The sequence below is a fragment of the Primulina huaijiensis genome, chromosome 2 (genome assembly GCF_012295235.1).
Source record: "Primulina huaijiensis isolate GDHJ02 chromosome 2, ASM1229523v2, whole genome shotgun sequence".
Taxonomy (NCBI): Eukaryota; Viridiplantae; Streptophyta; class Magnoliopsida; order Lamiales; family Gesneriaceae; genus Primulina; species Primulina huaijiensis.
Window position 1 is genome coordinate 3383799 of NC_133307.1, and position 70400 is coordinate 3454198.

The 70400-nt window shown below is 34.0% G+C and overlaps 8 protein-coding genes and 1 long non-coding RNA gene across 17 annotated transcripts in view; 6 read left to right on the forward strand and 3 right to left on the reverse strand.

Moving 5' to 3' along the window:
• Window positions 1–1399: 1399 nt before the first annotated feature.
• LOC140964418 (clathrin interactor EPSIN 3-like) lies at window positions 1400–10747 on the forward strand. 3 transcript variants are annotated; one of them, XM_073424202.1, is made up of 14 exons: window positions 1400–1565; window positions 2396–2486; window positions 2722–2773; window positions 2874–2953; window positions 3442–3520; window positions 3817–3900; window positions 3990–4135; window positions 5509–5835; window positions 6715–6756; window positions 6853–6960; window positions 7053–7243; window positions 7806–8020; window positions 8815–9862; window positions 9942–10747. In XM_073424202.1, the coding sequence occupies exons 2-14, from the start codon at window positions 2452–2454 to the stop codon at window positions 10358–10360; spliced, it is 2826 nt and encodes a 941-aa protein (XP_073280303.1). In that variant the 5' UTR covers window positions 1400–1565; window positions 2396–2451; the 3' UTR covers window positions 10361–10747. The 3 variants fall into 3 exon arrangements, with proteins under 3 accessions (XP_073280303.1, XP_073280312.1, XP_073280294.1); XM_073424211.1 differs by having other exon boundaries at window positions 2401–2486; XM_073424193.1 differs by having other exon boundaries at window positions 1406–1565; window positions 2392–2486.
• Window positions 10748–13458: 2711 nt separating this feature from the next.
• On the forward strand, window positions 13459–22429 carry LOC140964434 (clathrin interactor EPSIN 3-like). Of its 3 annotated transcripts, none has more exons than XM_073424223.1 (14): window positions 13460–13759; window positions 14701–14791; window positions 15106–15157; window positions 15817–15896; window positions 15979–16057; window positions 16285–16368; window positions 16457–16602; window positions 17547–17921; window positions 18901–18942; window positions 19038–19145; window positions 19229–19431; window positions 20461–20648; window positions 20932–21751; window positions 21835–22429. In XM_073424223.1, exons 2-14 carry the CDS (start codon window positions 14757–14759, stop codon window positions 22260–22262), a joined length of 2640 nt encoding a protein of 879 aa, XP_073280324.1. In that variant the 5' UTR covers window positions 13460–13759; window positions 14701–14756; the 3' UTR covers window positions 22263–22429. The 3 variants fall into 3 exon arrangements, with proteins under 3 accessions (XP_073280343.1, XP_073280324.1, XP_073280334.1); XM_073424233.1 differs by having other exon boundaries at window positions 19235–19431; XM_073424242.1 differs by lacking the exon at window positions 19038–19145 and having other exon boundaries at window positions 13459–13759; window positions 19235–19431.
• Window positions 22430–25620: 3191 nt separating this feature from the next.
• On the forward strand, window positions 25621–28960 carry LOC140964445 (15-cis-zeta-carotene isomerase, chloroplastic). Of its 2 annotated transcripts, XR_012172887.1 has the most exons (5): window positions 25621–26125; window positions 26643–26789; window positions 26918–27127; window positions 28356–28885; window positions 28919–28960. XR_012172887.1 is itself a non-coding variant. In XM_073424253.1 (4 exons), the coding sequence occupies exons 1-4, from the start codon at window positions 25727–25729 to the stop codon at window positions 28689–28691; spliced, it is 1092 nt and encodes a 363-aa protein (XP_073280354.1). In that variant the 5' UTR covers window positions 25621–25726; the 3' UTR covers window positions 28692–28960. The 2 variants fall into 2 exon arrangements, 1 of the variants encoding a protein (XP_073280354.1); XM_073424253.1 differs by having other exon boundaries at window positions 28356–28960.
• Window positions 28961–29580: 620 nt separating this feature from the next.
• LOC140964455 (uncharacterized) lies at window positions 29581–31623 on the forward strand. Its single transcript, XM_073424269.1, has 4 exons — window positions 29581–29774; window positions 29867–29990; window positions 30083–30144; window positions 31323–31623. The coding sequence occupies exons 1-4, from the start codon at window positions 29655–29657 to the stop codon at window positions 31428–31430; spliced, it is 414 nt and encodes a 137-aa protein (XP_073280370.1). The 5' UTR covers window positions 29581–29654; the 3' UTR covers window positions 31431–31623.
• A 1539-nt stretch (window positions 31624–33162) lies between these two features.
• LOC140964464 (UDP-glycosyltransferase 92A1) lies at window positions 33163–34932 on the reverse strand. Its single transcript, XM_073424283.1, has one exon. It carries the CDS (start codon window positions 34811–34813, stop codon window positions 33281–33283), a length of 1533 nt encoding a protein of 510 aa, XP_073280384.1. The 5' UTR covers window positions 34814–34932; the 3' UTR covers window positions 33163–33280.
• Window positions 34933–44563: 9631 nt separating this feature from the next.
• Window positions 44564–55719, forward strand: LOC140964468 (uncharacterized protein At3g49140). The gene is made up of 12 exons (XM_073424296.1): window positions 44564–44765; window positions 45864–45984; window positions 46524–46755; window positions 46919–47021; window positions 47137–47201; window positions 48222–48338; window positions 48427–48528; window positions 50272–50389; window positions 51017–51130; window positions 51725–51870; window positions 55103–55198; window positions 55409–55719. The coding sequence occupies exons 1-12, from the start codon at window positions 44711–44713 to the stop codon at window positions 55511–55513; spliced, it is 1374 nt and encodes a 457-aa protein (XP_073280397.1). The 5' UTR covers window positions 44564–44710; the 3' UTR covers window positions 55514–55719.
• A 997-nt stretch (window positions 55720–56716) lies between these two features.
• On the forward strand, window positions 56717–57045 carry LOC140964489 (uncharacterized). Its single transcript, XR_012172890.1, has 2 exons — window positions 56717–56903; window positions 56965–57045. It is a non-coding gene; the product is annotated as an uncharacterized lncRNA (long non-coding RNA).
• Window positions 57046–57251: 206 nt separating this feature from the next.
• Window positions 57252–58984, reverse strand: LOC140964477 (uncharacterized). Of its 2 annotated transcripts, none has more exons than XM_073424308.1 (2): window positions 58864–58984; window positions 57252–58083 (listed from the first exon to the last, which is right to left on the reverse strand). In XM_073424308.1, the coding sequence occupies exon 2, from the start codon at window positions 58079–58081 to the stop codon at window positions 57521–57523; it is 561 nt and encodes a 186-aa protein (XP_073280409.1). In that variant the 5' UTR covers window positions 58082–58083; window positions 58864–58984; the 3' UTR covers window positions 57252–57520. The 2 variants fall into 2 exon arrangements, with proteins under 2 accessions (XP_073280409.1, XP_073280419.1); XM_073424318.1 differs by lacking the exon at window positions 58864–58984 and adding an exon at window positions 58619–58806.
• Window positions 58985–65163: 6179 nt separating this feature from the next.
• Window positions 65164–70400, reverse strand: part of LOC140964495 (eIF-2-alpha kinase GCN2) — a 28463-nt gene continuing 23226 nt past the window's right edge. The window contains exons 24-31 of one of the 3 annotated variants that reach the window (XR_012172892.1): window positions 70327–70400; window positions 68930–69037; window positions 67526–67611; window positions 67323–67425; window positions 67134–67256; window positions 66169–66304; window positions 65278–65418; window positions 65170–65192 (exon numbers count right to left, since the gene is read on the reverse strand). The exon at window positions 70327–70400 is cut by the window's right edge and continues 63 nt beyond it. Coding sequence is in view for 1 of the 3 variants with exons in the window: in XM_073424338.1 (XP_073280439.1) it covers window positions 66194–66304; window positions 67134–67256; window positions 67323–67425; window positions 67526–67611; window positions 68930–69037; window positions 70327–70400 (605 nt within the window). In the remaining 2 variants the exon portion in view is untranslated. Of the gene's footprint in view, window positions 65419–66168; window positions 66305–67133; window positions 67257–67322; window positions 67426–67525; window positions 67612–68929; window positions 69038–70326 lie in introns of those variants that run through there. The other 2 variants (XM_073424338.1, XR_012172896.1) reach the window with 2 other exon arrangements.

Sequence of the window (70400 nt, forward strand, 5' to 3'; positions counted from 1 at the left end):
TATTNATAAGTATTTTAATATGTTTTAAGTGTTTTATAGAAAAAATTATAAGTGGAAAAAAAACTTAAAATATGTGCTTGTATAAGAGTTTTGTAAAATATTTATGAAAATGTTTTAAAAATATTTTATACAAATATAATGTTTAAAAAATAGTTGAGATGTGTTTTTTTTTTGTGTTTTAGAACTTTTAAAAACTTTTTAAATGTAAAAAATTTTTTATAGAATATTTGTTCAATAGTAGGTGTAGGACCGAACGCTTGCCACTTTATCAAAAGTTATAGCTGGCGGTAACGGTGCAACTCAAAATCTTTTAAATCATCAACAGTTCAAGTACTACGTTTCGATTGTTATATCCAGTAAGGACAATTATTACGCCCATCAACCTCTCTATCAATAATTGAACTTTTTGATTTAATAAGAATTGAACCTAAGACATCGGCTCTGATATTAATTGTAGGACTGAACACCCTTCGTCTTACCAAAATTTATAGATTGTGATAACGATGCAATTCAAATATTTTAAACCTTAAAACTACTCAAACTCCATGTTTCGATAGTTCTATCTAACATGAACAACTATTGCACCCAACAATAGGTTTTTTAAGACGGTCTCACGGGTCTATATCCGTGAGACCGATCGACTCGACTTGTACAAGTAATACTTTTGACATAAAAATAATAATTTTTCACGAGTTGGATAGGACTGTAGAACCATATTACAAAATTGATCTGTGAGATCGTCTGGTCATACAGTTTTTGTGTATGTTCAAACACATATTTATTATTGAAACAACTTTCCTTTCTAAAATTTTTGTAGAGATCAATAAAACATTTTATGATAAACATTTTATAAGTAGTTATTCAAACAAAACTTAAATTTTCAATGGATTGCTAAGAATGTGAAATTTCTACCCAGTCAATGTTTATTTATTCCTCATATTTGCCACCTTTTTTATGAGCTTGATAACTCATTATTATTATTAATAATATTATTATTTTTCTCTAATCTAAATATTTAAACATCCGAACAATTTATAAATAAAACCTTACGGCATATAAATTATTTCAAAAGCTTATAAATTGTATAAAATAAAAGTTCAGCAGAATAAAATGTTAATGGATTAAAGAAAATATAATCAAATCAAAATTTCATTTTCAATTAATTTTTTAGTCGAAGAAGATTTTTACGACCGACGTATCATCTCAAACTCGAAATCATAATATGAGCATAGTTGACCCGTCTCACAGATAAAAATTCGTGAGATGATATACTAAAAAAAATGTATTTTTTTTACGAATTTTCAAGCTAAAAGTAATTTACTATAATTTAGTTTTGACCATGGTTACTAATAATAAATAAATAAATCCAGCAAAAAGACAGCTCATGGTACAGAATCGGTTCTCGTCGAATTTTCTGCATTTTCAAACTTTTTTCGCATTCTATTCTCTACGCTTTTTACGCACATATCTCTGTCTCTCTCGCGACAGGGCACCCATTTCAGCCTCCTTCAACTCTCTCTGTCTTAGATCTGGTGTTCTGTGGAGGAAGCTTTGGATTTGATTATGTACGATCTTGTTCATTCTCATCGAGGAGTTTATTCGTTCAATTTATGATCATGTTTGTTGGGTTCTGTTTCTTGATTGCATTTTAGATCTAATTTATGATTTCCATTAATGGGAATTCAGCTACCAATTTCTCTCATTTTTTTTCGTTCGTTCATATTACGAAACGCTTTTATCTATTGGGTTTTAATTGTTTAAATAATTTGTTGGTATTAAATGGCATTTAAGGTTGCAAAATGGTAGTTCTGGATTTCATTGAATATGGTATGCTTCTTTCTTACCGTGGATTTCCATTTATCATGAAGTTGGGATCTTCAGTTTCTTGATTGTTTTTAGATCTAATTTCTGCCACCTATCTATATGAATTCGGCTCCCACCTTCCAATTCATATGTATATGCATGAAATGCTCTTTTTTATCGGTTTAGTTATGTTATTATATCAAGTGGCATTGAAGTTTTCGAAAGGATTAGTCTAAATTTCATTACTTATGATCTTGATTTTGCTATCAAGGAATTTCTGTTCAACGTGTGTTAATTTTTTGGATCTTTACTTTGTCGATTGAACGTTAGATCTGATTTCCGCTACCAGTTTATCTTAATTTGGCTACCATCACTATGATGATCTTGTTTGGTTGTATTTTTATTATCGAATTCATCCTGGTGAAACAAAGAGAAGCAGTGCGAATTGGGAAGGGTTCAAATTCTTAGTATTGACATTTCACAACTCACATTCCTTGTTTTTGAAGTACTTATTGTAAATGCTGTGATAACTGATAAGAAAGAAATGACTGTTGCACTCTTGGTAAATGATTGGTTTTTTACCTTTTGACAGCTCAGACATTAAATTGGGAAGGGTTTTCAAATTTGGCTTCCTAATTCAAGGCTCAAATGAAGAAGGCTTTCGGTCAAACCGTTCGTGACATGTAAGATTTGTTGTATTAGCTTTGAACTTGTGGCATGATTTAAATTATACATTAGACATTAAACATCGTTGCTTCGTTTGTTTCTGGAATAGATTGTCTGCTTTCACTTCTTAACTTATTTTCTAATTTACCGATATATTTATTTTTGCATCGATTGGTTCCAACTGTTTGATATAATATTCTGGCTTGGTTTTGATATCAACTTCTTAGCGATGTTTATTATACGATCTTGCAGTAAGAGAGAGGTTAATAAGAAAGTTCTTAAAGTTCCTTCCATCGAACAAAAGGTATTTGTATCCTTTTTCAATTCTGATTTGTCATTGAAGAGTGAAAACTTACCAGTTTTTTTTGTACGAGTTTTATGGGGTGTTGGGCTTTGGTTTTCAGGTTCTTGATGCAACTAGCAATGAGCCCTGGGGACCTCATGGACTGCTTCTTGCTGATATTGCACAGTCAACAAGAAACTAGTGAGTACTAGAAGTGCGAATTGCTTTGAGATGGCTTGCAAGCTTTACTAACGGGTTCAATCTGAGCTCAAATGAGCTCATTTACAATTGCTCAAAAGCTCAGGAGCTTTTTATTTTTTATTTTATTTTTATAATGAATAAATTAATTATTGTTATTATACATTTAAACGTTGCTGAAAGCAACTAATATCTAATTAAATAATGATCTATAATTTTTTTAGCTTGTCTTGTGATGTATTTATTATAACAGTTTGAATTATATGATATACGTTAAATTGTAATTTATAATAAATTAGTAAAAACCCGAGCTCGAGCTAGAGCTTGAACTCGCTCCTCTATTTCGAGCGATTTCATACCCTTGGAAATTGAGCTTGTTGGCTAAACTTGATTAGCATTCTTATGGATATGGAGTCCTGTTAAATTAAACAACTGATACTTTGTAATGCTCTTTTTCTGTTTAGAAAATACTTATTTTGTAATTCACGCAGTCATGAATATCAGATGATCATGGGGGTACTCTGGAAGCGTATCAATGATACTGGAAAAAACTGGCGACATGTATATAAGGTATCCTTTTCTTACTGTACTTCCTACTTGGCTGTCGTACTCTGTGACTGACTTGAATTTTATTGTTTACATTCCCAATCCCCACAATTTATGGAAAATCTTTGATCCTTTTTGCCTATTATTTAATATCAAAAGTCCGTTTTAAGAATTTAAATTTCAAGCTACATAGGCGTTATTTTTTGTGTTGATGTGTGACCTCCTTTTTTGCATGATGTTGTTACATTTTTTGAGGTGCTGTTCTCCGGTCTTCTTTTCTTTCTGACAATGCAAATGAAAATTTTCTATTTTTTGTCCAGGCTTTAACGGTTTTGGAGTACTTGGTTGCTCATGGGTCTGAAAAGGTCATAGATGAGATTAGAGAACATGCATATCAAATATCGGTTAGTTGTTTATCATCTGGATCCATTGTCTTTAGATGTTCTTACATAGCAGGTTTGCTGGTGGAGTTCAAAATTTTTCTTTCTTGCAGACATTGTCAGATTTTCAATACATTGATTCCAGTGGGAGGGACCAGGGAAACAATGTGAGAAAGAAATCTCAAAGTCTAGTGGTTCTTGTAAATGACAAGGAAAGAATTCAAGAAGTCCGCCAAAAGGCTGCTGCTAACAGAGACAAGTAAGTTGTCACTGAATGTTGTCTGATTGCACATATCGTTTTTGGAGGATTATTTTGTGGCTTCCTCTAGATTCATCATTTGAAGTTGGGTATTTTTTCTTACTGCATCATGGTTTGCCTATCTACTGTAATTATATTCGAAGGCTGCCTATTCCATACTTTTGTTGGGAGCTTTATATTTACTGATTGCACACTTGTGTTGCGTATTTTTTGATTGGCTAGGAATATACTTGATTTCTTGTGAAATTCTTGTGTTTGGAAATTTCAACTCTTCTATTAAATAATATTTGAGATTATTTTGATTTCTGCTATTTCTTTGTATAAAATTTGATTATCTGGCGTTGCTTTTAGGTGTTGGATTGAGTCATGGGTTCAAGTTTGAGTTGTTTCAAGCCAGCAATTTAGGGGGACCCTTTCTTATTTTTCATGTGTTTTGTTCCTTTGACGTTATGATCTCAAAATTTTAAAAATTCACTCTTGAGGATGGGATTATTATCGGGTTTTATCTGTCGTTCATTTAAGGATAATGAACTACTTTATGTTCAAGTATTGGATGACAAATATGAGTACTTTCTGATTTTAATGCTTTGATTAATTTCGAAAGTTTTACTTTTCTTCTATTCCTCTACATGAAAAACGGACAAACTGTAACAAGAAGAAAGTTATGAAAATGCTAGCACATATGATGCTAAAATGTTAATCACCTACATTTAATTGAAAGGTCTATCTTTTTTTCACCATTAATTCACATATAATGGAAAAGCTTACAACATCATAGTTTAGGCATTAGACAAAGAATCTTCATGATGATCATAGTGTTTCTGTTGCTGCGTATTTATACATTTTTTTTCTTGTTGTGCTCTCTGAGGGTTGGTAAAAAGCGTTGCTGATTATTTTTCTTCTACTGTTGTACGGCATTAAATTTCTTTAAAGATGAGTACATTGGGTATGCAGTCGCTGTCTTGTCTAGCACCGCAAGATGCTCGATGCCTAAATTACTATCAGTCGAGCTTGTAATAGGCATTGCCTAAGCATTACTATCTGCCTTTTCTTACTATATTTATTGGTCTGTGCTGAAGTTTGACATCTCCATGATCTTAGTCATTTATAAAATTGCTGTTATGTTGATTTTTAAATCTAACAGTTTGTTCTTTTTATACCATCAATCCATTTTAAATGTCTAACATAGGGTTAGATCTGTCTGTTGACCGTATGATTGAAAATGTCATGCAAAAGATTTTTATGTTATTTATTATTTTTTAATAAATTTTTGCTAGCATAACATGCCTTCAGCCTTCCTATCAGCTAATCCTTACAAGCCCCTAGTTTTCAACATAGTTAAATGTTTTTATTTTTTACGAATACATCAATAGGTATCGCAACACATCAATGGGTAATATGAATCAATATGGCTCTAACTCAAGTTCAGGAGGATATGGAGATAGATACGATGATGATCGTTATGATGGCCGATATGGTAACAGAGATGATGACCGCAATGGCTATGGGGACTCATATGGTCGTGTGGGAGATAAGTATAGCAGGGATTATGAGGACCGCTACAGCCGAGATGGATCCAGGGATGATGACTATCGAGGAAGAGGTCAAAGCACCAATGATTATCATTATGGATCAAGAGGTGGAAGTGCTGATTTTGATAAGGATCGTGTTTATGAGGATGATTGTCAGGATTCTTCAAGGTTTGTCTAGTTCCTATTTCCGTCAGCCAAATCAAATAATGATGTAAATTTGTAGATTCTTCCTTGAAGTATGTATCTTAAATATGAGCATTTGAATGACAGAGCAGAGAGTTTGGATACCTTAACAGGTTTCAGGAAAATGTTTTTGAAGTGACTATTAACCGAAATTAACGTGTGGTTATGAGTTACGATGTAATTCATCAATTAAGAATATTTGTGTATATTTAGAATTGTCATAAGGTAATTCTAAGCGTGTTCTTGGCAATCAGATTCTAGCATTGTCTAGTTTTGATAGTTGTGATTCTGGGGCTAAATGTCAAGTAAATACCATTAAACTATGAACTTGAGCAGTTAATGCAAACCGGATGCTTAAAAGGGTTTCATTACAGAAATAGGAATACAATATCTCCTGTAAAACAATTTAGATGCAAGTGTATAAATTGTTCAAGGTGGATCGATACTTGTTGAACATATTCCTTGTGATTAATCCAGCAGAAAGGAAGAAAATTGAAAAATAATGGAGCTCGTGAATATGCTCCTGTCATACTTCGAGAATTCCAAAATAGTCATGTGGGTCTCTGTGCCTTATACATACACAAAAGTTTCCATTTGACAGGCACGATATGAAATGGTTAAAAAATTTGATCTTCTTGAAGCAAAGTTGCTTGCATTTTCTTGCTTGAATTTTTCTCTAAATGAGCCCAAGTCTGCCAACTTATCTAGTATTAGTTTGTTGCACATATTCTGAGAGCTGTGTCATTATTTTTTTGTTGCATTCATCCTAAAGTATTTTTAGCTTGCTTTTAATTGTTGTATCTTGGTTAAATAATTATAATTTGATCCTTCAAGATTATGCTAACGTTATTTTCCCTAATGAAGGGGTAGTGGTGCGAAAGCTGATGATCATTCTCAAGATGGAAGGTATTTATAATATGCCTGTCGACCTATTACTCTCGTGCTTAGCCTTTTTAACAAATATTAATCTAAACTGCATAATTTGTTTAATTATTAAATTAGTACTGTGGGGAAGAGGCTTGACCGGAAATATTCCGAGCAAAACCTTGCTGCACCTCCTAGTTACGAGGAGGCTATTAGTGCTACGCACAGCCCCGTTTATAGTGAAAGGTAAATTTGGACAAGCTTGCATCCGTTTTCTACTTTCTATCTGATGTTTCTGAAATTGTCTGGTCTTCGCTCTCGATTCTCATTGTTGACAGGAATGGGGAAAGTTCACCGGCATCTGCAGCAACAGCATCTGTTCCTCCTGCTGAGGCTAGTCCAATCCATGAAATATCTGCAACTTCTCCACCCCCAGTTCTTGCTTCCCCACCAACCCAAGTTTCAGCTCCAGATACAAATCAAGAGGTTAATGGGTTTGATGAGTTTGATCCACGCGGTTCGTTTTCAGGTAAAGCTGCAAGATGAATTGTCAGGAAATTAGTGTATTTCATGTTTCCTGAAATTACTATACAATTTATTTATACAAAGAGATAGACGCATTACATGTTACTTTCCTGTGCTTCTGCATTCCTCCACATTTTCTGTTATGGTAATTTCATTTTTGATTCATTAAAAAAACCCTACATTAATGTATGGATTTTAGTTGCCTGTGATGTTGAGATAATTCCAAGTCCGTGTTAATGATCTTTAAGCTTGAGATGGATACAGGGAAGTGTTTCTGTTCTTAGAGACTTTTAACCATGGAAATGTCACATTGTGTATTCTGTGCTTTATGTGTGAGTTATTAGTCAAAATGAATATGCCAAATGTTAAGTGATTTGTGAATTGTGATAAATATTGAGTTGGTTTTCTATTGAAGAACTTGATAAATATATTTTCTTGTGATATAATGCTAATATCGTGCATCTACTTTTTTAAGCTGTGTTAAAATATAAATGTCAATAAAGTAGGAAAAGAGGGCTCACATTGATGATGACGTGATTTTATTTTGATAAAAATCTTTTTTGTAGCTACTCCAGCAACATCAAATGGTTTTGGTCCTGCTACTTCTGCCGATAAGGAGATAGATTTACTAGGTTCTTTGTCTGAGTCATTTTCATCGAATTCTTTGGCGCTTGTGCCTGCTACTGAACCAACTATGACCCCCGAAACTCTGGCCTCTGCAAACTTTAGTTCTGGATCCCAATTTGCAGCCGCATCATCAGCATCTACTATTCCTAATCAGGTGACCTTGATTTATAATATGGCATAGAATAGACTGATGTTGCTTATCATTCCGTACTGATTTTCTACATTGACTCTATTGAGAAGGATAATTTTTTTGATTAATTGTTCATATGATTTTTGGCACTTGAGAATATAATAGGCCTTAATTCTTTGACCAATTTGCTTGTCTTTCCTTTTGTTTTCGATCACTTGATTCTTTGTTTCTTTCCGATGTTGGTTTAATTAGCGACTTCCCTCCAAAAGTCATTACAATCTTTTTTTCTTTGTTTTACAAAGTTTCAAGATAAAAAATCCAATGAGAAGGGTAAAGTAACTATTGTAGCTCCCTCATGCCACTACTTTTGTTAGATGTAGACGACCAGGGAGGAACCGAGGACATGACTTTGATGGTCCCCATATAACCAAACTAAAATCCATTATGCAACCCATATATCAGTAGTCATGAACTCACTTCTTCAACTTTATTTATACCTAGAAAATGAAACCTCATTAATATTTATTATTTCAAAACTCCAATGGAGTCTGACGCAACCATCCCAATTCATACCCATCCTTACTCCTCTGGCTGCCACCCCACCCCACCCCACCCTCCACACAAACATGTATTGAAATTAGGCATTGAATGTCGGCAATTTTCCTAGACTATTCAACCCAGGGAAAAAATGATTGCCCAACTTATGGATGAATGGTTGCTCATCATAAATATTTTTTGGTTCTTCATTCTCTGTCCTTTATATGCCATCAATTACCAGGCTTTCGCATTTGTGGAAGTAAATATTATCTTTTCTGCAGTCTTTTGATGATCCATTTGGTGACGGTCCTTTTAAAGCTATTTCTTCTACATATGGCGTACCAGCTCAAGAACAGCTTTCTGCACCATCAATCAATCCCCACTCTAGTAAAAGCTTCGATGGACATCAGCCAGCTCAAATGGCTGGAACTGAATTTGGGAGTTCTGATGATGAATCAAGTTACATTCCATCTGTTCCGTCGGGGGTGCAACCTCCTTCTACGAATCCACAGTTCGCTCAACAGAATTCCTCAACCTTCAGCCAGGATATTGATATACTAGCCGATATTCTTCCACCATCTGTACCTTCAGGTTATCCAGTTCCAGCCAACCAAAATGCGACTCAGACTTGGTTTCCACCTCAAGTCAATCAGCTGTCACAATTAGGTTTACCATCTCTAACCAACCAAAACAGTTTTCAAGCACAAACAGGTCAGCATCAAGGTTTTCCTACTCAGCTTGGCCAACCTCCACCACAAACAAGTTACCCTCTTCAATCAGCAGAATCTGCTTCACAAACCAGTATTCTAGCTCATTCCATGGCTTTGACTTTTCCAGCTCAATCTGGTCAACCATCCCAATCACAAATGGGATTTTATTCTCAGAGTGGTCAACCTGCATATCTTACAGGGTTTCAATCTCAAAATGCCAGTATTCAGGGTCCTCCAAAGGCCAGTTTTCAGGCTCCTCTTGGAGGTCAGTCTGCACTGCCAAATCCACCAAATCCTAACTTCTATGGGATTCACCTGCAGCAAGATGTATCTACAGGTCCAGACTCTACCAATATGATTCCTCCTAGTTCTGGTGGACAAATTGTGCAGCACAACTTCCAACCACAGATAGGTTCTGCAGTTCCCACAGCTTCACCATTTGGCCCCCAAGCGCCACAATCGCGACCAATCAGCTTCACATCTCCTGTGTCATCTATGCCAGCTTCAATAGGGTCTTCTGCCGTGGTTCCTCAACCATCAAAAGACAAGTTTGAGACAAAATCCACTGTTTGGGCCGACACCCTCAGCCGTGGGCTAGTCAACCTGAATATTTCTGGACGTGAGCACATTTTTAATTTTAGACTTATTACATGTTTCTTCTACCACCACTCAACTGATCTAAAGATTTTCCTTTGCAGCTAAAACAAATCCACTCGCTGACATTGGAGTTGATTTTGATTCCATAAATCGCAAGGAGAAGAGGATGGAAAAACCCACGACAGCCCCAGTGACATCTACTATAACCATGGGTAAGGCTATGGGATCTGGTTCTGGGATGGGCCGCACTGGTACCAGTGCTCTAAGGCCTCCACCAAACCCAATGATGGGTCCTGGTATGAATATGACCGGTGTTCCAGGGGCTAGCATGGGCATGGCGGGAGATTATGGAGTAAACCAGCCAATGGTACGGGGGATGGGGATGAACATGGGCATGGGCCAAGGAATGAACTTGCAACAACAAGCAGGATTTCCTCCTGGAAACGCCATGCCTGGAGGTTATAATCCCATGATGGGAATGGGTAACTACAGTCAAAGACCGTATAGCGGTGGCTACTGAGGATCTCTAGCCACCATATATCATTGAGAATCTAGAGGTTACTATTCTTGTTTTTCGCAAGCAAAATGAGTCAACCACAAATCCAAGACCGAACACGAAAATGGTGCAAGATATAACCTTTTTTACCTGTATAATCAATCATATTGATTTAATGTTTGTAGCATGTATACATTTGTATTCATTATTTCAGGTATCTTTTACAGTCTCTTGTATGGCATTTTTGGGGTGACAATTGAGTTCCTTTTGTGCCCCATTATCATTATAGCTCTTGTGATGTGATTTGTATACCATTGAAGAGAACCTTCTCGGGTATCTCTATTTGTATTTTTTGACACAGACCACTTTTGATGAGTGTTGTCCACACTGAATAAAGTTTATTTTTATTTATTTTTTTACATACAATTCCATTTTGGATTTAATCTTCTCGATCATTTAGTTTATCTCCTTCCGTCGAAGGGTAGTCGGAACCTTGCAAAAGAATGGGCACAGGTGTTCTCAGTTGATATCACCGGAAAATTCCGGTCCCATTTTGCGTCACGGTGCGATTTTGGAGCTTTAGTCATCGTGCACTGGAATTTTATGATTAAACATGTCTAGAAGATATGTTCCATGATAGTATTACTGCGTAATAATGGATGAAATATAAATTTATATAGGTGGATTCATGTGTGTTTTTACTATCTAAACTAAATTGCTAAAAATATATAATATTATATAAAAAGATAAATTATAAATGATGGATTAATAAAATTTCAAAAGTTTGTCTCTGCTAAAATTAGTAAAACAAAAGGGGTTTCACTAGAATATCAAAATTAGTTATTCTAAAAGTATCATCTACTTTAGTAACTAGCAACCGATAATAGATAATGTATGTTATTGATACACGGAAAATAATAATTAACACATCAAAATTAACTAAGTCCATCGACTATTTCACGCATTAATTTTGTGAAACAAATCTCCTATATGACACAACTAGGGGTGAGCAACCGAACCGAATTAGCCATAACCGAACCGAAATATTTAGCCATAACCGAACCGACCGAATTAATTTTCATAACCGATGAAAACCGAACCGAATTAAAATCGGTTGATTCGGTCACGATTAGTTTTAAGAAAAATTTGTGATTTAACTTTAATTATATATATAATTTTTCTTAAACACTACAATCTACACAAATGGAGAATAGAAAAGTAAGAACGAGAAATTCGGTTAGAGAAGTGAGAACAAAATCATAAATTAGAATTAGGGTTGATTTTAAAATTTAAAATTAATATATATATATATATACATATATATATAAATTGATAAATAATAAAAATTTATTAAATAATAGTATTTATTATATTAGTTAATTCGGTTAACCGATTTCAAAATTTTGAAAACCGTAACCGAACTGAATTAACGATATAACCGAATTTTTTTAAATTTGAAAACCGAATTTCCAAAATTACCGAACCGAATTTTCGAATTAGCTCGGTTCGGTCGGTTAATTCGGTTTAACTGAAATCTTGCCCTAGACACAACTCATGAAAAATTATTATTTTTATGTCAAAATATTAATTTTCATTCCAAATATGGACCAAGTCGACCCATCTCACGGATATTTATACGTGAGACCGTCTCACAAATGACCGACTATTGTTTGTGAGTGACCCTCGATCTATGTCTTTATTCGATTTTTATCCATATAGTTAATAATAAAATAGTCAAAGATTTCACTACTCTTGTCACAATATTGTAATCAAAATTGAAATTGAAGAAAAACACAAATAAATTCCCTAAAATTATAAAAGAGAAAATGGACTATTATAAAAATCCTATTGTAAATTCCATTCTCACTTTGTTTTGAACCTACTAGAACATACTAAATAATTAATAGACCGTAATTCAAAATTCATAGTTGCCATTATAGAGCAACATTTAATATGGTGCCAAACACAATAGATTTAGTCTACGTCTTTTGGAATATAAATTTTGTTTATGATTTATTATTTTATTTATAACTTTTTTGGAATATAAATTTTGTTTTTGATTTATTTATTTATTTATAACTTTTAATAATCTATTTAATAGTGATTTATAGCTTGTGTGTATTAACTATGTTTTGAAATTAGGACGATATTTATTTCATGGAGTAGGTATTATATGAGGGCAAAAATTTGTGTGAGACATTCTCACTGGTCGTATTTTTTGTTATATATATTTCTTATTTGGGTCATTCATGAAAAAATATTATTTTTTATGCTAAAATGATTATTTTTTATTGCGAATATCGGTAGGGTTGACCCGTCTCACAGATAAAGATTCATGAGACCGTCTCACAAGAGACCTACTCCTTATATGAAAAAGTCTCAGAAATATATATCAGTGAGACAGGTAGATTCACGTGTTATATATAATTAAATTGCATGCTTTTTTTTTTTAAGTAAATTAAAATTGCATGGTTCTAATATAGAATACACGTAGAATCCATTATGTAACAATAATGTATTATGCCATAACATAATTTATATGTACGGTGAAATGAATGATATTGTATAAAAAGAAAAAATAAAAAGAAAAAATGATAATCTTCCATACCTTCCTGTAATTTTTAATCACCTCAATTTCATATTTTGTTATTTTAATTATTATTATTATTAAATTAGCTAAAGATGTTAAAATAAATTATTATCTCAAGAAAACAGTCTCATTAGAAAACGATGTGAATGTTCAAATAAATTTATAATTTTGGAGTCGGACTAACAGAGACCGTAGGTCTCACAAAAAAAAGATTTTTATTCACGACACGACAATTATATTTATGATAAAAACTTGTGTGAAACGATCTCACGAGTCGTATTTTATGAGATGGATCTCTTATCTGGGTCATTCCTGAAAAAATATTATTTTTTATGCTAAAAGTATTACTTTGAATATCGGTAGGGTTGACCCGTCTCACAGATAAAGATTCGTGAGACCGTCTCACAAGAGACCTACTCTATATTTATATGTATAATAAAAAAATAACCGTAATTAATTAATATTATTAATATTATTGGTTTTTGTGATGGAGATGACTATTTGACAATCCTCCTAACTTTGACATTAAATTAATGCGAAGCGAACTCATCGCTAGACATGTTTAAGTTTGATGCCTTGATCCATTCACCCGTATTCAACGAATCCAAATTATTGTTCAATATTTATGGGTTCCTACGTATAATTTCCACCAGCTTTTACCATTTCTTGTTGAATTTTCTGCTTCTTCCGAAGACCCTTTATTCAATTGTTCTTCTCTTTTCGCTTTTATCCGCGATTTTATTTCTGTAGCGACAGGCATCAACCTCGTTTCTGCCCCTTTTCTTCTGTCCTAGATCTGGTCTGTTGGTGGACGAAGCTCTAAGTTTCATTGGGTATTAACTAGTTCTTGAAATTTTGTTGGGATCATAAGTTTCTTGATTTTGTTTAGATCTAATTCTACTGCCTATGTATGAGAATTCAGCTACTCTTTTGCCTAAATTGTTTCCCGTACATTTCTGACGGTTGTGTTTTGAAGAACTCTTTCTGTTGGGTTTTAGTTGTTATTGATATTTAGATGGTGGTAGTATCGGGGTTGCAAAAAGATTGCTTCGGAATTTTTTTAGTGGGTCTTGGGTGGTTGTGCCTTTATTTTTTTAAAAAACAGTTGATGTGTTTGTTCTATCAATGATTTTTGTTTCTATCAATGATTTTTGTTTCAATCATATGGTAATTGGTGTGATATGTTGTTTCTTGGTTTGTCTAGATCTGCTTTCTGCTGCCAATTTATGAAATTCAACCACCCTTTTCCCTACCTTTCTGACATTAAGCTTTTAAAATTTGTTTGGAAGGCCCAGCTTTTTGTTGGGTTTTAATTTTATCAATATATAAATGGGAATTTGAGGTTGCAGGAAGTTTACTCTTTGGGATACTTTTTGGGTCTTGTATGATGCTTCTTTTTGGTGGGACAATTGATGTATTCTAGTGTTCTGGTTTCATAAAATTAGGCATGTAGAATTCGAATTGACGAAGTCTCTTCTTATATTTAAAGCCTGTCTTGAAGTATATATAGTTTCAATTACAAAGTTCAAGCCATTCATGCCTAAGCCACCTCTTAGTTTTTCGAGACTTTATCATTTGCTGGACTTGTTGTACTTTTTATGATTGATAATTTCTTGTTTACTTACACATTTTATGATTGAACATATCCCAATGAATTGAAGAGTATAATTGCAAAGGTAAAAGCTGTTGCCGTGATTTGATGATGACATGAATCTGATAAGCGGGAATGACCTGCACTCCTTGTAGATGATCATTCTTCTCTATTATTTGACAGATTGTGCTACATTTTGAGAAGTTTTTTCTGATTTAGCCTCCCGAGTCTAGGCTGAAATGAAGAAGGCTTTTGATCAAACTGTTCGTGATATGTAAGGATTTACTTTTTAGCTATAATTTCTTTCCAAAAGTGAATTTTTCATTGTGCATTTAATATTTTTGCTGCACGTGTTATGGAGGCCTCCATTCTTCACAGGTGTTTTTTGATAATTAAAAGTTATTTAGATAATTAAAAATTATTTATTTGAATGAAAATTGCAATCCATGGATGAGTCTTGTTTTTCTTTTTTGTGTTTCTCTGCTTAGTTTTATGTTTGTATTTTGCATGGATTGTTTCCAATGGTTTGATCTTATATCCTATTTTGGTTTACATATCTATTTCTTATGAATGTTTGATGGCTTGCAGTAAGAGAGAGGTTAATAAGAAAGTTCTTAAAGTCCCTTCAATCGAACAAAAGGTGATTACATCTTTTCCTTTCAATTAATATATTTTTCTTACATGTTGATTTTATTGTTAGGTACAATGATGTGTTATGCCCATGGGCAGGAAATAACAAGATATTAGTAGAATGTTCCACATGTTGTTGTTTATTTCTTTCTTATCATTTTTATAGCTTGCTTTGTTATGCATGAGTTATGCATCTTATAATATTTTTTTAGAATTAATAACATGTTTTAGTAATTTATAACCTCTTATCTCTTGTTTTAAACTAACATCTTAAAGCCTTTGAGTTTGGATAAAATAAGTTAGCGTTTAAAAAATCGGAAAAGAAGAGAATAAAATCAAATGAGTGTGGGAGAGGACAAAATAGGGAGAGAAAATGGATTTGAAAACAATTTGGGATATAAGTGCAAGTACTGCAGATTCGTGATTTTAATTACTTAGAATTAGAATAAAGTTTATATGATCTTAAGTCGGTATTGTCTTACTTTCTTAAAAGAAGATCTTATTGGCCTTTCACAGCTTATTTTAAAATATTTAAGATCTTTTTTTTCAAAAAAAAGTTTTACCCAACACCTGCAGGATTCACAAAAGGTTCCAAGCATCTAATAAGATGTTTTATGCGACTTATGAGTTGAGCCAAAAAGGTTTTAAGCTTTAGGTTTTTGTTTTCAGGTTCTAGATGCAACTAGCAATGAACCCTGGGGTCCTCATGGATCGCTTCTAGCTGATATTGCACAGGCGACAAGAAACTAGTGAGTCTAAAAATGACTGACTTGTAGTACTTTGCAATGTTATTTTTATTAGAAAGTTCTTATTTTTTTATACTTCTTCCAGTCATGAGTATCAGATGATCATGGGAATCATATGGAAACGAATTAATGATACTGGAAAAAATTGGCGGCATGTATACAAGGTTTGTTTTCCTTGCGCGAGAATTCCAAATTATGTAATATCTTGTTCTCTTAGATACTAGAACACACACACACACACACACACACACACACACATATCAGAAAAGATTANTCAAGTTAATTAGTTATTCTCTCTTGCGTTCGGGTTTACTCCATATTATGCTTTATGCCATTGCATCTTATTAAGGTGCTTTCTGTTATGTTTTGACCATGCAAATATTTTGTCCAGGGTTTAACTGTTTTGGAGTACTTGGTAGCGCACGGGTCGGAGCGTGTCATTGATGAGATTAGAGAGCATGCTTATCAGATATCAGTTAGTTTCTTCGTCTTCCGTTTTTCTTTAGATGTTCTTACAAAACAGGCTTTCTGCTGGAGTTTGACATATTTTCTTTTTCTGGTAGACATTGTCCGATTTTCAATATATTGATTCCAGTGGGAGAGACCAGGGAAACAATGTAAGAAAGAAATCTCAGAGTATTGTGGCTCTTGTAAATGACAAGGAACGAATACAAGAGGTTCGTCAAAAGGCTGCTGCGAACAGAGACAAGTAGGTGTTTCAAGGCTTTGTGATTGCTTGCCATTTGTTTGCTAGTACTTTGACTCATGACTATTGTTGTGGTTGATTTGCTTCATTTCTGATCTTTTTTATATTTAGTTTTTTGAAATCAGATCTTGATTTGCTGAATTGTGTTTGAGCTCTGCCTTTATCATAATTTTTTCCGTGTTTAAAACTTTCATGAGTTCACGTTATTGTGGATCTTCAGATCCTCTTAATTGTCTATGCATAGAAATTGACTGATTTTCTTGTGAAATTACATGCTTATGCTTGGACATCACCATACCTATGCTTTGACATCACCATACCTTTATTAAATAAGTTTCTAGATGATTTCCACTTATGGTATTACTTTTTTCTATAAAAAATGAAAATCATTAATAAGTTTAAAGTGTATAAATTAAATATTAGACATCCTTCTAATACACATCTTATAGCAAATACAAATGTATACGAGCAGTCTCTGGTCGGGCATAACTATTTGCTGTATGGTTACCAAATATTCTATCAGTGGAGCTTGTAGTAAGTATAGATTATTATGACGAAGTTGGTGCCACTGCAACTTACTGTATCTATTACTATCTAGTTTCAAGTTTACGTGTTTATGGTTTTTAACCATGGCCTTTGATTAGTCATACTCACAGTTGCAATTATTTTGATTGTTTTCATCTGAATCATTTTACTCAGGTTAGTACTAAATTAACTGAGTGGAATCTTTTACCTCAGGGTGATGAATTGTTGGGCCAATTTTTTCTATGTTTTATACAGTTCATGTGTTGAGATTTAATCTTCCGGTTGGACTGTTCAAAGTTTCCCTATTTTTCTATTGCCTTACTTTTTGCAAGTATAACATGCTTGGGCCTTTGCAATTAGCAAACCAGATATATTTTATCTTTTACATATTCTAGTATGTTGTTAAATTAATGTTTCAACAGGTACCGCAACTCATCAATGGATAATATGTATCGGCCTGGTTCTTTCTCACGCTCAGGAGGATATGGAGATAAATACGACGATGATCGCTATGAAAGTCGATATGGATACAGAGACGATGACCGCAGTGGATATGGGGGAGAGAGAGATTTTCGGTATGGCGATGATAGGGAGGCTAATTATGGAGGCTCATATGGTCGTGAAGGGGACAGGTATGGTAGGGATTACGAGGATCGCTATAATCGAGACGGCTTTAGGGATGATGACTATCAAGGAAGAGGTCAAAGGGTTGACGAATATGCTTATGGGTCAAGAAGTAGAAGTGCTGATCCAGGCAGGGACCGTTCTTATGATGATGATGGCCAGTATTCTTCCAGGTTTGTTTATTTTGTCTTCTGAAAGCATATTCAAATCATGTAGTTTATTTTTCAGAAATGGTTTTACTTCCAGAATACAATATGGTCATGATGGTTTGTTTTACTGTAGGGAAAAGTCGTGTTGTTTTAAAATGTATGTGGTGAATTGTTTAGGACGTGCCATCACTAACTGGGCTAATATACAATGGTCCTTCACTGGAAAGCATTGCTTCAAGTATGATATTTTAGCGTTATAAAATTTATATAACATGACTTTACTTGCCTGCCTAGATTTCTAATTCTGAAAATCGATTTTTGTAGAATTTGATTTCATAGATTCACTCCAGTAACTGGAATTGCGGCATACACTTTGAATGGTTCAAAACTAAATTTCTAGTAAAGCCTCAGTATGACTCCATTATAAAATCGTGCAGCAAATTCTATTTAGAGTCCCCGAAAGGAAAAAAATTCACAACTCTCTTAAGAAATATCGATAACGTATTTGTTGATTTAATTAACTAAGTGGGATCTTTCGCCAGATTAAAACCCTCAAGGGTTACCTCCTGTGTCCTATACCACTAGATATAATAATGGTTGTAATATTTTAGCAAAGAAAGAAAGAGAAATACGAAAATAATGACGCTTTTGAAGCAGCTCCCATCATGTTTTTAGAATTCCAGAGTACTCACATTTTTTTCTTTGTGAATAAATCTTATTTACTATGTTAACACCATAATTTGAGGGTCGAGTTTGAAATGGTTAATATTTCAATCTTATATGAGCAATGTTGGCTTTTAAACTGGTTGTACTGAAATTTGAGGATGCCAAATTTATTTTCTTCACGTGATCCTAAAATGATATTTATTTAGCCCAACTTTTTCTGATATATTTTGAATTATACTTACTGTGAACCATGTTCTGTTTCTTAAACGTTATTGCACATTTTGGTTAAACTACTATAATTAGATTTGGAAGGTGTTAAAGTTTTTCTATAATGCAGAGGAAGTGGTGCCAAAGCTGATGATCAATCTCAAGATGGAAGGTACTTTAAAAGTGATTGTTTGGATTATGGCTTATGTGCTTGCCTTTTGAAACAAATATAAGTCTAATTTATGTAATTGTTTAATAATCACATAGTACTACGGAGAAGAGGCTTGGCCGTAGATATTCTGAGCAAAACATCAATGTTCCCCCTAGTTATGAGGAGGCCGTTAATGCTACACACATTCCAACTAATAGTGAGAGGTAACATCAACCAGGCTTGTATTAATCATCTGTCTTCCATTAGATGTTTCTGAATTGGCTTAGTCTCCCTAACTTTTCATCAGTGGCAGGGATTGGGAAAATTCGATGGCTTCTGGCCCGAGAGCATCCTCTCCTTCTATAGTGGCTAGTCCCAGCCATGCAACTGTAGCTGCCCCATTACCAGCCCCTGCTTCACCACCCACTCTAGCTGCAGGAGCTACCTTTCCGGACAGTGAGAAAGAGGTGGATGGCTTTGATGAATTTGATCCACGTGGTTCATTTTCCGGTAAAGTAACTTGAAGCCCAGGAATTGTTTGTTGTTAGTTCATTTTGTTGCTTTAGAATTACTTGGTAATTTGTTCACATTAGTGGATTGACGCGCTTTTATATATGAGTGGTAAAAGAGGCAATGCCTCTTTACCATTTTGTATCATAATCTACATTTGTTCTCCTTGCGACATTCGCAAATCAATCACCTCAATGATTATAATCTGCTGTGATAAGTCAGAATTAGAGACTGAATGAATTTTGTACCTATGTCCATTGATCTACTCTTTTTTAATTTTTTTATATCGAATATAAAGTTAGCATCTTATGCATAATATAGGAGACTATTTAAAATTATTTTCTCGAGCATTTGGGTTTTACAAACCATCAACACTTACCGAGTTTGGAGAGCTATTTGCAGTCTTGAAAGCATTAATATAAGTTCTGCTATGTAAATTTAAGATATTTAGAAGCAGAGTTTTCTGATAATAACTCTAATTTGTTGGCTTCTTTTACAGTTATGTACTATTTCATGTGATTTTGTTTTTGGTTTCCAATGAAATGGCAAAGGAAGGGAAAGTTTATCACATGATATATTATCGGGAATGATGCTTCAAATACTGATTTTTAATCAACATTGAGTTGAGTGATTTATGGAAAACTCTACCTGACCAATCAGTTCTGCGTAAAATTTTGTGAATTTCATTCAAGCACATCTTTGATACTTGTTTTGTGAGCTACTTTTCAAGTGAAAGCTGTGGGAAATTTGGGCTTTCAATGCTGAAGCCGTTGTAGTATGGAACAGTACTTGGTCGAGCTAAGTTATCATGATATTGTGGTGGTGGTTTGGAAGTTATCATTCTGTCACAACCTTCCAACTCTGGAAAACACGTTTATTAATTGTCTTGGTCTTTTCATTAAAATCATATAACTTGTTCAAACATGATTGTCAGTGTGGTTTCTGGTATAATTTATTTTCTGTTATTGAGTTATTATTTCTATACTCTGCCAGAAATTTTAACACTCATTTATTTAAATCTTTCCATAGCTGCCTCAACTAGTTCAAATGTTATTGGTTCCGCGACTTCTGCTGATACAAAAATGGATTTACTAGCTTCATTGGCTCTTGTTCCTGTTACTCAATCTACCATGACCTCTGAAGTAAAGTCCAGGGAAACCTTCACTTCTGAAGCCACATTTGCTGCCATGCCGTCAGCTTCTTCTATCACGGATCAGGTAGTTTATCTTCTGTTGTGTTTTCATGGAATGGTAACATTTGTTATCCCCTTCTAATTTTCTATATTTGCTATATTGGGAAAGGTCGGTTCTTTATTCATTAATGAAGATTTTTTGGGTATGTACAAAAAGTTGGAAAGTAAGCATTGTATTTAGCCATTTTCACTGTAGCTAACGTTTATACCAGAGTGGGAATACAAAATAAGTTGCTTTTTCACAGGGTTATTTTGTTCCTCGTTCTCTCTTTCTTGTGTCTTTAGTTACACGTGTAACCTTTTTGCAGCTTTTTGCTGATCCATTTGGGGATGGTCCTTTTAAAGCTATCCCTTCGACGTATAGTGTAGAAGGTCAACGACACCAGGCTACAACCACAAATTCTTTCAATTTCAACCCCAGTCTAATCTCAGGTGTGCAACCAGTTCCTCAAAAGGCAGAGACTGAATTTCCGGTTACATATGATTTGAATTACGTGCCATCTGATCCTTCTGGTGTACAACCTCATCCTCGGAACCAGCAGTCTGTGCAGCAGGATTTGTCTACCTTCAACCAAGATGATGATATATTAGCAGATATTCTTCCCCCATCCGTGTCGTCATCTGTTGCCACTTCAGGTTTTCCCACTCAACTTGGCCAGTCTTCATCACAAACAAGTCATCCTCCTCAATTACTGATGAGTGCTCCTCAGAGTGTTCAACCCACGTACCCTGCAAAGTTTCCAGCTCAAATGGCTTCTTCACAGGCTGGTTTTCAGGCTCCTGTTGGTGGTCAGTCTGTACAGTCATATACTCCAAATCCAAACTTCTATGGGTCTTACCAGTCACAAATGGTATCTACAGGTCCAGACACTGCCAACATAGTTCCTCCTAGTGCTAGTAGAACCCCCGTGCAGCACAATTTACATTCACAAATAGGTTCTGCAGTTCCTGGAGCTTCACAATTTGGTCCTCCAGCGCCTCAAGCGCGGCCAAGTATGCCATCTACGCCAGCTTCTAGAGGGTTTTCTGCTGTGGTTCCTCAACCAGCAAAGGACAAGTTCGAGACAAAATCCACTGTTTGGGCTGACACTCTGAGCCGGGGACTGGTCAATTTGAATATATCTGGATGTGAGTATTTCTAATTTTAGTAATGGCTTATTATGTGTTTCTTTATAACACCACTCAGCTCATCTAAATATTTTCCTGTGTAGCTAAAACAAACCCACTAGCTGACATCGGAGTTGATTTTGATGCCCTAAATCGGAAGGACAAGAGGATGGAAAAACCTATGACAGCTTCAGTAGCATCTACCACAACTATGGGTAAGGCCATGGGATCTGGATCTGGTATGGGTCGAGCTGGTGCTGGTGCAAGCGCGGGCGCCCCAAGGCCTTCACCAAACCTCGTGGCTTCGGGTGTAAATATTAATACGAGCGGCGTTCGAGGTGCTGGCATGGGTATTGCAGGAAGCTATCAAGTAAGCCAACCGATGGTGCGGGAAATGAAAGTCGGCATGGCCCAAGGAATACCTATGCAACAGCAAGCAGGATTTCCTTCTGCATCCACAGTGCCCGGAAGCTATAATCCCGTGATGGGAACTGGTAATTATAGTCAAAGACCATATGGGGGTGGGTACTAGTAATTTTGAGCCACAATTGAACCAGTGAGAGTTGAGAAGGTAAATTTGCCAACTGTTTGTTGACAAAAATGTTGTAAACTATATATACATGTTTTTGGTTCGCTTGTATTTTCTCTGGTTGGCTGTGTGTACATTTATTCATTTATTAAATTTTTTATTGTTTTTTTTTGTTGCCATTTTTGGGGTCACATTTTGTGCTCCCACCCACCTTCCACATTTCAAAAGTAGGAATATCCCAATCTTGTTTTGCTTGAACATTTGTTTTCTGCGAATGGAGCAGGTTTTGGGCTCTCAATCTTGGGTAGCTTCTTCAAGCTTGGTTATGAACCAAACATAGGCACCTTTAGCAGCCTCATTAAAGGGCTCTTTTTAGTTGATAAGGTTCATGAAGCGTTGGAGGTTTTCGAAGATGAAGTCACATTTTTTGTTGTAACAAACGGCTTTGGTTCATTGGAAAAGGGGAACTACAAAAACGATGTTTATCCGCAATAATAGAGAGCCTATGCAAATATGAAATGGTAGATGATGCTCTCCAACTCCTATCCCAGATGATGATTGAGAAAGGTATTTGCACAAATGTTATTAGTTACAATTCGGTGATCCGAGGATTATGCAATTATAGTATATGGAAAGAAGTGAGTGGCTTTTTGAATGAAATGCAATACCGCGACCTTTTTCCAAATCTGGTGACACGATATTGATTGATGTATTTTGCAGTAATGGAATTGATACATGAACTATTATTGTAAAATTCTGAATTGATATGTGAACTATTTATAAATTGGTAAATCGGTACATGATTTACAACTTGGGGAAGTATCACTCCACCAACATGATGTGGAGAGTCCTATAAGTAATGACGCATGTGAAAAGCCCGTGAGGGAAAAAGCCTCAGTGGGAACCCAAGACGGGACAAGGCCCCCGAGGGAGCCCAAGATCGGGATAGCCCATGGTCGTTACAAAAATAAACCAGTGCTGTTTTTATCTTGTACTAAGGTGTTTGTCATGCACCTCTGATTAAGATTTCTACTTTCTTAATCCCTTTGCATGAAAAATCTTGTCCAGCTATTTGAGGAAATTTTTCCTTCAATTTTTTGTAAAAGCTCTTTGTTTTGCTGTACAGATTCCAGTCCCCAAATCAATATAAACAGGCAAATATTTTGCTTTATATTTTTCATATAACATTCATATTGAGATGTGTATCGGAAATGGACTCATGGTCATTTAATTTTTCACATCATTTCTTCTGTCATGAATTCCATTCCATTGTCTATAAGGTTTCCAAAGTTTGTGTTTCTCGAGAAACTATAGTCCAATAACCAATTGATCTGATTCTTTTCTTAGAATTTTTTTGATATGAACTTCCAATTCACCAATGTTTATCATCTCTTGGTAAGTTTCTATCATAAGAACATATTCCAAATATTATATGTTATTACAAAGAAATTGATTTCTTTATCTTGTAATATCAAATACTATTTCAATTTCCTTTCATCCTTTTGGATATCTAATCTTTCCTATTGTTGAAAAGTTTTTTGTTATATGTTGGATTTATTGGACATGTGTTTTTCCACATCTATAACTTGTTCATGTCCTTGGAAAGTTAGTTTTTTGTGTTTCTAGTCCAAGGCTTTGGTTTTTATTTAGAATCAGTTTGTCTTAGATCTAGATATTTGTTTCATGTATTAAAGAAAATTTGATTATTTCTGGATAAATTTTCTGAGCAACTTTTTCGAATATTTCTGGAATTTCTATAAACTAATTTTGAATAATAAAGTATGAATGATGTATATTATATAAAACTTATGAAATTTAATAGGTAATAGAATATGATCTATTTCTTTCTTTCATCATTATTTTTTTCTTGAATTTTTGATGCAACGTCAAGGCTTGACTGAAGTCTTGATCTGCCATGTTGTAGGCAATTTTTGGATAAATTACTCATACAATTTTTTTTTGAACAGAGATTTCCTGAGGTGATTTTCAGTACTAGGTTTTTAAGATTACATATTCGTTTATCGCATATATCAATATCATTGGTGAATCAATTAATTCTTTAAACATGGTAGCCATTTTTTCGGCTATCTCGCCAAGAGATTCTCTGACTATGACCGATTCTTTGGTTTTAGCTGAAGTCATATCCCATGCGATTTTGACTGATCCAATCAGACTCATTTCTAATAGTTTAATGAATATTTTTTTGTCGAGATCAAGTGTTCTTGCTGCGATTCTCATAGCCGTGTCCAATTATTTACGAGATATCTATTTTTGAAGCCCAATACATCAAGGTTAAGCATTACCTTACAATGATGTGCAAAGGAATTTGTTTCCTTCTTGACATTGTTACAGCTAGGTATAATTCTCCATCAGTCTGAAAATTTGTTTGGGTTCCTCCCATATTTTTATTACAAGATCCTCACTTTCCTCCCTTGGTGGTTCATGAGGAGACAACTTGCTAATTAGAGGTTGTTCATTTCCTATTGTTGATTTCATTTTAGATCTACGTCCCTGAGGTTTGCAAACTCTACAAGGTCTTGAAGATCTTACAGACTAATCTTTTCTATGATTGTCAATATCTTACATACAAACATTTAATATATGACATCCATTTGTGAGGTTATTATTTCATAATTTTTCTTTTGTGTGTTTTTTTATAAAATAAATGGAATATCTATGAAACAATGACACTTTTATTTGTAAATTTACTATTTTATCATTTTGTTTATTTTATAATTTGTCATGTTAATGAGTTTCTTGAAGTTATTTTCTATGTTAGTTTAATAGGATTATTATAGAGTACTCAACTCAATCAAACTATTTATTATTTTAATTTTAAATTTAAATTTAATTACATTAATTTATATATCGATAACAAATTCATAGAAAATCACTATCATAATGTTATACATTAAAAAAATTGTAAATATTACGAACATTAAGGTAATAATGGGAAGGCGAATGGAGATGAGTAGGATTTAATAAAATTAAATTATTAATAAATATTAATTTCATATAATTTAGAATAGAGATATTTTTAGACTACTTATGTATCAACAAATATACAGAGAAAAATGTTAGTATGTAAGTGATTTCAATGCAAACTCTACAATTTCTGATCTAGAATAAAATCAAAGATGTTTTTTTTTTTATAACTTTTGTCAAAATCTGGGAGTGCAAACTAATTTTTTATGTCTTAAAAGACTGAATCCCAACTTGAAATTTTGATTGAAGAATTTTCTCCAATTTAACCTTTGATTTAATAAACAAAAAATAAAAAGAGAAACCACACCTTCTAATTTATTTATTTATATATCTGAAAAACCCAAGATAAAAATATATTGAATAATATTTTCCGTTTCTTACCGGTAGTGCTAGGCTAGCCTCCAAAACCATGGTTGGAAAGCATTTCCACCATCTGGATACCTTCTACTATTGCATAGGCTTCACCTTCCTGGAATCCGTTAATGGCGAACTCTGTTCTTCTCACCCACCCTCACTCTGTTCCTCTTCGTCCTCCCCAGTACACCAAGATTCTCCAGTTTCAGCATCCCTTTTCTCTGTCTCGACACAAACCCAACCTTTTCCAAACCTTGTCACCCAAGTCCCTTAATTTTTACACCAAGAAATCTTTCGTACGAGTCCTGGAACAGGAAGGAACCGATGCTTCTTCCCCTGCCCCTGATTTGTTAGGGGAAGATTCTGCTGAATTCTTGTTGTCCAAACAGAAAATTTCGTCTTGGCTTTATTTCTCTGGGGTTTTGGGTGTCGTTCTATATGTTCTTAACTTTGCTTGGATTGACAATTCCACCGGCTTTGGTAAGCCCTTCGTTGATGCTGTTTCCGGCATTTCCGACAGCCCTGAGGTTTGCCCTGTTTTGTTTTTTTCTTTATTTTGTTTTTGTCAATTACTGCCAAAAATTCGTTTACTTTGTCCCAAACAAAAATAAGAAAATGAAGTTGTTGGATAGTAAAACCTATTAGCATGTAAAATCAGGGGATAGTTGCTTTTAAGCCTTGTTCACTAAGATCATCTTGACAACCAGTATGATCTCGAAATCCCATGTCAACAAGGAGCTGAAGGAATCCAAAACATTTTAAGAATCCTTGAACTTTGACCTCTTACTATGGTTTTCTATTTGATTATCTTTGTCGACAATTTCCTTTTTTTTTAAATATTAAAATTAATGGTCGAGGATACCAGGCTGATTGGTTCATGGTAAGTTGCAGTCCATTTAAAGCGTTTTCTACACTCTTTCATTGCTAATAGTTATAATACAGGTTTACCCTTTTCTCCTTCCGTTTTCTAGAACTTCTACAGCAGGATATAGTTGCTTATGATTGTGGAGCTTACTGTTTTTTTTCCTTTTGTTTTTCTTTCAGGTTGTCATGTTAGCTCTTACTTTCATTTTTGCCATTGTCCATAGTGGCTTAGCCAGTGTTAGAGATACAGGTGAGAAACTCATAGGAGAACGAGCATTCCGTGTATTATTTGCTGGTTTATCTCTTCCATTAGCAGTTAGTACCGTGGTGAGTTCTGATCGTTTGTTTGGAAGTTTATTTTTCTCGAATAATGATAAATATATATGTGGCATGTCTATTGAACACAGGATGAAATGCTGGTTTTACGATATTTATTAATTATGTGGTTTGGATAGGTATATTTCATCAATCACAGATACGATGGCGTGCAGTTGTGGCAAGTGCAGGATGCTCCTGGACTTCATGAAATTCTTTGGTTGTCAAATTTTATTTCTTTCTTTTTCCTTTATCCATCGACGTTCAATTTGTTAGAGGTTGCAGCAGTTGATAAGCCCAAAATGCATCTTTGGGAAACTGGAATTATGAGAATTACAAGGCACCCACAGGTCCGCATTTCATGTTTATACTTAACTAGTATAACCTTATTGTTATTGTCAGCATTCTCTAATTCAAAAAGATGATTTTTTCCCATCAATTTATCTTCTCAATCGTCCTCAAACTACTTAATTTTACTGTTTATAAATTCATCTTTAAATGTGCTAAAGTTATATATGGTGTTATTGGTGCAAATTAACAGTGTTATCCGCGGAAGTAGGGAAACAAGTATTATGTTGATGATCCTAAACACGGCTATGTTGTATAATCTGTCTCTCAGAACTGTCATTCATATGAAGGCACATGTGAATGTCATTATTAGGATAATGTATTTTATCGTGATATGGGATTGTGAAAAATCTGTTGTCTGGTTTTATGCTGCTGATGTGTTTTCCTACGAATTAGAAAAGCTCGGGATTTGATTATTAATACTTGTATGGGTGCTGCTGTACATGCAGGGCCACAATCCAGCTTGCTAGCTTTTCGAGCTATCTTTGATTATTTATTTGGAATTGTAGAAAATTCAAGTTTGACTCGAATATGTTTTCGAGCCAAGTTTGATTGTTATATATTATTAGATAGATTGCGAGCTTTAATATATTTTTTTTATTTTTTTGTTAAATATATTCAACACTAAACAAATTATTGAGCATTTGTGTGATGAAGTTTGATAATTAAGTTTGAAATAAAAGCTTCGAGTTTGAATGCAAACTTTAAGAAATGTGGAATTCAAACCTATATTAATTCATTATAAGAGCTTCGAGCAAACTAAAAAAAATCGAGATTGTGCTCGAGTAAAAAAGTGGTTAAAATTCTACTCGGTTTTCATCCTTTTGTTTTTTTGATACTGTAAGTGTCTTAATCATTTATTTCATGGAGTTTTTAACAACTCGTCAACATTTTCTTATGAGTGTCAATAGCATCTTAAGTTCAACATATTAAACTGCTAGTATTTTGTTTCAATTGAATTCTCAAGCAACAATCAAAAGCTGGTGTTGCCATCGAAACATCATGCTATCTTGTGTTCTGTTCATTTGTTAATCTTCCTTTACTGGTTTGAAAGAATCAAATCTGGAAAAAGAAGAAAATGAGCATTTCAAATTCCAGCATGATCCTGGTCAAGTCTCGTGCAATTTTTTCATATAATATCTGCTTTGTTCATCTTTATTATATAACAATTTTTAATCCGAAACGAAAATAATCCTAAGTTACAGTAATGTACTCAAATTTTTTTCCCAGATGGTTGGACAGGTAATTTGGTGCATAGCTCACACAATCTGGATTGGGAATTCAGTTGCATTAGCAGCCTCTGTAGGTCTGATCGCGCACCACTTATTCGGTGTTTGGAATGGAGATCGAAGATTAGCCATTCGGTATGGTGAAGCTTTTGAAGTTTTAAAGAGCAGAACTAGTATTACTCCATTTGCTGCTATTCTTGAAGGTCGACAAAAGCTTCCCAAGGACTACTATAAGGAGTTTCTGCGGTTGCCGTATCTTTCGATCACAGCTTTGACCTTGGGGGCATATTTTGCTCACCCACTTATGCAAGCTGCCAGTTTTCGACTTCACTGGTAACTTCATACTGTTTCTCTTACATTTGAGTGTTTATAATCGAGAATTTGTGGTATGTTAATGAAGCAACAACTGGTGGAAGAGATGGTTATAGGAGGAATCCATTTATGCTTTTGTGAAAGCTTTAAATTTTGATGCCTTTGGACTATAGGTGGTATTAATATTATACACAATATTCTAAATATTGAACTAGTATGGTCTAGAGAACTATTAATGTTTGTGATTTTGAGAACTTGAGAATTTTTCAATTTACTCTTAAATTTTATGTGCTATTTAATATGCTAATTGAGTTGTTATAATTAAAATTATTATAAAACAACTTTACGTAATCTCGTTTTAAACTAACTTAAACTCGTAAACCTTCAAACATGTTCGTCGCGATCTTTTCGTAGAATCTTTTCAGTACGTATCATCCTCAAATTTGAATGACTGATATAAAATTTTAGAGTTTTTATATAATATTAGAAATTCTTTAGACTTAACGATAGCAAAGAAATTGAAAGAGTGGATTTCAAAAATCTACATGAACTAAGACTTTGAAATTTATTGTTATTTTATGAATGAAAAATTTACTTCATAATTTCAATTCCAAAGATTTCAAATCTGACTCGTTTAATTCTAGTAAAAAAAACTTGGTGAAATATTAATAAATATATCAATATTATAAATAATTACTTTTTTTAAAGTGATATTTTAATTATTACTACTTACGATTAAAAAACTCCATCAAAAATAACACAAAAATCTACGCTTATTATCATGCAAATTAATTTAAAAAATAGTAGTACTTCTCAAAAAAAATTATTTAATATAATATCAATATTATTACAATAGTTTTATTAATATTCAATAATAATTATTAAATTATATTATTATTTTTATAGTGTTATATTTTAATACATCCCACACGAATGTTCCAATGTTTCCACCAAAAATTTGAAATTACTAGCGATCCCAAGCGTGCGAATGGATTACGGTCTGGCAGCACTGAAGCTACTCTGCGTACACCTGAGACGCGCCGCCGCAACGACGTCACAGAATGCCTACACTCTCGGCGGAATTCTCTTTCAACGTGCTTGGCTACAGGTATGTCTATGTGTAGTTGTGCGTAATTCCATGATTTATCCTTAAATGCATCCTTTTTGTCAATTTCTTCGATATTCATCTCGACATTGCAGGGCGTTCTCGTTTCGACAGCTGAATCTGACGAAGGCGGAGGCGGTCGATACCTCCTCGACGATGGAACGGGCGTCATTGAGCTCTTCCTCTCTGGCGACTTTCGCAGTCGCCGTTTGGAAAAAGGTCAGTTAATAATTTGTTTATTAGGTTATTTTACATTAATTTTATTGTGTGTTCGTACAAATTTCGAAGTAATTAAAGATTTGTGAGTGTAGGAATGTACATAATGGTGGTTGGAGGCTATTCTCTTTGTGCGGGTGATCTTCCAATGATTAAGGTAATAATATAGGATTGCTACTTTACCCCGTACAAATATTTTCAACCATTTCATTTCTTGGTGTGTATACTTAATATACTTATTGTTCATTCTTGAAGTTTGATTACAATGTTTTGTGACGTGAAAGCTGTTTTCACTCTTGATAATGATAAAAATGGAGACTCATGCCAAGTTTCCAGTTAGGGGATGATGTGATAAAGAAAAGAACCAAATTCAAGAAGAAACATATTTCTACTTGAATCAAGTAATCTTCAACTTCTCATAAAAAATATGATCTACAAACACGAAGATATATAAATATGCTGAAATTACTAAAAAACTCTCTTCTGGAAGAGCTTGCTTCCGGACCTCAGCCTTATGTTTTGTACTGACCCTCATTCCGCTCCATTGAACCAGAAATTGAATCCATGATAGTGCATATGTACAATGATAGATTCATCAAACTAATAAACTCCATAATTTTCGCATGCCAAACTGATGAACTCAATAATTTTCACCGTTAATGATCAGGCCTTTCATGTTCATTATATCTTTCATCCAAATTAAATGCTCTCAGTCCGTGGATTGCGTGTAGAGTTTCTCAAATGTGTAACTAGCATTATTTATTACTTTGAATTTGTTTCAATCTACATGCCGAAGTGGGCTTTCTTGCTCTGTTTTAGTGCAGAAAATCTTATCTAATTCACTTGTTTTCAGCTTTAGAATATGAATGGTAATCAATTTTCTTCACTTTAAACCAACATTAGTTGTGATTCTGCTAAAGTGTTTCAAACTTCAAAATTGTGCTTCTCAACTCATCATATGGAATTGGACTACAGTTTCTTTGTTCTTCATCAAGTAAATTGTTGTTGAACGATCTGACTCAATGACTACCTGTTGTATCTCCTATATGCTCTATATTTATCGGACTAGTGCAAAAGATGTATTTTCAAGGACTTTCCAATGTATTAAAAGCTGATAATAACTAAGACGTGTTTCCAACCTTTTGATTTGTAAAAAACACATCTCATTTTCACTCCAGCTTGATTCATGTATGCACCATTACTGCATCTTCCATTAGGAACTAGTCACATCACCTTTGTTAAGTCATCTGCTAAATTCTACACACCCCACCCACATATACCCTTAGCATTATCTTGATTTCCAGTTGGCTAAAGCTGATGTTGTGTAACTCACAGGTTCATAAACTTGTTGATCTTTCTGCATTTCCGGATAGGGAATCAATGTGGTATCTTGAAGTCATGGAGACTTTCAAGCTCTTTTACCAACCTATGTTCCAACACTGATGTAGTTGATAGGTAGGTATATAGGTACAGATGAACTATTCTTCTGAGCCCTTGGATCCCCCTAAACAAGTGGAAGGCTCCTCATTAATCCACGAGGGACCTAGTGGAATCTTTTTAAAAATTGTTATGATGCATATTTCTTGAATGGCTTTACAGCCTGAGTCAGCATTGGAAGCTTCAAAATTTTAGATAATTTTGATTCATTTTCATAATATCTGTAGTTCTCAAGAAATTTGTTTTATAATATATACTATAGTTAATTAGATGTAATCATGGCCTAACAATCGAAAAATATGTATAAATTGAAGGGATTAATGGGTAACACAAATGTTGCATTTGAATTGAGTAATTTGAAATACAGTGGTTTCAAATTTATTTTCATTGTTAAATAAGTTAAATATAATAAACTATAACGATCATAGGTCGTAGGTTGACCCAACATGAGTTTTAACTCATATTAATGCATCACTATTAGTCATAGGCCGTAATTGGTTCAGCATGAGACGTAGTTTATACTCATGCACCGTCACTTATTTAATATCTTACTTTTGGAAAGAGATTTGTTTCGTTTTCTCCAACACTTAGAACCCATTTTATGAGTTGAGGCTCATATCGGGTCAGAAACTCAAATCAATTTTTACTTATTTACACTATTACACATGTCATAATCGATTTCAAATGACTTTAATATTCTAACGATTTGAAATTCATCTTTATTAATATAATTATAGTAAGTAAAATGGCAGATGTATTAGAATTTCTCGTGTAAGTTATTTGATAAAGAAAATATATTTAAATAAATGGATTTGAAATTTTCTCATAAAAACACATTCAAAAACTATTTGCGGGAGAACGAGAGGGAACGGCATGAGCAGGGAAATAAATTTTGGGAAATTTTTTCTCTTTGTGAAAGATTATTGTGAATGTGAGCAATGGAGGAAAAAAAAGAAAAGAAAAGAAAAGGGATGAAATATTGGACATGAACATAAAAAATCAATTATGATATAAATATATTGATCATACTTCTTTAATCAAACAAATTTGTTTAGTTTTGTTAATGTTAGAAAATGTTGTATAGATTTTGAATGAAATTTATAAGCAATTCTGTAGTTCGGTTGAGTTTCTCTCGAACTCACATCAAATATGCAGCGGAAAATTTAAAATTTCATCTAGATTATCGATTAAATTTTTTATTAATAGAATTTATCTAAAATCATATTATTAAGACATGTTAACACCATAATCATGTTATGCAAAATATTATTCTGAATAAAACAAAATTATTTAACACAAGTATACATAGAATTTATTAGTTAATTTTTTTTTAATACAAAGAGTATGACCATTATTTATTAAAATTTGATTTTTAAATAAATATATCAAATCTTGAAAATAAAAATATGCACCTAATTAAATTTAATGACAATAAGTAGACTTAAAAGCAATTTACGCTAAGAATAAAATTAACTTTTAATTGGATAATGTATCAATTAAACAATTAACAATAGTTCTTTGTCAATTTTATTAACAATTTTTTTTACTCCTAAATATATGTATAGATGATAATAATGATGATAGTATAATATAAACGTATAACAAAAATACGACTAGAATCAAACTATTCCAAAAATATCATGTATAGTTACTATTCGTAATATTCAACGTCATATCAGCAATTTTCGTTATCATAAGATTCATAATATTATATTAATGGAACCCAAAAAAAAAAAGAGTAAAAGTGCAATTAGATCCATAAGATTTTACCAATAGAACAAAAAAAAAAAGTGCAAAATAAAATTTAATTTTCTTAAATATAATTAAAATTTAACTAATCTGATCAATCTTGGAGGTCAAAGCCCTTGGTTCTTGGAGATGAGAGCAGAAACAAAAGCATCCATTTCTTTAACAGAGGAGCCTTCATGGATTCCGTCTTCCCGAACGGCGGATCTAATCAACTCTCCCATTTCAGCCGCCTTTTTCTTCATATCCACCGCTTTAATACCTTCTCCCATTACAGTATCTATAGCTTTTATTACATCCTCCTTGCTCAAACTGCTCTTGGTTCCTCTAGTTAACTCCACACACACTTCCATTTCCTCCACCAACATCTTCACGTTGTAGGCCTGCTCTGCCGCCAGTGGCCACCCGATGATCGGTACTCCTTGGCTTAAGCTCTCCATGGTTGAATTCCATCCACAATGGCTTATAAAAGCCGCAGTTGATCGATGGCAAAGAATTTCCAACTGGGGTGCCCATCCATGCACCATTAGTCCTTGGTTGCTGTTCTTTATTCGTTCCTCGAACCCGTTGGGTAGCCATTTCGAGTCGAACTCGCATTCTAAGCTGAATCCAATAGGTGGCCTGATGACCCAAATGAATGGTGTTCTACTTTCCTCTAAACCAGTGGCTAATGCCATCATATGTGTAGTGCTGATGGTGTTTTGAGAGCCGAAAGATATGTACAGAACAGAGCTTTCGGGCTTTGAGTCCAGCCATTCCATGCATTTCTCCGGGGAAAGTCCTGGTTTTCTTCCAGTTTGTTGTCCAATCACACGCGTTGGTTTTCGAGTCAGCATTGCTGGTGGAAGGAGTGGCCCGATGCACCAGACCGGGAGTTTTGAGTACTTCCTGAGAAGATCTACTCCGAACTGTTCGATTTCTTCGGCGGAGTTGCACAGCCATCCGAAAGAATTTAGAGAGAGCCTAATCTGAGGTTGGAAGAATCTTGACCAGGAATCTGTTCCATCTGCAGCTCTTGAGAACGGATGCAACTGGCTGAGATGAAAACGGCAAGAATCTGGAAAACCCGGAAGATTGAACTCATCGCTTTGGGTTAATCTGTGGGGAAGATTTTCCCACAACGATACATAAGCGGCGGTCCCATAAGCGCCACCAGTGGTGAAAGTTACATTCACCGTGCCGCAAGAGCTAGCAACTTCAGTAGCCCAGCCCATGAAAACATCGGAGATTATGCAAAGAGGAGGGCCGCCATATTTGATCGATATATCGGAAATCAAGCTGCGGAAGGGGGTTTCGAGGGAGGTCGAGGCATGACAGAGATCGATTATTTGGTTAAGGGGCAAGGATTCTGTGTTCTCGATGTTCGGTGGGAGGCCATGTTGGCTGCTATCGAAAGGGAGTTCAAAGAGATGGATATCGGACTGTCTCGTTTGTGGGACTTCCGAGTTTTTGGCTATGGCGGATTTGAGGTACTGAACATTAAGTTGAGTAGTTGCAATGGTGATTTCGAAGCCAAATCTTTGCTTGATTCTGTTAGAAAGAGCTAAGAAAGGGATCAAATGGCCTTGCGCCATGAAAGGCAGCATAACAATGTGCTGCTGCTGCTGCTGCTCCTCCTCTCCGGTGCCTTGGTTGATTTTCATGATTTCTTTGTTCAATCTGTTTTCTTCCACCCCACTCTGCTTTTTCTAATAAACATAGTTTTTATCTTCAAGATTTGAGGTCGGAAATTAAAGGCAGAATGACAAATGGCATTGCAATATGTTAAAAGATTAGAACGTGGAAGGAGGAAAATTTTCTAAGTCCATATATACAACTTTCAGAGATTTTATTCAATCGAGGGGAGATAATTAACACACCACGCACGTTCATGAATAATCATTTGGAATATAAAATTTACAAATGACACAACTATGACAGAACAAGTGGTTAGTTCAACACATAACGATGCAATTTGAGTTCTGATATCATGTTAAGATTGAAATTTGGACATAACTAAATTCTAAAAACTAACTAATGAGAAAAAATTTGTCCAATCTATATACACAACTTCTAAAAAATTTATCGAACACACGTGGACAACTAACATGACACACTTGTCAAAGCGCTCGGGGATTCCATTCCTTTATAACTAAGCAATCGGCACACGTTTGATAGAACCTTTTCAAAAAGTCCGGTTTATATTATTTTAGTATCGAGTGAGTCTCATGTGAGACCGATTTACGGATTTTAATATCTGAGACGGGTCAATCCTACCCATATTCACATAAAAAGTAATACTCTTTGTATAAAAAGTAATACTTTTTCATGGATGATTCGAATAAGAGATCCGTCTCACAAAATACGACCCGTGAAACCGTCTCACACACATTTTTGTCTTTAGTATAAACCATTTAAAAAGTGGCGATTATATTAGTTTAGTATAAAATTAAATGTAAAAAATGTTTTAATTTCAGCACAATTATTTAATTAGTAAATTAAATATTAAAAAATAAATGCATAACTATTTGAGATTGACGATAGATTTGAGGTGAAAAGGCCGAATGATAAATTAAATGGGATTAGGACAAATATCCATCTGCTTGTATGTCTCTTTCATAAAAGTCCAAATTCCTAATAATCTCTTATCATGTAAATTTTTTAATTTTTTTTCTTTTTAATATATTATTTTAAAATTATAATTTAGTTTCTTATTATTTTTCATAATTACGATAGGATTTTTATTTAAAATTATAGTTTAATTTTTCACTAATTTTTATAATTATAATATGATTATTATTTAAATATAAATTAAATTAATAATAAAAATATTGTACAACTTGCCGAAAGTCACTAGTCATGACTAAGCAACGGGAACGCCACGTTAATTGTATATATAATAGGGTTTTTTCCAAAAATAAAATAAATGACAAAAATTATTAGATGGAAATGGAACTATTAATTTTTTTTAGTTTGTTGTTTTTAGTGTATTTTGACTACTTTATTATTTAATAATAAAGTTAATTATTGGGTACGTTGTTTGATGAAATAATGGTAAAAATTTGAGTGAGATGGTCTCACGGGTCGTATTTTGTGAGACAGATCTCTCATTTGGGTCATCCATGAAAAAGTATTATTTTTTATGCTAAGAGTATTATTTTTTATTGTGAATATCAGTATAGTTGACATTATGGTTGACATGTTTCACAGATAAAGATTTGTGAGATCGTCTCACAAGAGACCTACTCTGAAATAATTTGTGACACCGTTTAGATTCTTTAAATATTTGTGCATATACCTATATTTTTTATTATAATATTTATTTTAAAAAAATTAACTTTTATTTAAAATAATCAAAATATTTCATTTGATAAAAAAAAATAAACTTTAAATCGATAACTCAAACTAAACCGAAAACTAAAATTATCAAAATATTGTCACTCTTAAAAATTTAAAAAAAAATACAACACATCTTATCAAAATACTTTTTCTTTTTCTTTTATTTACGGTATTTAAAGCCGTATATATTTTAATGCAATATATTTAAATTTTAATAAAAGTTTATTTATAAATTTGAATCCATTAATATTATTTTATTTTATGAAGAATATTATTTTACACAAATAAATATTTAGTAAAAATTTAATGGTTCCATTTTTGTAAGACTATATTAACAACTATATTGTGTAAGATCCNATTGTTCTTACGTAAGATCCGCGACTGATTACGACTTACATAAAAATCGATTCTTATTTTAAGAAATAATGTTGAATATAATGTTGGTTCTTTGGAATTTTTTATGGATAAAATATTGAAATTTCTTGGCATTCTAGCTTTTTTCTAATTGTCATGTAATTTTTTTTCAAAAAATAGTCTCTAATTTTTTTAAAAAAATTCATTGTAATAAATTAATCATGATTTTTAATTTTTAGAATTGAGATTTAATATATCGGAATATAATAAACGTTATTATTAATATTATTTTGTGAGTAAATGTTAAAAAAGCATATCTATATTTTGATATTCTAATGATAATGCCGTGTTGTATTAGTATCATATACGGAGGACGACGTATGTTGCAGTTAAAATTATTTACGACGTACAAATGTGTTGTTAGTGAAGTGTTTGTATTAAAATTATTCAAATCGTGTGTGTTGCGCGTTGCAAATAAATTTAAATTCACAGCATGCAAAGCGAGTTGTTAACGTTAATTGTGTATTAATATCATGAACCAAAATGAGGAAAAAAATTCGAAACTGAAACAATTGTCATACCACATCCAACCATCAGCACCACACTTAAGCAAAACATTAAGATATCACATAAAACCAAATTAATTTCAATTCTCCATTATCTAACAGGAGAAGAAAATTTAATCAAGTAACAAAAATATTCGCTTGGTAACATGAAATATTCGCTTAGTAACATGATTTCTTTTTTACAAAAAATATATGACTTTAAAATTTATAGAATCATATCGGTCACAAATTATAAATTTAGATAATCATGCGTCCAATTACATACCAACAAAAACATTTCATCATTTGGCTGAATTAGGTCCATATCCTCACGAAAACTCTATCAACCCAAATTTTTCAACAAAATGCACCAAGAAGAACATGATGCTCTTTTTTTTGGAAATGTGGATGCAATTCGACCTTCTACAACAATTTCATCAACACACCAATGAAACAACTTACATTTAATATTATCACATAAATCTCCACGACTCACATTCTTCAAGTTCGACTGTATATAAACAATACAAAGTTACTAATTCTATCATACCTATTTTTATAACATTTTCGTGGTTTAGAAAACAAACGATTTCAAGATCAACATTACCATTTTTTTTTTTTTTTTTTTTTTTTTTTTTTTTTTTTTTTTTNAATTATGCTACCAATGACACCACTAACAACATAACTTTACAAACAAATTGTGTCAAGTCACCATAAGATAATTTTACTAACAAGAACACAATAAATCGACATGGTTAAGAAATATTGATTTTTTGGAATTTTCTTCAAACACTCGAGCGAAAACAGCAACTATCTTAAAAATCAGTGCAATTTTACATCCAACCATAAAAGTAATAAATGGAGTGAAATGGGTAAATTTAACTCAAGAAAGAATAAAAACAAGAAGCTCCAATTACCAACATATGAGCAAAAAGCAATCTTTGATCTAAACTTTCAAACCAAATAACTACTAAAAACTCAAACACACGAGCCATTCGAACCTAAAAAAATCACAGCTTTGATCAGGGCAGCATCTACGTAAGCCAAATCAATATACCTTCTACATTTCGTAGACATTTCAACATAATAAATAAGGCCGCCAATCATATAGATACGAGGATGCAAAAAACCAGATCAAAGACAAGAAAAATGACCTCAAATTCATGTAAAAATCTCTCGAAACTAAAGAAGATGTAAATAAACAATTATATAGATGATGTAATGCTCTTGAAAATAAAGGTTTTAGAATTAGTCGCTCAAAAACGATTTATTTAGCTTGTAATTTTGGTCTTGAATCTAGACGAATGAGCATCTCAATTGACATTGAAGGTTGAGGAGTCCCAGATTGTTAATTTTTTCCCTATTTAAGATCTATTATCCAAAAGACTGAGGACATTAGAGATGATATAGACTTTAAGATTAAAGCATGGTGGATGAAATAGAAGATGATATCAAGAGTTTTATGCGATAGAATGATTCCTGCAAGATTGTAAGGAAAATGTTATAAAACTATTGTTCGACCAGCTATGCTTTATGGGTCGGAGTGTTGGTCCACCACATGACTACACATGCATAAGATGACGATAGCAGAAATGCTTACGTTAAGATGAATGTGTGACAAAACGCGCAAGAATTTAATTAGGAATGAAAGGATTATGAGCTATATAGGTGTAGCCCGTAGAAGATAAGATTAGACAGAGACGTCTAACATAGTTTAATCATGTGAAGAGGAGATCAAAGATGGTCTCAATTTGATATATCTTAGATTGAAAAGTGAATGTAATGAGTAGAAGGAAGGGCATGCGATTGAAAACTTGGATTAAGGTGATTAAGATAGATATATTAGATCTTGGTTTAAGAGATGACATATGAGAAAATCTCTTAGTTTGGATAACTAATATCCCACAACTATCATGAATGCGCTATGATGATGATGATGATGATGTTCAATTACTAATATGTTCTTTTTCATTTTGCTGTCTCATATTTTGGAAAAACATGGACCTCATTTCTTGCATTTCTTGTTAAGGCTATGCACCGTACTTTGAAGTTGCTTCATGGAAGCTACAAATTTCAATGGTGTAACTCCAAATCTCATTCCGTACACTCTACATCGAGCTTCTTGGCCAAATACAAAGCTAATTACATCATTGACAATGTTAGTTGTGTTTTGATATTCAAGTGAACGTTCTTTTATTACTTTCTGCAAATAACAAGATATATTTTTTGAGAAAATAACGGATTTAGGTTGCCAATTTTTTTATCTTGTGACATACAAATAACAAAGAGATAATTTTATTACCATTTACCATTTTCTCTCCAACAACTTGACTATTAAGTTGTTGTGTGTGTGTGTGTGTGTGTTTTTTTTTTTTATATTGTGTCCTTCAATCCCTCTCTATTTTCATTCTCCTCTTCCTAAACTCCTCTTGAACTATCTTCACCTTGAAATTGTGAGGTATAATTTTCATCATGGAAGAATCAAATAGTTTAAAAAAGACCGAACCCCTTAATACTTAAGTGCTCGTACACTTGGTCAAATTTCACATGCTTTTTATTTTTACAAGGCTTGCAAGGACATACAGACAGTTCATGTGTTTTGGCATATTGCCTTTACTTCTAACAAATTTTAGAACGCAGTTTTCATACTCGGGTACAAGCCTTGAAGGCAGACACATCCATTTCTTATCCATTTATAAGTTTTTTAGCCAATTTACTCAACAAACGAAAATTAAGAAAAAATGACAGGATCAATTGGAGAAAATCATTGAGCTACAATAGCTCGATTTTTTAAATATTGAATACCGATAAATTAAATCAAGTTTTGTTTTTAAACAAAGCGTAAGACACTCAAAATAATATCTCGTATTAAACATTTTGAAAATCATTTTAAAAGCTATGCAAGTTGAATGCGTAAAATTTTTTTTGATTGAAGCATTTTATGTGCTCTTCAAATACCCAAAATATTGCATATCAAATGTTTGATAAAATGTTTCAACTAGAAACATTTTTATACATTCAACTTGCATAACTTTTAAATAATTTTCAAAATGTTTAATACAAAATATTATTTTGAGTGTATTCAGCTTGGTTTGAAAATCAAACTCAATTTAATTTTTCGGTAATCAATATTTCAAAAAGCGAGCCACTTTAGCTCAATGATTTTCCCTCAATCGATCATATCAATTGGTATCAGATTGGGTTGTTTTTGTAAGAGCATTTGAAACAAATTTTGATCTTTAAAATTTGAAATTTAATATCTTTCTAACATATATGCGCTAAGCTGAATTTTCGAGTAGCTTGCCGCAACTGTGGGAAAAGTGACATAACTCTTTGTTCAAGTGTGGAAATCACAAACCATTTTTTGTTGTAAACTAGATTTGTAGAAGATTACAGTGATATAAATTTTTCATCATGATTTTGCTCGAGGAAAAGCAATTTATTAATTAAAGTCAACCAAGTATGCTGTTATAGAAAATAGACTATGGAGAAATTTCGTCAGTTATTATTCTACTTTTGTAATTTCAAAATTTCTAAAATATAAGAGGAGAGGTAATTATAATTTTAGGATGGAAATAAAATTTTGTGCTTAACATGTTTGAATCTTTTTGATTCACACAAAATAAAGAGAAATATGTTAGATGAAATCATTGTTTATCCAAGTTTCGTAATCATAAAAAATTGGGAGATTGTTGGGTTGAGAAACACAAGCATCTTGATTTTGATGATAACAAAACTTGTTATTGTGTTTCTAATATATTTAAGCAAGTGTGAAGTTTCTAGCTCAAGTTGGAAGATGAAACTCGAAATCAAGCTGTAGTATTTTGATGATATCTCATAGATCGAAGATAAAAATGAGAAGCCGCCAAAACAACCAGAAAAATCAATTATACACAAGTCATATTTCACAAATTCTCAATTAGTTCGAAAGTTATCTCGGCGAAATATTAGTCACAAAAACGCTCTGACTGAAACGAAAACAACAAACAATGTGGTCTGACCAGTTCTGCTAATTTGGTCATATCTCTTAGCTCGATTATTTGAATAGAAAAAGTCAATATGGGTTACAAAGATAAGAGAACGATCTACAAATCATTTTCATAAGTCAAAGTCTGAATAGCAACAAAAAAATTGATAAAATATGATGAAGTTGATGATTCTGCACTAAATGAAGAACAAGTTCCATATTGCTAATTGTTTGATCTATCGAGCATCTCTCTCTCATATAGAGTTGAAATTGAGTGATTCTTGATTCGTTTATTTTTGCGGCTTGTCATTTTCATCACTGAGATGTGAGATATCATCAAAACACTGTAGCTCAACATATTTTTAGCTTGGTTGATTTCGAGTTTTAGCTTCCAATTTGAGCTAGTAACTTCACACTTAAGTAAATATATTAAAAACACAATAACAAGTTTTGTAATATTCAAAATCAAGATTGTTTATGTTTCTCAACTCAACAAGAAATCAATAAATATTTTCATTTAATTATTCACGTTGTAATTTTTTTTCGGCCTCGAGAAGAAAAATATATAGTATTTATTTGAGCTAGAAATAAATGGCAAAAAAAAAAATTTAGAATACAACATTTGATCTCATTTATTCAGAAATTCACAGCTTTCTCCACATCACAAGATCACTATATTTGAGAAGTATTACCGATGGTATTGGCTAATTCACCTCAAATATTTCAAAGAAAGATGTATACTCTATTTAAAAATTATTTTACATTTATGTTTTGTTTATATTGACGATGTTTTAATAACATCTAAAAATATGAATGAACATATGATTTTCTCTAAGATGTGTAAAAAAAAGGATGTAAGATTCTTATGGATGTAAGAACACATAAAAATATTAAGCCAATTAAAAGAAATTTGCAAAATCTCCTGAAAAAATGGCTATTCTCAATATGAAGATGATCTGGTATTATATACAGATGTCAGTGATTATTGATGGGCAAAAATTCTTACAAAGATCATGCCAAATGTAGAACAACCATGCAGGTATTGCAGTTGACTATTCTCAGATGCAGAAGTCGCAAGATGACATATCAACGGAAAAAAATTATGCAGTAAAAAGGCTTTTGAAAAATGACAATTGTTTTTACTTGTCAAGAAATTTACCTTGAAGGTTGATAATAAACAAGCGAAAGCTTTCTTGAAAAATAAAATTGAATCTAAACCCGATAAGACTAGATTATTGAGATGTCAGGCTTTGTGTCAACATTATAATTTTGATAATATTATTATTAAATCTCATGAATTTTTTTTTGCAGATTTCTTAACAAGAGATGGACAATGTTAATGTCGACCCCATCATGAAAATACAGAGATATTTGAGGGAACATCTTGAAATGCTTCAAACTGAATTCAATAAGCTTACCATAAATGCAAAAGTTGCGGATAGACTACAATAAGTTGATAACAACATTGTCTCTAATCGAATAACATGTTGTTTACAGGCTTATACTCAGCTCTAAGCTGTATTGCAAAAGCCAATCCTCCAAGCTAATGAGAAGTCACTGATTTCCCAAATGGAGGGTTTTCGAGTATAAGACTCTATACCTGGAGCATCGGATTCAAGTACCCATAGAAAAAAGTGCTAAGTAGGGAAAATTTTTAGATGAGTCGGCCAAATAAAAAATTTAAGCTCTGGATCCTTATCTCGAGCTTTTAACTCAACCATTTTGCCTTGAGGATTGAAGTGGGAGAGATCAATCTTAGACCTCAAACTGACAAAGAAAAATCTAAGGTCGGTACTAACGAGCTTACAATTTCTCCATTTCAGATATATAAAAGGAACTGAGAGAAATAGAAAAAAATAAGACGCATCAACTCAGCCACAATCTGAGTTGGTATAATAAGAAAGCATCATAGGATATGGTTGAAACCAAATTCCTATCCTGACAAAGTAAATGCATGACATGAATTTGGGGCTCTTGCCTCAATTTATTCTAATCACTCAGCTTCTCAGAAATCTCAACACTACTAAAATGGACAGGAAGGTGTTCATTAAACATGAACAAATAATAATTATTTGTCAAGAAGAGATATTCTAGAGCTTTATGTTTTCAGTGCAGCACTAGAGCTAGCATGAAAAGATTCGCACGAAGCCTTTCACTTCATCAAATTGAGAAGACCAGACATGAACCTTCAAAAGTTCATCAAGGACACATCCTCCAGAGAATGAAACACCTCTTGTTTCATCAGTCACTGAAGACGACATCTCCACTAGACGAGCATGAAGATTATGTGTTTGTCTCACAGAGATGCGCAAATAAAAAAGATTCAAATCCGAAAAAGGTTTTCAGTCCAGATCTGACTGAAAACATGATTCGAAGACAAATCAAAGTGGTGAAGTCTATACAAGTCACGTTTTCCTCAAAGACCATACAAAAACAAAAGATCTCCTGACAAAGATAAAGAAGGCACTTGATCAAACCGCTCCTTTAGTGAAGGATGAACCACTCAACCACCATAACATGACAAATCACAACTAATGATACATAAACTAAAAGATGCTTTCGGCCGCAATTGGAAAAATAATTCACAAGTTTGAAGTTCGGATGTCAAATTCACCATGTATAGGATGGAAATCTTGCGTAGCCCAATGCATTTGAGGCAGGTTCGATAGGTAAACAATGTCACGTATCGAAAAAAAAGATTAATGATGATTTTGAAAATTTTTAAATAAAATACAGAGTTCAAAATAATTTTTGATAAACAAGGAAATAAAATCTAAATGAAACTACAGTTTAAATATTTATTTAAAATTTACCCATTAAACAAACACTTTTTCTGAGTAGAGTGCCTCATATATCATCTTAATATCTTTTTATTTCAATATTTTCCAATAAAGTGATTCTTATTCTTATGTTTTTAAAATTTTTATTCAGAATTTGGCTTGTACAAAATTTTGATCTCACAAAATAAGAAACATATAAAATTTGAGATCACATGTAAATTTTTTTTGTTATTCATAGTAATTTTTAACAAAATATATAATATATATCAAGTGATTACTTCATATTTTTTAGTATTTTTTGAATTCTATTCATTTTATGATTAATTTATTTCATTTTGGATATACAAAATAAATAAAATGATTAATTTATTTCATTTTGGATATACAAAATAAATATAATTAATTTATTTAATTTTGGATAATTGAATATCGCCACTTAAATATAAGAATGCAACACAAAGTACATTGCTACTGCAACTGAAATCTGACAAAGGGACCACACACACAAGCTATTCAGTCAACAGATTGCGGCGCTCCGCCGTCGATCACCTCTTTCCAGTATCTATCACTCGATCGATGTTGATTGCATCTCCGCCGCCATCTTCTTCTTATTCACCCTCTATCTCCGTCGGTAATTTTCTTTCTGATCCTCCTTTCTCGTTAATTTTCCTTACATGATCTGTAATTGAGCGAGCTGCATGAATTACGGCGGTAGAAATCCTCCGAGTTGTCTCGTTTCATACGAATAAAATCTAATCGATTTTTGGTCTGGGAGGGAAATATTTTAAGCATGTGGTTTGATCGGCGCTCGTATTTTGAGAAAAAATTTATGCATTACATTTGATTTCATTTATGGGTGAATTTTTTGTGTTCGCTTCGCTGTCCATGCCTGATTTTAATGTTTATTCAAAAGAGAGTCTTTTCGCAGTTAGTTGTAGCTACTTCTACCATTTCATGTGTTTCTTAAGTGAGGAACCCACTTTATCGATTTGGTGTTTGAACGAGGCATTATGGTTTCTACGTATCTACAAAATACTAGTTATTAGTCATTTTCACACGGTTGTCAAGTATAAATAAGAATCATTAAAATATAAATATTGTATCCTAATTTATTTATAATGTGGTATGCTACACAAATGCCTTTTTGGAATGAGCCATAGTTAAAATCCATTTTATTTGTTTATCACTGATGAATTTAGGCAATTAAATATTTTAATAAATATTTGCAATTTGATATGTTTTTTTAAAAAATTTAATTAAGCTTACAGTATGTGTATGCGTGAAACAATTGTATCCTCCATGTTCCATATTTCAAATTATGAAAATTCTTGTAACTCTATCCGTGTAACATAGGCTGAAAGCCATTTAGAAGGAGAAATGAGTATAAACCCTCATTTTGTCATATACGCATGTTTCTCCAGTTTGACAAAAATTGTGTGTTTTGTTTAGATGAAAGAGTTTTGATTTTATATAACTATGCACTGATACAGATGTAACATCTATAAAAAAAAAAACCCCAAAGCTATGGAAAAGACTACATGTGTTAGCGCTGTCCAGTCCTGTAAAAACATACCTGCATTGTTCTATCCCATATGCAGCAGCTATTTTAGTTTAAGAATGGTTACTTAAAAATATGGATATCATTGTGCTTAATTCTTTTGTTACTAGATGAGGAGTTCCTCCTGTCTTTTATATTCTAATATTACATGTTCTTTTCTGGGTGCTCTAGGTTCCTTTCGTTGCCTTGGATGTCTTGCTGAACCTATTGGTTGCTCAACATCACATGGATACAGTTGGATCATTAAATCATCATTTGACCTTCGAAGAGTTTCTGAATATTCAGGATTGAGGTACAACTTAGCATTAGGTCAATTGCGATAAACATCATAATCATCATCACGTACACAGTCACAGATACAAACATGAAGGAAATTTTTAATGACACACATGCTCATTTTTTATGGTGTGGAAATAAGAGGCTATGAAAAGTACCAAGCAGTGATATTAATGAACTAATGACAGGGAACTACACGGGATATTGTTTCTTGAGAAACACGAGCTAAATAAAAGAACACAAATTTCTTCTCCTGGTTGTTTGAGTAGAGAAAGATGGATTGCCCTGTAAAATCCTTGTGCCTCAAATAACTATAGGGTGTAAGAATGTGTAAGATTAAATTTTGAACAACAAAGAGTATGTCTTTGCTTCTGATAATTTATACAGAAAATGAAAGGTGTACATCTCTTGCGCATTTGCTTCTCATTTCCTGCCATCCTAGCACCACCTAGCTGTTGCCTTCTATTCCTTTTTTTTAATTTTTTTTTACATCATTTTATGTTTAGAAATTGCTTAATAATAATAAAAAAAATCAATTATTCAATCTTCGTGCAGTTTCAGGATCAAGAATCCTTTTATCGGAGCTACACAAATCAACTGGTTTCATCGGGGACTGGATATTTGCATATCTCAAGTTTCGGTAGCTGCCGATTATTCTGATTCAGTTCCTGGCTCTTCTAGTTATGTCACTGATAGTGCCCATCATCCTCTTGAGGAGTTGAAAGAGTGCAGACGAGCCCATGATACGATGCCTACATCTGCTGAGATAGCAAGGACTGCCGTTGAGGTCTCACTAACATAAATTTTACTACATCTTGATCCTTGTATTTCCATTTGAACATAGTAAAATGCTTGATATTTATTGATATAATATGCATTAGGTTTATGTGGTAATTCATTGTTCTTTGCATTCATCTCGACATTTCATCTGCTCTCTTTTTATATCTTAGGCCAACAGCATGGCTTTATTGATATTCCCTGGTATTGTGCATTGTGAGCCCCATGAAAATATCTCATGGATTGATTCTCAATATGTCGTCGACGAATTTGGAGGTTAGACCCCTTTCTTTAGCAAAATATTTAATAACTTTATTTTGTAACATTACTATTTGTTGTCCTTGATTGTTTATAATTGTTAACCTTTGTTTTCTGTTCTCATTTTATCCAGATATATATTTTGAAATATATGACGATCAAAACATTTTGCAAGATCCAGGAGCAAGTAATCCTGTGGTGAGTTATAATCACACTGGAGACATTGTTTTTGCAGATTAAATGCTTTTAGTTATCAGTTTTCCCTGATTGATCATAACAACCGGCTGGCCGCTTCCCTTATGAATTGACTAAATGAAGGACACATCCTCTTATGATTTTGAAATTCCAATGACCCTGTTGTTCACTTAAAAGATTGCTGTTATCTGCTCCATTCCTAATTGAACATGGCATGCGAATTTACCTGACATTTTAGATGAGAGTTGAAAAAGCAAAAGTTAGGATATCTTTAGTTCAGGAGTCAATGTTTTCTATCATTACTTTTTAAGAAAGGTACCTTGGCAAGAAAATAAGCCATTTATGAATGAATCATTCTGTGAATTTCAAGAATTTAGAAGCGTTCATTGGGATGGAGTAGAATATGTTTTTCTAAGTTATCATCTCGTAGGTCTCACTTGTTTGTTTGGGAACATATGGCAGCTTTCAAAAAATGATGTAGTACCTATTGTTTTACTTAGAGAAGTATAAAGGATCTAACCGATGATATTTGGACAAACTATGATGTTCGAAGATCTGGTACAGTGGTACTTGAAGTCAAGTCATTGATTCAAGTTACTAGCTGTACCAGTTAAACAGAAATTGGACTGCTATCATACATATCACTTAAACTGGAGGTTGAAGGCTAAAGTTGGCTCAGGCTAGGACAGAAATAACTGAGATTTCTGTCTTTTAGAAACATTTAGAGCCAAGATAAAAATCCTGTCTTATCGAATAGGCAGGAACTACGCTGACGGTATGAGCATGTAGCTATTTAATGATCTCATAAATGTACGGTTGCATTGTAGACTACATGGCTGCAGCTCCTTGTAATGTCTTGTGTTTGATCCCAACTATGCACTCTTGATTAGTTTTTTGTTAATTTATTTCTTTTTCAGTTTTGAGTACCATTAATATTGCTTGAATTCTTTTGAAAATAATGCATATTTTTAGCACTACATTTGTTTCCATTACTTATTGATAGTTTACATTGAATGTCCCCAGACTGCTTTAATTGGGATGGATCTTTCATATTATGAGAGCAGGAAAGTCGATGTTTCTTATGACAACTTTTTGGAAATTGATTCCGTTGATGATATTTCTTTTGCGGATGACTATTTTCAGGAGAGAAAATTTCGTTTCATCCTTGTTCAATGTTCCCCCTCTGAATTTTCATTTCTTTCTAAATTAATTGTCCTTTTGTTTCAACCAGGTTGAAAATTTTGATACATGGGACATCGAGGTTGATTGGGGTACGCCTGTGAATTCCACCTGGATTCATCCAGTTTACTTTTCCAAGTGCTTGACAAAGGTGTTTAATTTTCTTATATTAGTTGATTTTTTTGAATCTGTTCTCAACCAAAAGATTTATAATTATTTTCCTCATTGTTCATACTTGGAAATGATGAGATTCTCTCTCTTGTCTCTTGTAGCTCACTATGTGATCAAATGGTTTTTCCTTTTTATTAAAGTCATGCCTAAGAATTTGTGGTTTCTTTATAGAGGACTTTGCATTCTCTCCTACTTCAACTTCCTTGAATTGCTAATGGATTTTTTTTCCATTCAATGCTTGGTTTTATATTAATATTACTGGTTCAATGGCAGTTGTACCTCTCTTTGTTTACTCGTTGTAATGTTGTTTTAAGAGTCAAGAAAAGTGGTATTATATGAAGGGAAATATCTTACCCTCTTCCCACCCAAACTTTGGTGATTGATTAAATTTATTTCTTTTCAATAAAGGAGGAAAAACTTATGATTAGAATCTTATTGTTTGCTGGAATTCCTCGAGGTTGGTTTTCATAACTTGATGAACATATTGTGAAGCATATAACAAATATATACCTTTTTCCCAAATTTGAAGCTTTAGTTACAAAATAAAACTTTTGACAGGAAGTACCTTTTGGCTGATGAAAATGGAGGGTGAGAATAAATTCATAGGGCAATAACCCCAACTGGTAAAAATGGAAACCCCATTCTCTAATTGGTGATGAAACTCATGGAACTTTGTCTTCTCTCCTTGTAATCAGTTCCATATTTATCTTGGGAATTATAGAATATGGTTTGGTGCTGGTATAGAAGAGATAGAGATGGGAGTTTATATTAGTTTTTTTATCTTTGGATATCATATCAATCTGCCTTGGAGAATGTCTTCCTAATAATTTTTTAAAACAAACAACTTGAAATAATTAACCCAGATATGTGTGTCCAGTGTAACTGAATGTAATAGCAAGCCTGCAAAATTTTACTTTTTCTGATTTTTTATTGTTCCCAACATATCACAACAAAAGAAAATAATGGATAACATCATGAGTGTTGTAATTGTGAACCCTCTGTTCTAAGATCACACTGCTGTTCTGTTGCTGCGCCGAACCTCATTCAGAACTGCAATCTGGTTCATCTTTATAGCACCAGACTGTTGCTACCCCACTCACGATTAAATTAGCAACATATACTTCTTCGCATCTGGGCTAACTAAATAGAGAAAGTGTTTGAGGAGGTAAATACATTTGAGAGGAGAGACTGGCTGCATGAACTCAAGCTTGGATCCAGTTGGAAATTCACGAGCTGTTTCAATTCTTTTTGCATTCTGGGATTGCACCCCCGAGTGGAATTTTTATTGGTATATCATATATTGGACTTGAACAGACAAGGAATGGTTTGATGAAACATCACAATTTCTCTGTTAGAACTTTCTGCTAGTGAGGAATTTCCAGTGAAAACCAGCTTGGAGAACCAAGGCAATAAGAATAGTAGCCACGAGAGGCAATTCAAGAAAGCATCCTGGTTGAAGATAACCTACAAATATGGTGTGGTACTGTGGTTAATTTTCCAGAGCTTTCAGTGTTTAATGGTTCTGTTTGTGTGATATGAGTCTTATTTTTCTGCTGATAGAGGTGATGATTGCGTAGGCATGTATATAAACTAATAGATATATAGAAGTTTCTGAATAGCTACCTACTAGTATTAAATATCATGATATGATGTTTGCATGTATATTTCTAGATGTGATTATGATGTGAAAACTTGTTTGATCCTCGGTTCCTCATTTTTTCAGGCTGCTGACATGGAACATTATAAAGTGATGGATTACCCGTCAAATTGTGTTTCAGTTTGGGGGCTCTTCAGGCCAACATTTACTGAGGAAGAGGAATATCTCCGAAGGTTGTTCAAAGGTAAATAAAGTGATGGTTACATCTGATATTGCAAGTTATCAACATGATAATATGCAAACGCTGAGCTGAATTCTATCTTTCTTTAAGCTTGTTCATTTTTTGTTGATGTCAAGGAATTTTTTTTAGGATAGCCATAGGGCGAGTGATTGATTGATAGACGAGGGGTTTTGGGAGGAGCGTTGACGATCGAGGGGTGATAAGGAAAAATATTATTTTGAATGTTGTTTTCAAAAAAGATCTTGAATAATCTTTTGTCTTCTAGCTCCTATATTATCAGCTCAATGTTCTAGTCTTCTGGTATTCTTATATTTCCACTTGAAGCTCACCGCGTAATTTTACTCAATTGTCAATTGTTTTTGATATATAGAAACCAATTTGTTGGAAAATCTCTGCAAGGATATAATGCATGTGCAAAAGGTTTGTCTTTTTATCTAGATAGCAGTGGTATGGTCATCTGTACTGGTGCTGTTCTGGATTATGCACAAAAAATCTGTTACTCTATGTACATTTATTTTTCATAAGCTTTATCTTAATTTCCTTTTTACTTCTGAAGTTTGAATTCAATTTTCTATAGTGAGGTGCATGATTGATTTATTTTTTAATTACATTAACTTAGTATTCTTGCAGACAGTGACAGTTTGAGCTTCAATTCAAGAGATGATGGAAGCTATTGTGGATCAATGATTTATAGACTGGATATCACAAAAATTGAGTTGTTCTCTGTGTACGGTGTTCAGGCATGTAACATTAAGTTTTTTTTGTTTTTTGATTAGAAACGAATTTTTTTTTTTGATAGGAAACAATAGTTTTATATAATAATGTGGTCATTTTACATTACAAGTGGATGAGTAATCCGCAAATGAAAACGTAAACAATACACCATCAATCAAGACAATACAAACTTCCAGTCTCTAACAACATCTGACAAAGATAAATGACTGAATAGAAATAGCATAGAAATTTGCAATCCCTCGCTATGTCTAAGAAGCATAACATTAAGTTGTCGAGACATTCTTGATTGACATGACAAAATTTTGCATGTCGGGAACCTAACGGTTCACAGGAAGTTGCTTCTTTATAATTTTTCAACTCGCTTCTTCGTATAATAATCGATTATTATATTGGCAGCAATTTTACTGATTTTCTCCCTGTGCTGTGTTTCTTACGCAAAGCTTAAGTTAGGATTGACAATATTTAGTGTCTGGCATATAATGTGAAAATGGCATCTCGACATGCCTTTTTTTCTCTCTCCTATGTAGTAATTTCCATTTGATACGAAAGTTCATCTTGTTTTAAACTTCTCTATCTGTGGTGGCTATGAAATTTTGCAGTCAGTGGTGAGCGTACATGATTTTCAATATGCGGACCCTGATGCCCTTGTTCATTCAGCTCCCTCAATCATAGAGCGATTTGTTGAGAGTGGAGCCAAGTGCAATGTTGCCCTTAAAGCTCTTTGCAAAAAGAAAGGACTAAACGTTGAGGTAATGTCTCTGGCACTTGAACTAAGATTTTAGCGATTGCCATACTAGCTATTCATTTACCTTTCACACCAAAACAAATTGTGTTTCTGGACTTATGTTTTCGTAGTTAACTCATTGAAAGATGAGTCTGCTAACCCCTTTTTTCTATACTTCTACACAATCACTGAATATCGGGTTGTGTTCTAGACTTTTACATTTGTAATTAACTCCTTGAAAGATGAGTCCACAAACTCTTCATTTTTTATCATCGTTGTGAAGATTCTGATACTGAGCCAATTACGGACCTTTTTCCTTAGACCCCTACTAAAAGCAAGGAATAGATGATCGATAAATTCATCCACTGTCAGACAAAAGACACGCTCTTATCCACAATAAGGGATGTCTTTCCTTCGTAAGCAACTTGCTGTGTGGCCCCAGCCAAAGGGTGAGAGAATGCTTGGGAAGAATGCCTGGATTCCAAACCTGAGAAGCCAAAGGAGTCATGAATAACTCATAGGCCTAATTCACAACAAAAGTACCAGATGAGAGCCAGGGGACTAGCATATTTGGAGCAAGATTTAAGTGAAAACACAACCAAAAGAAGAGATCTGTCAAACCTGCATCTAACCAAACATAGAATAGGATCATAAATCTCATAATTATGAATGGGGAGCATATTCATTTTTCTCTCAGATCTTATTAGAATCCCATAATATGAGCAAAAGGATCGAAATAGATGAGCTAAGGTCCCTGGTTGCATCCTAAAGAAGCCTCTGTGGAACAATGGAGTGAAAACTGTACATATAGGCTGCAAATAAAGTGACGATATGATCAAACAAGAGATAACACGGTGTGAATATTGAAATGAACTAACCGGTAGATCCATGCAAGTGGTAGTTGGGTTCAACAAAATCAAAATTTGTTCCAAAGGGTGAGTATTAAAATTATTAGATTGTTCGTGAGAGTGGAACCAGAAGTTCATTATATGTTGCGATGCATCAACTTTCATCTTAGTTTCGAGAATGCCAATCACATCCAAATGCTTTGCTTTGATGAAGTGCAGTACACATATTTGCATTAGGATTTGTTAAACCCCGAATATCCCAACTAGCTAATGTCATTTTCAAGACACGATGGGGAACTCCGCCCATGCTATTTTTTAGATCGACTTGTGTTGCTTAATAAACAAGCAAATTCCATAACCACCAAAACTCCTAGAGAAGAATCAACCTGGAGATTAGAGTTCTGCAAATAATTTGCTTCTAACTTAGACTTGCCTCTCAAATTCCTTGCTGTGATGGTCATCTCCAACAGCTTCCACATCCAAGCACTGCTCCAAATCGCGATGTGGTTACTGCTGAACAACCTAGTTTGGGATAGTCTACCGAACGAATCAAAATACATTAGCCTGGTTTCTTTTCTTGGAAGCTTCAGAATTTCCACCTTTTGAAGCAACATTAGTGACCTTATTTGAACATGAACAAGGTACAGAATCCTTGTCCAAAACATCACCTGAAGGGCTAAGGTGTTGGTCATCTTGCAAGTCACCCGCAGACATAGAGTTCATCTGCACATGCTTATGCCTAGCCCGCAAATTCACAAGCAAATACTTATTGCCAGCCTGTAGATTTCAAGTAGCCTTCTGCTGTTGCACTTTAGTAACTAGGATAGGGCCAGTTCTAGAAGATTTACGGTTCATGGCAATATGGCCAATAGTTTTGCACTTCGAATAGTATTTGGATTCATGTTCGAACATAATTTTTCGGTCTTTCTCCTTACCATTTGACAACCTAATAGCAATTCTCCGAAAGAACGGTTTTGAAGTATCCACCTCAAACCAAAAATCCATACACAAGAAATACATCCTTGAGCGGAAATGAGATTATCTATTTGACTTGGAAGTCCCATATTAGAAACAGAGAGTTCCAATATTGTAGCGGTAGCCCTGGTAGTGTAATCCAAATAGGCAGTGTGTGAAGCAAAGTAGGGGCATAATGTGACTGGTAACATCCATGTTGGAATTTGTATTGAAGCAAATTCAGAGGTGGGGGGAGGGGTGTGGGGGTTTACATGATGGGCCGAAGGGTGTGCAGGAAGTATGTGAGCCATATGGTGGTATACAAGATGAAAGTAGATGTTTTGCAGCACACGATGAATCTTAGATTCACCTCTCGGGAACAGTTTAATAATTTGGTGTTCTTAGCTTATGGGAGGAATCGTAATTTTATGGAATCTTGCAACTATTCGGTGTAGCTCAGCTAAGTGTTCACATTATGTTGTCTCTTGTTTGGTTACATTAGTCACCTCTATTATGGTTTCCACCCTATTGTTATTCGTCAACCTCTTTGGGATGCAATAGGGAACCTTAGCTCGTTTATTTCATCCTTTTGGCTTCTTTTAGGCGAATTTAATAATGCCTCCTAAGTAGAGGACAAAATCAATTGCATACCAATTTCTAATTGTGAGATCCGATCCTATTTTTTGTTGTTCAGATACAGGTTTGACTTATCTCTGTTCCATTGGTTGTTATTTTACATGGTTGAAGAACAATGTTTGTTGTTTTATCTAAGTTGGAAAAGGCTTTGGTCAATGATCCCTGTTGGCTAGCTTATTTCTATGCTATTACTGAATTTCTTCCTCCGGGTTGCCTCTTGGATTTCTCCCCTTGCTTAGCATCAGTTCTTCATAATGTGGATAAGGTTCGGACTCCTTTCAAACTTTAGTTTGGTCCTTGATGGTTGTGGGGTCGAGATAGTTTTCCTCGTGTCGTCTTTGAAGGACCCGAACACGTTAATGTGTTGCACTTGTTGCACATTTCTGCCGGAGCTAAGTATATAAAGAACATTTTTGCAGGTGCCCAGACCGCTTTACCCATTGATCATCTCTCTGGTTTCTCTTCTTAGCAATCTCAGATGTAAAGTTTTCGTAAATTAGGCCTGGGGTCTGGCAGATATGGCCAGATATTTCTTTACTCAGAAAGCCAAGTGTGATTGCTAACAATATGGAGGCAAGTTTACTTGGTTTTTTCATTACTTATGTCAAAGAAAAAAGCGTAAGTGCAACACTGGAGAACCTCTCTCTAACCCTTTTAGCTCTTGATACTGGGCATGGAAAATTCTTCCCCCATCTCATAGCAATCGTATAAGCAAGAAACCAGATTTCTGTGCTACAACGTTTCGATCTCTAGTTCAAGTGTCGAAGTGCATAATAATTATATTGCTTTGGTTCTCTAATATAATCAATCCTCGAACAGGGAGCAAATTTAATTGGAGTTGACAGTCTTGGCATGGATGTTAGAGTTTCTTCAGGAACTGAAGTACGAACACATCGTTTTCCGTTTAAAGTCAAGGTTAGTAGAAACACAACATTTTGATTTCTTTGCTTTGTCAGATAAATGCCTTTACTTGCTAATTGCCGTCATCATGATGCATGTTTTAGCATGCTAATTTCTATATATTAAACGAAATGTGCATGGACATATATCGTTCTGATTCTTTATTCATCACTACAGTTTCTCCACTTCCAGAACTGAATTCTTTGCTATTCTTATCTTCTTCAGGCTATGTCAGAGTGTGCTGCAGAAAAACGGATCCAGCAACTTCTGTACCCACGCTCACTCCGGAAAAAACGGGCTGTTAGACGGCAAGATGTTGATTTGTTTTAGAACGTTTTTTTTTTTCATTTTAAAGAGAGAACGATATAAATTTGAGGCTCTGAGTAGTTTGTAACGAGCTTAGTCATAAATCATTAGCATGGTCCATATTAATTAGTGAAAACAGTCTGTAACTTAAACGACCCACCTTATGTATGGTGCTGTGTTTGTCCAAAAAGGATCGACTATTAGCCATTTCAACTGTTGATATAGGCTACTCAAGTCATTGGAGATCAAATTTACAACAGGGAACACCTTTTTTGTTCACTGAATTACAAATCCAAATTTCTTGAAAATCCCCAAAAATTAACGAACCTTATTTCCTACCATTCTTGGCGTGTAAACAAATGTCTTGGATCAACTCTTTTTAAAACTTGTGAAGAACTCAGTAACATGTAAACATTAAACATGTTGGATAATAATTAAGTGTGTGAAAATGGTTATGTTCTAACCGCATTCTTGAACATGTTTAATTGGTTTTCATAAATTTTTACCACAGCAAAATATACTAAAAAATTTCACTGCTTCTTCAAGGCCCTCGGGTTGATAATGAATGGTGGATGTATTATTCTTGCATCTGTCATTTCAAAACAGACCAAAGAAAATTGTCTACATCTTCCCAAAACAGACCATCAGCCTATTCTCCATCTTCCTAAATCTTGCATTTTTTTTTTCTCATTTTAACTGAAAAACCTGGGGAGAAGAAATGCTTGCTGCAAGTTTCTCAGTTTATTTAACTGCATTAAGCCATGGGCTCAAACAGAAAGGCCCCAGGATTTTTCCTATCGAAGAGAACACAATGCAAATAGATGGTACTCTGGACCAGGTATCGAACACTTCCTTACGTACTTCATGCTCTTTGGTTGTTTTTGGATTAAGTCATTTGAAATCTATAATTTCGAATTTATTTTCATTGTTAAATAAGCTAAATTGAGAAAATTCAAATTTATCTTCTACTTATTTACATTATAACTATTCCAATTAAATGTATTTCAAATGACCCTAATATTTAAAGATTTAAAATCCATTGTAATTGATATTATGTAAATAAGTAGGTATATGGATTTGATTCCAAACCTCCGGAAAAAGCATGAAAAAAAAAAACTCGAATTATACGATCCCTCTTGTCACCCCAGAATGAAAGACGTGATTTTTTTAAGTTATCTAAACAATAAAAATACAATTAAATTTATGAAATACATTAAAATTCCAAACACAATTTTTTTTACAGACTTAAAGCTCAATCAATAACAAGAAATTCAAATACATCCCCCGCAATCACATGAATCCATGGCAAAGGAGATCGAATACATGATTTTTGGTTGGATCCCTTTCTTAATGACATAATGATCATTAAAATGATGATAACATGAAAAGTAAATACCAAAAACGTAGCACCAAGGTCCTTTGTGTCAGGAAAAACAGATCACATGAAAAGTAAATACCAAAAACGTAGCACCAAGGTCCGTTGTGTCAGGAAAAACAGATCACAAACAATCGTAGTGGGCCTAATGGCGGATACCGTACTCTTTAGAATCTGCAAATGTTTGGACTCAACTACTTTTTTCAAGTTCTGAATGTAATATACGAGCTGAAAAAAGTACACCCAAGTGCTTATATTCCATGTTACAACCTTGTGCTTCGGTGAGGGTGGCAACTGAAAGAAACATTAAAAATAAATAATATCAGGATTCAAGAATGACAACGTTACATACAAGCAAAAAACAAGCACCCTAAGCAACATCAATAATGGATTAACGGGCATTGTAATAGAGTCAAGGAACCTAGAAAGCAGACCACTGATGCAGATTTGTAAGACATTCTGCAGCTTTTGTTGTTCAAATTTGTTAAATGTAATGCATCACTTAGATAAGGTACACTCCTTTCGATTTGATGCGTAAGTTCCCAGTAAAAAATGCGACAAGAAATCAAATTATCAAGGTCGCCAGACAACCAGTACAGTAATCTCAAACAATAATTTTTCAAAAAGCTGAACCTTGAGGAATATTCTAAGTTCATTTAGCGATTGAGTTCGGCAGGCAAAGGACGATTGAACCCCCCACGGCGGTTCATATACTGCCTTGGCTGCCGCTTCGTGACCTTCCTCACTGCTCCAATATCGTTTCCGGAGACAGGCTTTCCCTTAGTAGAATCGAACCCCATAGGAATACCAAACTTCTTCATCATCTCAATCTCATCCTCATCCACCACAGCCCCATCATTGTTGTTCACAAGATCATCACTAGTAATCTTCTCCTTGTTTTTCTTTTCTTTTGCTTCGGATTTTTCACCGCGTCTATCCTTAATAGAAACAGAGTCGTCCTTGTGGCGCTTGCGGGGAGGAGAGGACGGGGAACGAGATCGGGAGCGATGGCTCCGGTGCCGATTACGTTGATGATCATCAGGAGAGCGAGCGTGACGGGATCTGGTGCGGTCAGGTGTCCGGGAACGGGAGCGTTTGCTACGATCACGGTCATGATCTACAATATCTCTTTTTCTATCGCGGTCACGATCCCAGTCACGGTCTCTGTCTCGGTCTCTGTCTCGGTCACGGTGGTCACGGCTGCGACGATCGCTCATGCCTAATAAATTTCAAAATAAATCATTTATAAGAAGCACATTTGACTTCAGTGAAAGTGAAAGCAATCACTGACACTTCAAATATGGCCCAACTTGTGACTTGTCATGAAAACAAATTTCATCAACCATTACTATGACTTGAAAAACGATCTAATTACAAAACCAACAATATTAGTCATGATGTAATTATACAAGATCTTACTAAATCTTGGTTATCTACATTAGTACACTGGATTTCACCCCTTCTTCAGTCAAAGAATAAATAGCACACATAGTACATTCTAGAGTAAATAAAGAGTTCTCAAAATCAAATAGTTGATAACCAACGCTACTTGGTAACAATTCAAAATTGTCGGAAATCAAACCAGTTTCCAAAACAATTAAAACCACGATTTCTAGGGATGAAAATCATGTTGTGTTTACTTTTGTAGTTTGTCTAATCTATTTCCCAAGTCATGCGAGTTATCAATTCATTTTACAGGCGAGTCTCCGATATATTGCAATTTTTCAGTCCATAATACGTAAGTAAACCATTACCTTGTCTAATTCTCACATGGCAGCAAACCCAACAAGGTTCTCGCGTCGCCCATGCCAAGAAAAAACAAACAAAGAAACAGAGAACCACAAAGAAATCAAGTTTTAGTTACTAAATCATTCTTGGCCGTCCACATTTGTACACTGGGTTTGAATCCCAAAGTATAATTTGACAAAATAATATAAATTATCAGCCAAAATTCATCCAAATTCAAACAACAAAAATCAATACAAACTGTAGACCGAACCTGGAGATACAGTTTGGGATCCCAAGCGAGAGCAGGTCGCGGTATCCTGGAACTGGGGCTTCGATCGGGAGCAGGGAGTAATGGGGGGTTTTATGTACGGGTGGGATTCCTCGAGAACCGACGGTTCAATATCTTTGGACTCAGACCTGAACCGAATCGATTCGATTTGAATTAAATTTATTTTATATTTTCGGTAATTTTATTTTTGTACCTATTGGGACTTGACATTTGTAGTTTTGTAAATTATATTAAATCAATTAATTATAGTTTTGTAATTATTTATGATGATATCAATTTTAGTTAATTCTCGTTAAAATTATGTAATTTAATGAACAATTATATTGTTAAGTTTGTATAATTACGTGGTTAATAGATTCATCGTGTTAGTTGTATGATTTTGATGGAAATGACTAAAATTGATTGTCAAAATATAATTACGAAATTATAATTTATCAAAAAATAAATAAATACTAAAAAATCAACTTCAATAAATATATTACTAAAATTGATATTTTGCTTTAAATTGACTGTTTAAAAATTACACTTTAGAATATCAATAATATTTAATTTTATCTCTCACTATTTAATAATAAAGAAATAGGACCTTATAGAAACCACAATTTATATTTTAAAATGAAATTTCATAACTAACCCTCAGATTAAGAAAGATGGAAAACATGAGAGTAGCTTATATTGTAAATTTTCATTTTTTTAAAACTTCCAACGACCTCATAAATTCTTCCTATTAATTTGTCATTTTTTAATTATGTTGATTATCATCAATTTTTGTACAACTTATTAGGATTGTATTATTAAAAAATATTTTAATAATTAAATGTTAGAAAAGTACGAGCGGTGAATGAACATTGAAAAATGTGTCAAGAGAAATCTTATCCCACATTAGGAAATGTGCCAAATAAATTCTTCCTGGCCTCAAGGGGCACCAGAAGTTTTTGGAAACGAGAAAGACGCTGATAGGCTGGGTCTCGGTGAAACACACGCGCCTGCGCTTGGTTCGGCCCGATGCGGTGTGGTCTTTTGACCGTATTAATCTTCTTTTTGGACAAATTTATTTGCAAAATAATTTTTTATTTTTGAAATAAAGACAAAGACTGCAACAGTGTATCCATTAGCCTATCACAGAAACGTTCGGTTCGGACCAAACAGTATGTCTGTCCGTGTTTGGATCAAACAGTACATCCGTCCAAAAAGCTGTTTTTACGCAGTGCGTCCCTTGCCACAGAACCGCGCGTCTATTGGCGCTGAATCGTGCGTCCCCTGGCCTGTGTGCATGTCCCTTGGGTGTGTCCCTTGGTTTATGTGACTCATTCTTTAAATAGTCCCATGCAACAGTCATCAGATACTTTTGTATACATTTTTGTTGCATTCTTCTCTTCCGAAACTTGAGAGTTGTACATATTTCGTTTGCTGGTATCAAGAGTTGTAGTTCTGCAATCTAGATTTGAAGTTGTTGTATCTTAGAAACGATTGCCGCCAACGTAAAACACTGTTATACGAACATTAAATATCTTACAGACACGTAACACGTATGTTATGTACACTAGTATATATTAAGTAGTTCGGTTTTATATGTCCACTGTTAGGCATGCTTAATGGCGTGAGTCGGCCCGGAACCGGTTCGAATCAGATTCGGTAAGCCTAGGTACAGAACCCATTAAGAAGTTATAACAAATTAACAAAAAAGATTCCTTTCCGAGGAATGAAAATCTGTCCACTAAATCTTACTAGTCGATGCACCCGACTATTGTATGGACTAAATGTCGGCAAGAAAGTGGCCATATTAATTAGTGGTTGAGGGACAACACGTTTTTGGCAAATTTGAATGGCAGACTTTGAAAAATGAATTCAGACGGAAATATGAATACGCGTTTTTAACGCGTATTCACACGGTCAAGGGGCTCTATAAATAGAGCTCCCCCCTTCATTCTGAAATCATCACTTTTTCGAGTTTTCTCTCATCTTATAACATTCTATAATATTTGTGAAGTGTTTGTTCTCATGAGAGTGTGTGTTCTCTTTGGAAACACAGTGAGTGAGTTGTACACCACAAAATATTATAGTAGAAATTCTTTTCATCTTGCCCGTGGTTTTTTACCCTAATAATTTTTAGGGGTTTTCCACGTAAATCTCGGTGTCCAGTTTATTCTTTATTTTTGGGTTTTATTATCTCGAATTACCGCAAGTGGGACCAACAAGTGGTATCAGAGCCTTGGTTTAAAATTTCTTAAATTCTGAGTATGCTCTGTGGTTGAAGCCTAGACTGATCTTCCACATCAGAAAAGATTTTTTGAGATTTTTTATTTAAGGCGGGATTATTTTGTCCAATCTACTAAAATTGTTGTAGACATAATGGCGGACAGGTACAAGATAACAAAGTTCAACGGAAGTAATTTTATGCTGTGGAAAATAAAGATACAAGCAATTTTAAGAAAGGAGAATTGCTTGGCGGCTATTGGAGATAGACCGGTGGAGATTATAGATGATGGAAAGTGGAATGAGATGAATGACAACGCTGTTGCCAATCTACACTTGGCTATAGCAGACGAAGTTTTTTCAAGTATCTCTGAGATAAAAACAGCCAAAGTTATCTGGGATACTCTGACAAAGATGTACGAGGTTAAGTCCCTACACAACATGATTTTCCTAAAGAAAAGGCTTTATACTCTTCGGATGGCGGAATATTCATCGATGACCGACCATATCAACACACTGAATACTCTATTTGCCCAACTCACTTCCATGGGGCATAAAATAGGGGAAAATGAACATGCGGAGCTTTTACTTCAAAGTCTACCAGATTCATATGATCAACTTATCATCAACATAACCAACAATATTCTTATGGGCTTTCTAAGATTCGATGATGTCTTAACTGCGGTTCTCGGAAAAGAAAGTCAGCGCAAGAATAAGGAAGATAGGTTGGTAACCTCAAAGCAGGCAGAGGCTTTATCAATGATAAGAGGAAGATTTATAGACCGTGACTCCAGTGGGAGCCAAAGACGAGGTAAATCAAAGTCGAGAAGTAAGAAGAAAAATATTTACTGCTTTAAATGTGGCGGTAAAGGGCACTTCAAGAAAGAGTGTACGAGTATCGAGAAGAGTTCTCAAGAAAATGTGGCCAGTACTTCAGGCAGTGGTGAAATTTTATTCAGCGAAGCAGCAACTGTTGCAGAAAGCAGACAAAAATTTTGTGATACATGGATTATGGATTCAGGAGCGACGTGACACATGACGTCTCGGAGAGAATGGTTTGATCATTATGAACCAGTCTCAAGAGGATCTGTATTCATGGGAAATGATCATGCTTTGGAAATCGCTGGGGTCGGTACTATCAAAATTAAAATGTTTGATGGCACCATTCGCACCATACAGGAGGTACGACATGTGAAAGGACTGACGAAAAATCTTTTGTCGTTGGGGCAATTGGATGACATCGGGTGCAAAACTCGGATCTAGAACGGGATCATGAAAATTGTGAAAGGCGCCCTTGTGGTTATGAAGGCGGAAAAGGTTGCTGCAAATCTGTATGTACTTTTGGGAGAAACACACAAAGAGGCGGAACTAACTATTACATCAATTGGTTCAGGAGAAGAATTAACAGTGTTATGGCATAGAAANACAATATGGATTAAAAGGTTATTGGAGGAGATCAGACACAAACAAGAGAATGTTCCTTTGTTTTGTGACAGTCAGAGTGCCTTGCACATCGCAAGGAATCCAGCCTTTCATTCCAGGACGAAACACATTGGAGTACAATTTCACTTTGTGCGGGAAGTAGTAGAAGAAAGAAGCGTGACTATGCAGAAGATCCATACGATGGACAACATAGCTGATTTTCTGACCAAGCCAGTGAACACTGATAAGTTTGAGTGGTGTAGATCCTCAAGTGGTCTAGCGGAAACGTAAGCAGCAGGGAATGGCAAGATTGAAAGGATGTGTGGAGATGTGTTTGATTCTCAATCAAATCTCCAAGTGAGAGAAATGTCGGCAGTCAAAGAAAGTGGCCATATTAATTAGTGGTCGAGGGACAACACGTTTTTGGCAAATTTGAATGGCAGACTTTGAAAAATGAATTCAGACGGAAATATGAATACGCGTTTTTTTTAACGCGTATTCACATGGTCAAGGGGCTCTATAAATAAAGCTCCCCCCCTTCATTCTGAAATCATCACTTCTTCGAGTTTTTTCTCATCTTATAACATTCTTTAATATTTGTGAGGTGTTTGTTCTTCTGTATTAAGAGAGTGTGTATTCTCTTTGGAAACACAGTGAGTGAGTTGTACATCACAAAATATTATAGTGGAAATTCTTTTCATCTTGCCCGTGATTTTTTACTCTAATAATTTTTAGGGGTTTTCCACGTAAATCTCGGTGTCCAGTTTATTCTTTATTTTCGGGTTTTATTATCTCGAATTACCGCAAGTGGGACCAACACTAAAGTCGACTTGGGGTCGAAGCTATATCATCATGTCTTGATATTAGCGTGACTTGATATTGAATCCTTAACTGAACATGCCAACACCTTCTGTATGGTGGTTGGGTTGCTCAAAACCACATATGCTGGGTGAATTTTTTATTTATTGGTATCAAGTAAGAAATTTTTGTTAGTTTACTTACAACATATAATTATCAAAACTGAACAAAAGCGATTTAGTATATGAAGATCAAATTTTGACAGTCATAGAACATAAAATCCAAAAAATATCAACTTATAATACCAATTTTTAAATTTTCATGGATATTTGGCTTCTGTATGGACATATTCTTTTTATTTTTAAGTACATCTAAGCATGTTCCAATGTCAACTAAGCAACCCCACCCAATAAAAAATTCCAAGTTAGTACATGAAGATCAAATTTCGATCAGTTACAAAACAAAAGTCGAAATAGATCAACTTACGTGATTAATTTTACAATTTTCCACCCAAAGTTATATCTCCTATTCACCATATCTCAATCCAATCGCTATATTAGACATTGTCAATTACAAATTTAGTTTCAATGATTTGGATTTCATGAAAATCAGAATTATTAGTTCTAAAAAAATAAATCAAATTTATTAATTTTCGATTTAAGATTTTTTTCCCAAATTAAAACCAGTCGGATTTCATTTTTTTTTTTATTTTTTTTCCCCATAATTCTTCATTTGATTGGCCCAGAAAATTTGACAAATATATAATGCAAAAAATAAAAAATTTAATAAATTCACACACTTACATGCAAGAAAAACGATGTACTTCATGGAAAGAACATCNTTTTTGATATAGAAAATAATATTTTTTTAATGATTTAAATAAAATATCCATCTCACAAAATTGATTCATGAAACTGTCTCAAAATCTCGAATAATCTAGATTTAATCACATTTTGGTATATATATAGGTTTTAAGTGGCACGAACCCGTGCATAAAGTTGTGGCCAAAACGACCACTTTTCACTACTTTGATCATAATTTTTTTAAAAAAATACAAAAATTATTAAATAAGGATATAAATGTCAAATCTTAGGATAATAACTAGTTAATTTTGTTTCTTAACCACAATTCATTGCCATTTAATAAATAATAATCATCTCCTTTAACAGAGATTATTTATATTTCGAAATAGAAATAATTCCCTGATTAGTATCTAAATTCCCCTAAATTTTAAAATTGCTGAAAGACAAAGGTTCAACTGAATTTCAATTGCAGATCGGCTACAGAATGTTTGGCAATGAAAAATGTATTATATTTTTCACTCAAACAACTGAAAACATATTTTTGTCAGAAAGGCTTGAAAGAGGTTAAATGGAAATTTGTTTGTTCTTCTTGTTGGGGAATTACACCCCCGAAACGATGCCGACCACGATGATAATAGTATCCAAAAACTTGCGGAATAAAATAACCAACAAGAACACAAAGATTTACGTGGTTCACCCAATATAGGCTACGTCCACGGAGCACTGCAACTTTTATAACCGGAAGAAATATTACAACAAGTGTATACACCAATACACTCAATATTTCTCACACTCCCAACCCGAGTATACCAAGAAAATAATTTCTCTAACTCACACAAAGAGAATTCCCGCACTCAAGAAAAAAATACACTCTTTTTTTCTATGCACTCTCTTTTTATCAAAGCTAAAAAGCTTTTGATTTTGGGATACAATAACTGAAGGAATTGAGCTCTATTTATAACTAATTCCTTCCAGCTATTTCTGCAAACTTTTCGATGTGGGATGATGTTATTTTTAATATTTTAATTAATGTGGGCCCCACCCACATTTATTAAAATCTGTCTGAGCAGCAAAGAGACTACAACAAAATACCTGAAATTTAGACCGGAAAATTGGAAGTGGCCATTGAATGAACACTGCAGCACTATACCTTTACAACTACAAAATTTTCATTTACCTATTACAGAGATGGAGTGATTTGATTTTTTTTTTCTTTCAATTTTTTTTATTTTGGCCAATGAATGAACACTGCACCACTTTTTACATCTACTAAATTTGCCGCCATAAGGACATTTGACTCGTTTCCGTTTCTGGGATCCTGCAAGTAAACCAACCCAATAAATAGATGTAGATAAAGTGCCTCGTTGCTGATGCATATGGAAATGATTTATCACAAATTCGAGTGCAAAGTAGAAAGACTCGTGTACCCAACAGTTGAAAACGCAAGTTCCAAGTAGGTGAAAAGATAAATAACAGTTCATTTTGATAGAATTCATTCTCTCATAAGATAAACACATACATCTTTGATTCTATACATTACAAATTGAACTGAAATCTTACCCACCCGGTCAGGAAAAATAACAAAAGAAGGCTGCAAGAAGAAACTTGTTATCATCAAACCCTTTTTTTTTTCGTGCTCAAAGTAAATCTTGATCACTATACTTCTTGTAGAGAAATTGGTTTCAAACTTAGAAAATAAATATTAAGAGTTCCTGAATGACCTTACTTTGAAATCATTTAGTAGTTAAAATGCTTCGAATTCGGATTACCAATTCTTAATGATTTAGGCGTGTTTCACCCACACATATCAACCATTTGAATAACTCAATGAAAATTATGATGCCAAAGTAACAGGCACAAAATGAAAAGGGCAATGCCATCAAATAATTCAGCATCACAAGCATCTTATGCTATTTTTTGTATAACATTTACTCTTAAGAGACTTGGGATCAAGGTGCATATTTTGCTCACCAACGTAAAATTTTAAAGAAGCAGAAATACTTATAGGTTGACAGCTCAAAGGAATATGCAGAGAAGATACACTGACAAGCCAAGGGTAGGGGCCGACCCGATACTGTGACCGAGTAACAAACCTAGTTCCAAATTGATGGGTTTCGAAACTGAGTAGTCATTGCCTCTGATAGAAATCTACCAAGGCTTTCTCTCTCAACTTCCTTTTCTTTCTTGAGTTCTAGATGTCGAACCTAAGTCACAAGCTAGAAAAAATTAGCAACTCTGTGTAAATATTGATAAAATCGAAGAACAGACAATAAAATTAAACACATGAAATAGTTTGTTAATGAAGTTGCAATCAACAAAAATGGAGTGAATGTAAGATTTTTCTTATGACAAGCTGACCATCTCAAAAGGCCAAACAAAGAAGGAAAAGATTCAACATCAGAGTAAATGATGATTCTCAAGCAGGTAGATCACTGGAACAAATAAACATGGGCTAATATTTGGATTCTATCACAACTATAAAAATAAAATCACATTTATCAAAATGCTTGCAGCCCTGAATTGACTGCTTCACCTTCACGTCCATAGACAAATTTTCTCCATCAAACAAAAAGTATTGTGGTATTTAAATAATTCTAAAACAAGGATTCAATGAATGCACTATGAATCAAACCATGGAGTTAAAAAAATGTTCATTGATTCTCCTTGCATATAGACATTTCAAGATTCACATCACCCAAAGGTGGTTGTCAGAATACTGAAAAACATGAAAAGAATATTAAGCACCACAAACTTTTCTACTAGCTGAAAATGAATGATATAATTTCCTACTTTGTAATAATGTCATGAGCGATGTGTCTAGTACAAGTTATAGTACTCTCGAGAATTTTACAAAACATCCGTTAAAATTTAATTGACTAAAAACAAAAAATAAAGAAATGTAGGCAAAATTTGATGAAGATCTTACAACCACCTTCTCGAGGTTGACTTCATGCAACTGTGAAACATAAAAAACCAGAGAAAGAAAGAGAGGGAGGGGGAGGGAGAAACAAAAAATTCGGTTAGCAGCCCAACCTTCAAAGAACCCTTCTGAGATACCCCAGTGTCGGTGATGACAACCAAACATTTGATATCATGATCATTTGCATATTCGTATTGTTCGGTAAGGCTTGGATCGCGTAAGGGGACAAACTCAGCCTGAAATAAGCACTTCAGAAAGTGTAGATTATATTCAGATATCTGAATTATATATAATATGTTGACCTTGATATTGTCCTCCCATAGTTCAGCTACGAGTTCCATGCGCTCCGCTAATAAACCACCTCCTCCTCTTGAACAGACAAGAACATGAATGCCACCATCATTTCTGTTCAATACCAAATTAAGGCCATTAGTCGATTTTACAGCCAGCAGGAAATTGTTACAGCATGGTCAACAAGGAGGACAATACTGAGAGAAAAATTCACCTATACAATTTACAGTCCACAGAAGAATGCAGCAAAATAGTCTCTAGTGCAATGCTTGTCCCAACTGCACCAGGAGGATTTGATTTCTGGCAACATTAGGCACAACCGAAAGAACATTACTATAATGTCTGCTCATGTTTCTAATCACCGCCGGGTAAATAATATGCCTACAAGATTGCTTGCGAAATTTGTGGAGTTAAATGACAAAAAATAAGTAGATGCAATTGAATTAAATGACAAATCAGCTGATATCCTAATTATAATATCTGTATGGGTGCCAGAAGGACTATATTAACCAATACTCTCATTCTAGAACAATTTGTAATTATAACCTTGACTTGGTATCAGAGGTCCAGCAGTAATCCATAAAATATTTTACATGAGCCAGAACCATGAGCAAATGAGAACTGAGGTCGATTTTTTTTTTTTAACTTTTACAACTTCTGTTGCGGAAGAGAAATTATAGTCTAAGCTATTTTAAGGCACATTGATCATAAAACTTGTCCAGGGAGTGAGTTACTTGTTTAAATATTTCATAGCCGCCAGATGCAAGTGAAGGACGGGAATGACATCAGCATAGCACAGGAGGGTCATGTAAGAGCTAGTCATTTATAATTTTCTTAAGCTTAACCTTACTCCACCTTAGCAATTTCCTCTTTGCATATGCAAAAGAGCAGGAGCATTTATGGGATATCAAACGCATCGCTCTTACAAGAAGAATTGTAACCTTATCCGTACATACCCAGATTCTTGAAAAAATTAATGTCTTAGAAATAAACAGAAAAAGTTATGCTGCTACCTCATCCAGCTTCCCCCTGAAAAAAAAAGCTAACCACTAAAAAATTTGACAAAAGGAAAACCCGACACACCGCCATCTTATTTTTCTTACCGGTAACTCTCACATTTCAAATTGTATTCTCGTTAATATCAGAAAATCATATTCTCCAACTGTTGAACTATAGTCTACAAACCTAAATTAGATATACCTATCATTTATAAGAAATTTAAGCACACACACACTAAATCTGTATGAAGTTATTGGAGCCATATAAAGGCCTCCAGGAACACAGAAGCTTACATTCTTATTGCTATGAAGAGATACCAATTATCTCTTTAAGGGAAAATGTACAGAAAGTCAGAAGCAAAGATTTTACATGCTTAATGATATGATCTTTCATGTAAAAAAAAAAAGATTTTACATGCTTGATAAATATATCACATCAAAAAGAGTAAGAAATGTAATACTCCCAATAGAATCTGAATGTCATGTATTCACTCGATTTTAGTGGATACAAAACATGAACTAGCTCAAAGAGTCAACCTCGATTCGGAACACGAACCTAAATACAGATATATCAGTATTGTGATGCAAATATGGAAAGAAGAAATCCACAAGACACCTACGTATACAGAATCTGCCATCTTTTGAAGCAAATAATCATAACGACCGCCAACAGCAAGAAGCGTTCCTTCCATCGATGACACAGGAATGTTTTCTTTTCTTAAATATATCTGCATACCAAAAATGAATAGTTGATCATGAAGAAGTGAAGAACTACTGAAATAATGTCAATCTCTACTCGAATAATTTCTGAACAAACAAAATAGTGCTGTTCCACACTGGAAAACCGAATTCAAACCAAAAAAATTGAGACATGACAGTTATATAATGTAAATGGACATGCACCTAACTGCAAAACCCGTATGAAAATTGCTATATTTGTCAGACTTATTGAATGTTGGTAATTGAATATTGAAATATAGACTCCAGAAACATGGCAACAATTACCAAGTTAGGTATGATTGATATTTATGTTCCAATGTGTGGGCGAGTGCAAACTTCTTCTTGCTTTGGCATATACTTAACCCAACATATTTTACATGACATACATAAAAATGTACTCTTCATAAAATAAAACCAAACATAAATCAAATTCTCCAATACAATCTTTCAAATCACAATCTAACAATTTTTTTCCCAAAACACCCAAAAACACTATCAAACTTTGAGCCATATGTCATCATGCATCCATGGCCGCAAGACATGAACTTTTCTACCATTAGTTTTCCTAAATTTTGAGTAATAACAATCATCTGCCGTGTTGCATGTGCAAAAGACTCAAGGGGATGTAAGTCATCTGACGTAAAAGAAAATAATTGTATTGCGTTCTTTATTCAAAATTCACAAAATCTTTATATCCATAATACATGATCATAATATCAATACAGTTATAAATTTAACGGTGTTATATACTCTGTATGATTATAATTGAAAAAAAAACAAATACATATTTACTATTATATGTAGTTTGTAAGTTATATATTAGATGAAATGATGCATAAATTTCATCCTTTTCTTCCCCCGAATCATCACTATTGTCCAAGACCAGAGACTTTCTTGTTTTATTGACTTTTGATATAAAAAATGATGGTGATGATTTGGACCGCAGAGATTGGGAAACTTCTGTCACTTTTTAGGTAAATGCACAATGATGGAACCATGGTAAAATACAATAGTGGCCATGGAACAAAGTGCTTATAAACTTCCAGATTTATAATGCAAATTGGGGACTAAAAATTGTAGGTCAACTAGAATCAGATGGGACAATTTCTTATTTAGATTCTATTATTGTGCTTGTGTACTATTATTATTTTTGATTAGTCAAGTGCTGACTTTCTATTATTGACTTTTTTCTGCTTCAATCCAGCTAGCTGTTTAAAATCAGATTTTGACACAAGCTAATGAATAATTCAATATCAAAGAAATATTCCCGCTGATGTATGTTCAAACTGTTCTATACCTGGAAATACAAGTTCCTGTGATAACTTTCAGTCGGGGGCATAAGTGCATCGAGAAAAGCATGGCTGTCGATCC

Coding starts and splice junctions, on each gene's coding strand:
- LOC140964445 (XM_073424253.1), top strand. CDS start 25,727: ATGGCGAACTCTGTTCTTCTCACCCACCCTCACTCTGTTCCTCTTCGT. Junction 26,126..26,642: donor GCATTTCCGACAGCCCTGAG/GTTTGCCCTGTT, acceptor TTTTTCTTTCAG/GTTGTCATGTTAGCTCTTAC. Junction 27,128..28,355: donor GAATTACAAGGCACCCACAG/GTCCGCATTTCA, acceptor TTTTTTTCCCAG/ATGGTTGGACAGGTAATTTG.
- LOC140964464 (XM_073424283.1), bottom strand. CDS start 34,813: ATGAAAATCAACCAAGGCACCGGAGAGGAGGAGCAGCAGCAGCAGCAG.
- LOC140964455 (XM_073424269.1), top strand. CDS start 29,655: ATGGATTACGGTCTGGCAGCACTGAAGCTACTCTGCGTACACCTGAGA. Junction 29,775..29,866: donor TTCAACGTGCTTGGCTACAG/GTATGTCTATGT, acceptor TCGACATTGCAG/GGCGTTCTCGTTTCGACAGC. Junction 29,991..30,082: donor CAGTCGCCGTTTGGAAAAAG/GTCAGTTAATAA, acceptor TTGTGAGTGTAG/GAATGTACATAATGGTGGTT.
- LOC140964418 (XM_073424202.1), top strand. CDS start 2,452: ATGAAGAAGGCTTTCGGTCAAACCGTTCGTGACAT. Junction 3,521..3,816: donor ACTGGCGACATGTATATAAG/GTATCCTTTTCT, acceptor TTTTTTGTCCAG/GCTTTAACGGTTTTGGAGTA. Junction 3,901..3,989: donor AACATGCATATCAAATATCG/GTTAGTTGTTTA, acceptor TCTTTCTTGCAG/ACATTGTCAGATTTTCAATA.
- LOC140964468 (XM_073424296.1), top strand. CDS start 44,711: ATGTTGATTGCATCTCCGCCGCCATCTTCTTCTTATTCACCCTCTATC. Junction 47,022..47,136: donor TGTCGTCGACGAATTTGGAG/GTTAGACCCCTT, acceptor CATTTTATCCAG/ATATATATTTTGAAATATAT. Junction 51,131..51,724: donor TGTGTACGGTGTTCAGGCAT/GTAACATTAAGT, acceptor TTTTGCAGTCAG/TGGTGAGCGTACATGATTTT.
- LOC140964477 (XM_073424308.1), bottom strand. CDS start 58,081: ATGAGCGATCGTCGCAGCCGTGACCACCGTGACCGAGACAGAGACCGA.
- LOC140964434 (XM_073424223.1), top strand. CDS start 14,757: ATGAAGAAGGCTTTTGATCAAACTGTTCGTGATAT. Junction 14,792..15,105: donor GATCAAACTGTTCGTGATAT/GTAAGGATTTAC, acceptor GATGGCTTGCAG/TAAGAGAGAGGTTAATAAGA. Junction 16,058..16,284: donor ATTGGCGGCATGTATACAAG/GTTTGTTTTCCT, acceptor TATTTTGTCCAG/GGTTTAACTGTTTTGGAGTA.